This window comes from Apteryx mantelli, chromosome 1 (genome assembly GCF_036417845.1).
Source record: "Apteryx mantelli isolate bAptMan1 chromosome 1, bAptMan1.hap1, whole genome shotgun sequence".
NCBI classification, from domain to species: Eukaryota; Metazoa; Chordata; class Aves; order Apterygiformes; family Apterygidae; genus Apteryx; species Apteryx mantelli.
In genome coordinates, this window is record NC_089978.1 from 115,410,761 (window position 1) to 115,482,849 (window position 72,089).

Genomic DNA, 72,089 nt, shown 5'->3' on the forward strand with positions numbered 1-72,089 from the left:
ATTTTTGCTACAATAATTCCTTTGTATTGTGGCAAACTGTAAGAAAAAGGATTTTTCACCTTTATGCTTGGATGTTATAAAAGAAGAAAGGAGGAAAAAGGAGAGAGAAAAAAAAAGATGGCTCTTTTGTTATTCTGCTTATCCAGATCCCCACCAACCAGACCCAAAATATCAAAGGTTTTTTTACCCTATCTGGCTTCTTAAAAACATTTGACCTGAGGAGAGGATACATTTCAGCCAGCTTATTGAATGGCATCAGCAGAGTCCTGTCAGAATAAGTTGAGCAACCAAAATGTGAGTGAAGAAACCAGCGCACCAGGATGGAGTGAAGGATGGAGTAGGAGGCAGCCTAGTACAGAGAGGGGCATATATTTCATCCAGGCAGGAATGATTTCCTATATAGGACTAATCAGCTAAACTATCAATTAAATACAAGACTTGGCTGCAGCCTGCAGAAAAAAAAAAAAAAGCTATCTTTATTAACAGTCAGTATATTTATGCAAATATTTGATATATATTCTCAAACAGTGCGAGAAGGGGCAGAAAGAGACTATGTAGGTTTAAGACTGTACAAAGGGTGTAAAGAAGAGATAGAAAAAGGTACCATTGGCTGGCAGCCATTTGCATTTCATTATGCACTTATTGTTATTTCTAAAAGATGCTTTATTTTGCAGCTTTGAGAATGTTTGCCATTATTCAGGAACAGGAGCACCACAACAAAATTCTTGGGAACAAAAAATATATATATACATATATAGAGAGATGCTACATGATTTTCCTTATCAAATCAATCTACTTTGGAAGGTTGCAGTCAGGTTAACCACCCCTCTTCCTCGTGCTTCTCAAAGCTAAATTATGCACGAGCAGTGAAGGTACAGGAGAAACCATCATTAAAATGGTCACGGAACTGTTTTTTCCAATGCCTTCATTAATGTGAGAGGAGAAACTTAAACAGAGGGAAAAAATGGCACACACTCTGGCAGCCAGGTTTCTTCCATACTTCCAGCAATATCCTGAACAGACCTGAGTGGTGGGTAACTGTTAACCTGATTCACACTAAGTGAGCTATTTAAGGATTTCTACTGATTATTATCTGTGATTCCTTTAATTCAAAGACTAGTCTTGGTGCAGAGGCAAGACAGAGATGAAGAGGAAGAGAGGAAAGACAGAAGTGGCTCTCTACCACACTGATCATCAGTTAGAATTTCAGTGCAATTTTGTTACACAACTTGCAGTGAACTTTCAAATTTAAGCATTTTTCTTTTTCTTTTTTCTTTAAATTGTACAGACTTCAGTAATCCCATAACCATTCAGTAATTAAACCTATGGGAATCAGGCAGTCTCCAGAACATCATTTTCAATGTAATCTTCATCACAAAAGCCTACATATCAGAAGGTAAGTTTGTTTCTGTTTTTTTTTTTTTTTCTCCATTGTACAGAACAGCAAGTTTAACCCTAAGCAAGAGAGGACCTTAACTTTGTTTATTTTTCTAGAGCTAGTTTCTTAATATTTTACTATCATTCAAAGTGATTTCTGAAATATAATGCTTACATCAGACAAACTCTACTACAGTTTTCATCAAATCCATTAGAAATATATATCTGAAATAAGGACAGGTAGTCAAAACATCACATACCAGTCTTCGCTATTTTCCAGGAACACCTTTTCTTCAAAATGGCATATATCCTACACTACTCATTAAGCATACATAAGCAAGTATACAGCAGCAGTTTGGGAGAGGATTTTTTGATTTAAATCCAATGATATGTGAAGGAACTTATGGACCATTGGATATCCTAAGCACTATCAAGATTACCTCATTTAGGTATTTATGAAAATTTACCTGCAAGTTTTACTCATTTATTGGGAGGTTTTTTTTCATATTCCTTGTAAAACATCAATAACACTGAGCTATATTTTAGAGGCCATTTTTTCTCATGTTAATATAAATTTTCCTAAATTTTCAGGTAATAGTTTATACACATATTTGACATTAAAGTTTTTCCAAAGGGTCCGAGCTAACCGAAGAACTTATTTGTAACAGGTGATTCTTTATCCCCTGGAACCTTACCAGGTGAAGTTCAAAGGTAATTCTAGTTTTGATATTGTCCACACAGTTTGTTATTTACCAGCTAGAGCATTAAACAGAACCATGAGAGAATGGACTACAACTATGCTTGCTTATATTGCAGCCAAGAATCGTACTCCTACACTAACTTAAGTCATGAATAATTCCCAACCACATTGGACTAAGTCTGAAAGAAATTCCAAGGGGAGCCAGCCCTAAGGGTCCAAGATAACAGAAAACTCTGAAGTAGGCAGAGCAGAAACTGTCAGACTCCAGTGGCATTATCAGAGCCCTTCTTCACTGAACATACCTTAAACAACATCATCCTCTTTGATTCCAGCCCCATGACTGTCATGGGGTGTGAAGGCATCTGACAAGACAGCATCATATGAAAGACACACCATCTGATCAGAACATATGCTTATCACGTTTAATACAACAGCATGATAAATGCCACAGAGAAATTTGGTTGGGTCCTGGAAACAGCATGGCCACATTAATATTGTTGTGCAGTTACGCAGCTGTACACTATCCCACATCCCAAGCTCTCTTTTGCGCTAGCTAGAGTGCAGATCAGATCTTAAGCCTTAGCTGAGTGGTGCTCATTATATCTGGTGGTAAGAGGGGACATGTGTTTTCTCCAAATCCAGGGGAAACTCACTGCTCTCTCTAAAGGCAGCTTTAATCTGTGCTTGTTTCAAAAACCCAAAGAATACCAGTTCTGGAGCAACAGACTGTGTTGCTGTTCTGAGGGAATCACCAGGCAGCTAAATCAGTTCAGGACACTTTATATTTCTGGAGCAGATATGACATATATGGCAAACTACTGCTGCAACATTCCCACACTGGTTAGAAAACAAACAAACAAACAAACAAAAAAAACACTATTATAATGAAATAGATTTATAATACATAGATAAGGTTTAAAATATATATAATCATTAAATTATAATGTATAATAAAATATATAATAAATAAGATATAAAAGATTCAAAATCTTAGTTTTGAGGTGGGTAGATAGGACGGACATAGTAGCTAAATCTGTGACATGATAAATAAAGAAGCACAAAAATGTAAAGTCTTTTAAACTCACAAAAGTGCAAAAGTCTCAAAAAAAGGGAAAAAAGTGGAAAAAATTAGTGAAATTCCACACTAAATATAGATTTTAAAACTGTAGGTGGAAATTAGCATCCAGTACCTTTATTATTCTTTACGTCTCTCTCTAAACTCAGGCGCAGTATTTGTCTTGAAATATTTTGCACAGAAATTGACTTATTTAAAGGCAACATTGCCCAATAAATACAAGATTTGTTCTGAAGGTTGGTCGTGATTATGCTTCAGCCTTTCCCTGCTGTATGGCCTTGGCAGCTCAATTCACCTTGGAGCACATCTGGCTCCAGAACCCTCTTTTCTCTGTTGTATACAAAATCAGCTCTTCAGACACACGATGTTTAACAGCCAGTAGGAACACAAGACAAATCTCAGCTTCTGAAAACATTAAAAACACAAGGAACTAAAATAGAAATCTCTTTTTTGCCTGTTCCTTGATAGTATTCTGGAGCTTAGGATGTTTGAGACTCAAGCGAAGCAAACCAGTGTAGAAAGTCCTAGTTACTGATCTTAGGCAACTATAGCTACACATACTACTGAAAACCTGAATTGCATAAACTTATCAGATCATGCCTGATAAGTTTCATGATAAAAATATTTTAGGGGATTAACACTGAAATAACAGAATTAATTTAAAACATTAACCTTCTTAAGGTACTAGTTACAGAAATAAACTGTCTATGATGCATTACACGAATATCACAGTGATGTACCCTACTATGGAAGAAGATACATAACAGAAAAAGGTGGAATAAGCTAGACAAAAATGTAACCTGACTATTTTCTCAGTCTGAACTCATGAGCTTTTTTGCTAAAAATCAGAAGCCAGATTTAGTGGCAAGCTTCCGAAAACTTGCACAGCTCTGATAAGAAAGGACATCTCTCATAAATATTCATTAAAAATTACCTTTTCTGGATCATGAATTTTTCAAGCAGACACTGATTTGACCTCTGCAAGAAACAAAACCCAGCCTATAGCAGAATGTCTCCATTTTCTGACAAAAAAAAATTGGCTTTTCTAGGTAAGCATCTACTTTGTGCACTACATGAGGCTTCAGGTCAATTACCTTTGCAATCCAAGCATCTGGCTATTAATATTAAATTCAAATTACAGTCTTTAAATTCTGAAGTGTTACCTTCATGTTTTCTTGAAAAATTGATTGTGAGGCAAGACAACGATTTGCATTTTAAACAATTTTCTAAACTCTCATGGTCATTCCTCAACCATCTTTCAGTTCGCACATGACAGGTCTAACTGGTAATCTTCAAGCACTTCATTAACAACACCTGAGCTAGGAGGACTGGAATATGTTTGTAGGTCTTCTCCAGCTGCTTTGTAGTGCTAGCTGTCTGGAAGCCGGAGATTCCCTTTGCATTAGCATTACCACACCGGACAAAACATATGTAGCTTAGTCAGTGCCATCAGTTGCTGGCAAGAGACACACATGTGGGTGCTGTAGTGGCTGGAACCAAAATGTGTTGCACTGCAGAAACCATCACTCTGTGTACCAGCTCCCTAAGGGCTATTTCACACGGGCATTTTGGTCACTCTAACTTTTGCTAATTGCTGGGTCACGGCCTGTGATACCCTTTTTAATCCGCCCTAGGTTTTAAAGCATCATCATAATGTTGGCAGCTTCAGCTTTTTTTACCATAATCTGTACTTGATGCACAGACAAAAATACCATCAGCCAGTGCAGACATAAACAATAGGCTTTATATCTCAGCACCTTACACAAATAAGAGTCTCACTGAGAAACCGAGAGCTATCCTATACAGTTATGTTTCAAGTTTGCCAATACACAGGAAGTGAAATATTGTGCTTTATATGGATTATTATATAAGCGTCATAATAATTTCTCCTTAGAATCCTGTAAAAGTGGTTTTAAGGTTTCTTGAACACTGAGGCTGGAAATGAGAGATTTCCTCCTATTATTTCTCTTAGACATAGAAATCCATGTAGGAGATGTGTTAAGCAAAAGGTATAGATCATTTTTTCAGATGTTCTATTCAATTCCTTCTCTGGCTTCTATGCAACCAATCCTCAGAAATGCAATTCTAAATGTAACAAAACTGTAGCTAAGAGGGAAAAAAATAGGAAGGTTGGAAACTTTAGTTTTTGGCATGCATAAAATTCAGTTTAGCACACTGCTCTCAAACGTGATAATTCATTTAAGCAAAATTGCATGATTTGCTGGTTATTATGAACATAAAACCCTTCTAGTGCAGGACATGTTAGCAGGATTTAAGCTATATATTCATACAACTTTAGCAATAGAAAAATTACATTGGAAGAGTATGAATTGTATCTCTGCTGGCATGGTAGGGACAAACATCTGGCTACATCAGCATATTAAAACCTAGGCATACTAATAGTTACATTTCAGCAAATTATTGAAAAATGTTCAGTATTGAAGGGAGCTTTTGAAAATGTTAATCTTACTTAAGTCTTTGTTTTTATATATATTTCTTTAATTTGTCTATGACAGAAGAAAATATGTGCACCTTGAATGCCGAAGTAGACTGGTTGGTTTGGTATAAAAGACAGAAACTTGACAGAGATCTTTATTACATTTTACATTTCAGTGCTTATGTACAGAGAGAGAGAGAGAGAGAGAGAGAGAGGGAGAGAGGGAGAAGGAGAGGAAATGAAGTAAACTGGTTGCCAAAGATTCAAGATGTGGCAAATAATATACGCTCTCTCTTCAAAGAAAAGGTGCACATACACATATAGGCTATTCATTATGAACAACAGAATTGCTATTTGCCTATTTCAAGCAGAATCCAAATGTGCCAAGCACAGCAAGAATACTGAGAGCAAAGAGTGCTTAATATTCTAGCCCAGCTCACTGAAAAAGGCACTGAATTGACAGAGCAGTGTTCTGTAGAGCAACATGATGTGTCTGCTTTAAATGGAGAATAATGGATTTAAGTTTAGCGCAAAACTGAAGGGCTCAATTACTATTCATGAATTCTGAAATGTTCTACTACAGAAACTCCTTTTGCATGAAATGTTCATCAGAATCAATGTGTGGAACTACAAAAAGTAAACCTTGCCCCCTTGCACAATACAATACTTGCCTAGATATGTACATTTACAAAGAGCATTTCTATGGCATTTATCTAAAACCATCTACTCTATAGAACAAACTATTTAAGATAAATAAGTTTCAGGTGGCTCTTGTTGGAAAAGTGACTCCACTAGTGCCTTTTTTTTTTTGCTTTTAGATAACCACATTACCATTTGCCTAGCACCCAATGTGCCCAATGCTTCGGGAGAGCAGTTATGACAGGGCCTGAAGGTTCTTTTGGACAGCAAAGCAAGAATGCCGGTTTGCAAGGCCTTTGAAAGGTTTCCATAGCATAACTCCATTTTTCTCAGAAATTGTATTAAGACTGAAGTTGCAGAAGTTCCAGAAATTGTTTTGTGCTCAAAGGTAATTATTCAAAAACATAACTGTTCGCCACAGAGTAAGAGCTATCACTTGCATCCTGTACAATTCAGCATTTCATTTGAAATATAGGTTTTATCCCACAATTCAAAAGTCAAAAGTCTCACCAGCTTCTATAATTTTGATCTGTAAAATGCTTATAGAACAGGGTTTTTGATCAGTTGTTAAAATCCAAGCAGGAGATTGTCTTGTATCTTGTGTAATGCACAGTGATGTATAATGTGCCACGGAATTATTCTTGAAATTAATATTAGTGAATGTTTAGATATGGTTGCGCTTTGCAGTTTGCAGGAACCACCTTAATTGGGACTAATCACAGAGAGAATTCTTACTCAGAATGAGGAAAAGGAAGCACATTATAACTTTAATATAAGAAGTTATTTGTATATCCCTTCTAATTATGTTCAAATAATATTCTTCCTCACACACTCATATATTTTGTATTTCTTTGTAACTTAAGGCCAAATTAATCATCTGTCTACTTGGAAAACATCTGCTGTTCAATGTTTATTAGTATGCAAAGGATGCTAATTCTTCAAACATTTTTGTTTCCTGAATTATAACTGAAATTAGCACAGAGGATTTTTTTATCCAAATATAATATCTTCAAAAAAAACCCTCCCTTTCTTCTTTTCTCTCTCTCTCTTTTTTTTTTTTTTGTATACTGATGACTGTGTCAGTCCTGAAAGCAGTTTCTAGAGCCTTTGTTAACAAGCCGCTTGTGTTTGCATATTCCATGCCTCAAAGAAAGACATGCATAATTTTATCATCACTGTGTGCCATCTGGAGTATATTGATTGAACTGCAGTTTTAAAACGAGGTTTAAGGAATATTTTGATTGTTTGTATTTGGACATATAATATATTTAAAGGCACTTCAATCATATAGCGTACAAAGTTTGGTCAGGACTTTTCAAGTATTTGTGTTGGACTGAATTTCCTTTCAGAAATGACATTTTTTCCCCTCTCTCCTGTCTTTTTCCTCCATAGTGAGCTACAATCCAATGGAGGTAAAAAATAAATCTCGTGCGTGTCAAAAAAGTAGTAGTAGAGATCCCCAAATTTTCACAGTTCCTCAAGCAAGTGGCATGAGCTATGAAAAAGGAACTGGGGTTTGCTCCTGGCCCTTCGAAATCTGAAGAATTAAAGGAAAAGTTAAGGAACAAACTGCCTAGGAAGAAAATTTGATGAACTGATGACACTGATGCAAGGTCATTTGACAAAAAAACTGGAAAGTCATACAAAGTTCCCTTTTAAGCCTTTTGAAAAGAAAAGGAAAGAAGTCATGCTTTGAGGAAGAAGGCCAAGAGTAGGTCTGGAAAGAAGAATAAATATAGGAGCAGAGATGTCCTTACTAATTGCAAGTTCATCTGAAGAGGGACAAATTTCTACAGAAGGAAGAACCATTCCACTGTTATGAAACTGCAACAGGGAAGGAAACCCAGACCCTTAAGAAGCCGCAGCCTAAGCCCAAAGAACATGAACAAAGGAAAGACATGCTTCCTATACAGTCATCCCCTAACTGAGATCTGCATTTCCTTGCACTAAGAATGAGGTTTTTTTCTTTCTTTGAAATCATAACAATCTACGAGTTTGTCTAATTGCCTCAAGACTGCATACTCCTGAGAGAAGAAATGCAATGCATCTGCTTTGTTGGCACACTAGAAAAGGTGAGTTGAAGCCTTTGGTGCATCTGGTGATCTATGGCAGCTGGACACAAGATACTGCTAAGGGGCTCAACAGACCCTGTGTGGAAATCTAGTAAGGTTGTTTTCCTAGATGAATTTTACCAAGGCTATGTGGCAAAGTGGTTCTACTAAAATTTGAGTTTTTACAGAGATTACATTTCAAAATGCATCCACTGTAAGTGATCAAACAAAGGTAGAAAATCAGATTGGTTTGTCTTGGTTACTTCGGTGTTTTCAAATTAAAATAAGAAAACATATATTAGACAAGGTAATTTTTTCATCTCATAATGTAGTACTGAATAGGGGCTACTGTTACCCTACTCAAATTCCTTAATGCATCTTGGTTAAGTGGTGACAAAGATGAGACTCAGACAATTTATTTCATACAATCTAATATCACTAGGACTATACTTGAGATTACATTAGGTAGCAAAATTTATCAAGGGTTCATCCAATTGAAACAATATAGATTAACTCTGTTGCCATAGAAACACATGGTTTTGGCATACCAGCACAAGAACAGTATATCTAGCTTGGTATTTCGCTTCTGACTAAGGACTATCAGATTCTTCAAGGGACTATTACAATAAAATATATATATATACTATCCCACACATTTCCATAGATTTGAGACTATCAAAACACAGCATTCGCAGAATTATCTAAAAGTGGTGCAAACCTAATTCATACTTTCTATCCATTCCATACATAAAAGCACAAAAATGCAATCATAACATGCATATAAGTAAATTAACATCCTGTAAGATAAGATTTCTGATTTCTTTTGTTCCTGAAGACTAGTTGTCTATATTTATTTGGACATCTTTCAGACGCCTTCGAGTACCTTTTATGAAGACAAATTGACCTTCTTGCAGACAACACAAAGTTAAATTACATGTTAAATTGTATTAGTAGCTCAACTATTTTTCCTCTTAAATTTCATTAAACCTGAGTGGTGTTTGAGCCCGCTGATTTCCTGCAATTTAATTTATTTAACTTATCACTTTTTCTGACACCTTTGTCTAAAGGAATACCTTTCTTGACCACACACTGTTATTCCACTTTTTCACCTGTGGGAAGACAGATATTCACAGATGTTAAAACAAAATGCAACCATTGTGAGAATGTGGTCTGACATTATGTGCAACAGAAACAATAGAAGTTATTTCAGCCACTCCTGCATCAAGTTCAGCTCACTGTTGAACCAGACTTGCAGACAGACACCCATTTTGGATTTAAAGGCTCTGTGTCAAAGAGGATTTATCACACCTCTTCCTAATCTGTTCCAGTGGTTAATCACTGTAACTGTTAACATTTTGAGTCTTACTATAAGTTTCAACTTAGCTGCCTAGTTTTCAGCCACTGCATGTTTTTTTGTCTTTGTCTACTAAACTGAAGAAATTCATAACATCAGACATCTTCTTTTCTCAGGTAACCAGTTACTGACTCAGAACAACTTGCTTATTAACCTTTTTTACAAAGAAATAACATAAATATGCTATTAAATATATACATAAAGATTAAGCTACTTTAGTTTTTCACTTACAGAATATTCTTTTAGATTAAAACCCAAATTTATATATTATATATATGTATATACATGAAGAAAGAATCAGATAGTGATAACAGGAGCTGAATTCTACATTTTTTCTCTGTAACATCTTTACATTAAGGAAACATACATTTTAACTAGAAATGTAACTCAGAAACTGCAAAACATTGAGACAATCTTCCCTGAACTAAATATACTCTTTCACCCCATATTAGATGTCATTTTCTTTTCCCCTTGGGTAAACCATACCAGTATCAAACACAACTGGGAGCTTACGTGCAATCAGTGTTTCACTTTTTCCATTTTTGTGTGCACAGTCTTTTATTAACTGTTCTTATATAGAAGCTCTGGTTAGAAAGCCCATGCACATTATACAGAATTCCTCATTCTAAATACAGGAAACTGCGGGCAGACAGATTTTTTTCAAAATGCGATACTCTAAGTAAGCAAGATGATTCATGTAAATAACTAAACATATTAGTTCCACCTGAAGTCAGTGAATCTTATTAAGCATGTACTCTGTTTAAATCCATTATTATTTGGGGTCTAGAATAAATAATAATTGTTCAGTGAAAAATATACAAAAGATCCTTAAGATGTATTCTGCCTTATTGGAAGATTGGAAATGTACATTATTTAGGAGGGCAGATAGGTGGCTTTTTGGTAAAATGAGATCTCTTTATTCTAAAGCATCTTCATTAATATCTTGAAATGTTTTTCTTAATATTGTTGGCTCTGTATGAAGTCTTTGTCTCTCATGCCCCCAAAATCTTTCTACAAAGAAAGGCATAGAGATACAAAGGTCTTCAGTCTTTCTCTCATGGATGCCATACAAACCACACCATCATTTATAATTGCTAGCTAATAAGTTATAATAATTTATTACATAATAGTAAGTTTGTATACTTATACACATGTAGGGTAAGAAATAGTAACCGTAAATAAATCAATAAATCTGGCAAATACTTCTGTAGTATTTCAACACGCTTTCTCTGTCTGTACTTCAGGAGCCTAATGCTGAGGCCAGCCCCTGGGCTTTATACTCATATTTTGCAGGATTTAACATCTCCTGTCTTGAAACAAATCCTGGCACATCCCAGAGGAAATCATTTGCCAAGAAGATACGTCTTGGTTTCAGTTCCTTATTTTTGGAGTTTTCTCTGAAATTCTCTCTCCTCATCCATACTCTTTGGTGATTTTGCACCCCTGTTAAAACACAAAAATGAATACAATCCAAAACTGCAAAAACAGGTGGCAAAGCTTTGCTGGTATTTCTCTATTGGCTTTAAATACAGGTTATACTGAAAATATGTGTGTGAAAGAGATGATACTTTTAAGACTATTCTTCTCTTCCTCATTCTACTTTCTGCTCATCAGTGGAAGGAAGGAAGAGGGCTACTTTTTTCTGCTTGGGATCAGAGGATGAAAGAGGATGGATGGAAGGAGATTGAGGGATAAGACGACTGGGGACATTAAAGAACTCCACAATGTCCTTAACTCTGATGTCACCAATTCATTGTTTTATTATGATTTTATCTTGCAGTATATGCATTATTGTTAAGTTGTAACATATATGTATTGTGAAACTTCAGCTTTGATTACTGTGTCAAAATGTCATTTCTTTTTATTTTTAGAAATTATTAGGCTGTGGGGAGAAGCTTAAAACTACTCAGTTGCATTCTAATGATTCAAAAAAGGTTAAAAAACAACAGAGGTAATTTCCCTTTATTTCTCAATGTTATGTTTATTTTACTTTGGCAATGTTTCTTGAAACTAAAGGCCTGTAACCCCAGAACTCTGCTTCCTTGCTCTCACTGTCTGAAATTAGTGGATAGACTACTCTCTCACATAAACTTTTAAATGTGTAAATTTTGGTTCCTCATGTTCCATGTAATAAGATTTACTCCTTGTATCACTAGATTTTTTAAGTAAAGTTGATAACCCATTACCTTTCCTGTACAAATTGATCATGTAAATATCTCTTGTAGGTTCTCCACAACACTGGAATAATTTTGATGTAATGATTAATCTTGGTAAGCTCAAGCATAAGTAGATTAATCACAAGCACAAAGAAATTCTGGAATCAGAATTCAGATATGTGTAAGAGAATACCTTTTGTCTTGATGTCACTTCCTTTTAAGTCAAAGGCATTTTCTCACAGATTGCCTTGAACCACTGCTTTATTTGTGTTCAGTTAGTGGAAACGGCAATTCCAGGTATATGAATTCAACCAATTTTGCATTTAAGGAAGTTTGTGTTAGTATTCAGGAGCTTGTAGCTTTTATTTATATTATACATGATACCCACTTTTACAGAGTAAAACTCAATAAATTTCCATTGTAGAAAAAGTCCCATTTAGCACAATTTTTTACTTTCTTTTTCCACCAGCTAAAATGCAATGCCAACAATCTGTAAGGTGACAAACAGGTGAACACCATTCTTATACTTGTCTTACTGTGAAACACAATACTATATATGTTAGGCCTAGCTAAGCAATAAAAGCTGGTGTTCAAGAAGAAAAGCAGGAACTGTACTAGTGATGAGCAAGCCTCAAAAGGGTAAGCTTGCTTTGGATGGCTTCTAGAAGTTTTAAGCACTTTGGTTTTACTCTGTCATTCTAGAAATTTCAAAGATAGACATTCTCATGAGATACTTAATGCTGTTGTGAGTCAAACGGAAAATGCCACCAGTAAAGCAACAGTATTGCTTCAGCACTTCCAGTTCTTGCATCTTAGCACGACCAGCATCCTAATCTGCACTTTTGCCAACCAGCAGGAGCTCAGCCTTGTTCTGGTTTGGTTTCAACTAGCTATTCTTCATCTGCTAACAAATAAGAGCCAGCACCTGGGTTAGCTTGGCAACAACAGTATTTTCCCACATTGTGAAGAAGCAGAGAAAATTACATCTGCATATTGCTGATGTCAAAGTTCAAAATATCGCAAAAGCTCCTACTACCTTGCTGTAAGAAATGTTGCTGAGACACAGGGAAAAGCAAACAAACAAACAAACAAGTTTTACAGAGTTTTGAAAATGGAAGTACTTACATCTTTGTTTGTTTTAATTATTCCCACCAGACAAAGGAAAACAGACTGCTTCAGTGACAGTGTCTCTGGCCTTGCCATCTCCCTCAGGGAGACAATAGTATGCCACTGTGGGCAATGCCAACAGCAAGGGACAGGTACAAGACAATCTGAAGGGAGAGCTGTTCTCCATTTATCAACAGCAAGCAACCCGCCCTCAGTATTACTAAACCTGATGAAATTCCATGACTCCAGATTGTGTCAAGTCCAGGTTGTTGGCTTCACTGGGGATGCTTGTAAGCAGCTGCTGTTTCACTTCTCTGTGTAGTGGACAATTTGATCCTAGCTGGAAGTCTGCCACAGTAGGTTAAATATCCACAGTTCACAGGACCTAGAAAGTCACTGTGATATATAATATTAGCATTATCAGCTCTAATTGCCTTTGTACACAGAGACTGAACTTGAAACTTCAAGATCTATTCCATGAATTTCTTCAACTAAGTAATTGGCATCTGTTGAGTGAGGGACAGTTGCCAATTCAAAACCCACTGTACGTACCAGCCAAAGTTACGGACAGCAATCATCAGAGCATCCAGTTGCTCATTCGGGGTGAATGATATTGGAGAATTGTGACAGGTTGTGGGTTTGCACCAAGTGGATTAAGACATCCTTCTAAACATGGAAGAAAGAGAAATCATATTAGCATCATTCAAGGGATCTGGGCTGGAAGTGCAATGTCAAAGGCCAGTGAAACAGTTTAATATCCCATGCACTCCAACATCATTTATGTGTCTGTGCTAACCAAGGGATTCCATGCATTTAAATTTCTTCCTATATGTGAAATTAGACTTAACATACTCAAGGTTCCAAAACTTCAAATATTTTCTGTTTCACAAATTAATTATCTTCTCTGTAAGGAAATCACATGTGTAAACTTCATATACTCTCTAGTGCCATTGTTGCATCCACATCCTCTGAACTTTCCCCATAACAGTAAACACGTCAATCATGTCTCCTCATAATCTCCCCCTTCATAATTACTACAGGCCTGATTTTTTCCTTCCTCACAGTTATAACCTCTGCAACCATTTGTCATCCTAATGACAATATTCTTCTATATTCCTGCAATATGGTGACCAAAATACATACACATTACTTTAGAAGTGTTTTCACATTTTTAGAGAGAAAAATATCAATCCCAATTTTCTACTACAGTTTTAGGCCAAAACAATTTGACTTTTCTCTCATCTTTCTCAGATTTTCTGGACTTTCTTTTAATCATTGCCTTTTTAAATTAGACACACAAAATATACAAAAAAATATAGACTGGTTAGATCAGTTTCAGATTTAAAAATAATCTGATGCTATTTGAATTTTAGAGCAAACCTGTCAGAATATGTCATTCACACATGTTTCTTTAGAACCATGTTCTGTATTCACATTCATTTATCTGGCTCACAATAGTTTGCCATTTAGACTCACTGCATCCTTCAATGTAGCGGAGCATCATTTAAGCTAGATTGAACTAAATTCTTCATGATCATTCATTTGCTATTATCCTCAATCAAGCTACCCGTTTGGCATGACACTTTCTAGATCTTGGTAGCTAACTCAGGTAATACATATTTTAGAATTTAACTAAAGCTATTGCATTCTAATGACATGACAAATCTAAAATAATTAGTTTGATAAGGAAGAATCTTTCACCAAAAAATAAGAAAGAAGTGCTTAAAAACAAACAAGCAAGGCAAACCACTATGAAGTAGAGGGTATCACCATTAAATTATTGGGAAGGTGAGAAGTTAAATTATTTATTCTTATAAAGTGTTACCCTCTTGTAGAAAATTCAGTAATTGCCGATGGGCATCCCTCCAGAGTTTGTCAGTTTCCCACTCTCCTTTGAACAGAAAAGATTTGTTAAACATTGGCCAAAAAAAAAAAAAAATTTCTAAAGGTTTCTACTGTTTTACTCCTTGTCTTTACAAAAGCACTGAAGTTTCAGATCAATTTAACACCCACCCATTAGCTTGTACCTTGAACTCAGGACAAGTTCATTCCCACTTTCTAGGCATGGATGATTTGTAAAAAAATAAGTATCCCAAAATATTGGCCTTTGCCTAAAGGTACCAGCTTTCCCCCACAGTTCTGCCACCTTAAGGACTCCAACACAGTGATCCTCCACCAACCCTGGCTCTGGTTCTTGGTAGTTTCTAAAACTGCGAGGCATTTTGGGGAAGGGGGACGTGCCCCGAGCCCCAGCCCAACTGCATTGGCAGGAACTTCCAATTCCAACAGCCTCCTAAATCAGGCCTCACTGACCAAGAGACAACTGGCAGGTGAAAACAGAGTTATAGTAGGAGCTCGGCACAACCAGCAGGGGTTGGAGTAGGTGACCTCCAGCTTTCCCTTCCAACCTGAATCCTTCTATGAGTCCAGGATGGATTTTTCCAGGCAGAACATCTCCACCAGTCAGGCAGATCCATCAGAAACCATCTCAGGTCTCTCTGCATGACATTGCACTGCACAGATGTAATCAGTGCCAGAAACCATTCGAGTTTTGTCTAAATACAAAGATGACCCTAATGCTACTGCTAGCCTTTAAAATCCTATGAGGGTTAGAGGAAGGTGGGGGGATTTTGCCTCATTCTGCTCTTCTTGATAGGCTCAAGACTTCTCTTCACTGAAACTGCTGCAGCTGACTTCAGCAGACTTAAAACGGACTTAAAGTTTGTAAAAGGTATCGCATTTTATCACTCACTATGAGCTCTGTTTGCTATAGCAACCGTGTACAGACCAGATCCCTGGTTCATGCACTGCGAATGACAACATAAACATTTTTGCCCTCAGCTTTCTACTAAACATAACTTTTATTATACCAAAATCCACCATCAAAACCTGCTCACCTCTCCTATGCTACCTACCAGCTTATCTCCTTAGAGAATGAAAAGGGCTCAATTATTTGAGGGTTCACTGTCTCCATGTACAATCAGTGAAATGTTTTTTTCCAAAAAGGAAAAAAAAGGGGAGGGGAGGAAAAGAAAAAAAACACCCATCTCACTGTGGGAAATTATATAATAAACCTGGAATCTGTGAATCTGAGTATTTTAAAGCTTACATAAATATGTAAGCTTTTTAACAGTCATATAGATATATGACTCAGCTTAATTTTCTCTTGCTTTCACTTACCATAGTTACAGGAACTGTAATGAGTAGATTTTATAAGAAATCCTTATAAAGCCTGTCTCTCCTGACTGTTTCCCAGTCATCCTTCTCCAATTACACTGAATTTTATGAAGCCATGACACTCTAGATCTGGTGAGGACCTGCCCCGTAGTACTTCCAGACAAAGTTCAGATATGCTGAAGTTGTCCTCTGTCCCTGAAAGCTCAAAACACTGAACAACTAAATTTAACACTGTACTTCGGTACTTTCTGAAGCAATCGTGTTGTTAGGAAAACTGGAGTTTATGTTTGAACATAAGCATATTCCAGTCCTGCAGACTAATTGTTCTCTAGCTAGTTGGCCTGAATTACATGAAACAGGACATATCAGCACAGTAAGTTAAAACACCTTGAAACAGAAATTACTGTATTCTAAATACACTTAAACTCATGACCAAAGCCTATTCAGCATGCAAAAAACATTGTGCGTTTCCCAGCAGCAGAAATTGCATATAAAGTCTAATATCTGTTAAAATGGCTTCAAGCATTCTCTTGCAACCATGAAGAAGAACAGAAGTGACATTTGACTGGATTCTGTCTATATAACTCTCTACTGATCCTGATTAATCTTCAGATATTATCCTTCTTTCGAGGTCACGGACTTAAAAATGATATCTACATTGTTCATATGGTGGCAACCTACTAGAATCCACATAACAATATTTGCTTATTCAAAGATATTGCACCTTGCCATAGTAAAAGTCAATTACCACAGTGAACAGACTATTTTGGAAATGTTCAAGATGATTTTTCATTCAATCTGGAGCAAAAATACAGCCTATGTATGTACATGAGATTTACTGTAAATGAAAATTCTGTCATTTTTTTCAAAGCTTCTAGAAAGAATCATTTTGTGGGATAATTGTCTCCATCACTTCATTTTTCAAGAAACATCTTGAGAAATTATTTCTAATATATGTGAAATCATATACCTAGTGTTCTGAAGAGGAAAAATGCAGTTCTTTATTTCCAAAGAAACAAGCTTCCTCACGTGCTTCACAGCATGACTGGCAAAACTCAGAAAGAGAAGACATAAAGGCAGGTTCTCAGTCAATTTAAAAGCAAACACAGGCATGCAAACTTGTATGAAAGCACTTTTGCCCTTGCAACATCTCATTTTAGATAACAGTACTTGTATGTTTTCTTTACATTACAGAAAAAGCTTAGTAAGTATAAGACTCGCAGAACATTTAATTCTCCCTAATTTAAGTCTCCTTTATGCGTCCTTCCCCATGCAATATTTCCTTTCAGCTTTTGTTATGCAACCCTGACTTATCTATTGAACTGGACAGAAAGACGTTTGCATAAAATGTATGTGACTTCTAATTCTGGTCCTGCAGTAACCCAAGCATCAGTACTCCAGTGGACCCAAGAGTTTCTAAATTATATCAATCATCCTTGTCTGTTCTTTTAGACAACATCCCAACATCTCAACCAAGAACTAAAGGGAAGAAGCAGCTAAATAAGGTTATATTTTAGAATCAGAATACACTCGAGCTAAAAATGCAGTTGCTTTGGACTTCTTCCCTACAACAGCATCTTCTCAGTGGAGGAGTCATTATAATTTTTTTTTTTAATAAAATAAGGAAGATTACATTGAAACTATTCTAACAAGCTGATTGTGGCTTTCTGTTCTCTTGGTTTCCTACGGTTGTATCCCAGGTGAACTACTATTGAATGACAAAAATGTAATTAAATTCCAGGAGACCTGTGTGCTTTATCTGAAATCTTGATACAAATATAATTTTAAGGATATTTCACAGGATCTTTCTTTTATTTCACAAGTTATTTCTCTCAAAGGGTGCTCATTACAGTAGCTCTTCCACTTCCGGCCTCAGGTTCCTAAGCAGCTCATCAGCAGTCCTTTAGGGATCAATAGAAGACTTTTACTTTACTGTGAAACTGATCCACCATTTATAAACATGGGTTCTTGCAGAAATGTGGAGGTCATTTCTGGGGAGTTTTAAAGTGGAAAGAAGGAAATCAATATGTAGTTTCAAAAATAACCGTTCAGAGAAGAGAGGAAACAGTCATACGAAGGAACATTTTATAGTTGTTTACCATGTATGCTACATTTTCAGGCAGCAAGCACAGGATTTTTGTGTAGTATGCATTAAACGGAAGGTATTTTTTCCAATGGAAAGTAATACCAATAATTGATATATTAATTTATATTATGTTTCAGAAACAGCAACCATTTTAAAGAAAGAGAGAAAGATCTAAGAAAAATAGGAAAGAAATACTAGAAGACATGCAATTATCAGCTCCAGTGTTAAATGTTAGGCCTTGTAATGAGCTCTCTCATAACCACCTGTCTTCATTGGGCAGAGGATAGCCTCACATATGAAATGGTTATTAGATTCACATCATAACTGGCCATTCAACCCAGAGTCAGATGTCTTCAAGAATGTGGAGCTACCAGCAATTTGCACCAGATTTTCAAAGATCAATCAGCTCTCACTTGGTTGTGTAAATTTTCAAAGGTTCTCAGCACTTCACAGCTCTCGTTTTGGAAAATCAAGCTATCTCAGACTCCATTTCCTTTGCCCTCCTGAAATTTAAAAATCTGTTACTAGATGCCCAAACAGCTTCTAAACTCTTTGGAGAATCTGCCCAGACTATTGCTCTCATTACAGCAGTACCTGAAACCTGTTACATAGACACGAATGAACATTGTGTTTGTTAAAAAAATAATTTATTATTGGGATCCTAGCACCAGGTAACACTTGCAGGTGAGAGGCAATCAGGTCTCTCAAACAGGACTGTTGGTTGCTGACCAGATGGCGATGGGAGCCCCTGTCACAAGGACCTTCCCAAAAGCACCTTCAGCTAGGCCAGGCAAGACTCCATGTGCAGCCGTCCTGCTCAGCTCTTATAATCTAGCTGGTCCTTGGGTTTATGTGACCATGCCAGCAATGTGCATGATCCATTGCAACTAATTATCTTAAAACATTAAATGAATTGATAACACCACCAAAGCATCTTACATACAAAAGTCTGTCCTATGTGACTGTTTCTGTAACTGCAGGAAGAGTTTCTATTGACTATTTAGAAGTGTCTTATCTATGTTTGATTTGATCAATTTTGCAGCAGGAACCACCTGGGGGAGTATCTGGAAAGAATGGGGGCAGATTCTCCAGCAAGGATGTTAATCACCACATTTAAGTACACAAATTGGTCTATGCACAGCAGGACTTGCCTGGAGGGAGTCTTCAGGACAGTCTGAAATCCCCACCTGGAGAGTTCCTGCACCAATTAGTCAAATACTTTGTTGTGAAGGTGGCTGGGAGTTCAGTCAATCTCCCAGTTTCACATCTGTCCATTATCTGAAATCAGTCCGTTATCTCATCTGTGGAGGTGACAAACCATGGAGCCAGGCTGGACCACCTAGGGAATTAATGACTAAGTTCACGGGGCTGTGCACTCAGGCACAGCCTTGATCCCCAGCTACACCACAGTTACTTCTAGAAGACAAGCTTCAGGTTCATACTTATAACTTAAATAATAACTTAGAACTTTAATTATACCTTATCACTTTATAACTTAAATTACATAGCTCTTGCCACGAACCTCAATAACTTGGATAGTTGTTCTGTAAATATTTCTGGGGGGGGGGGAGGGAGCCAATTTCTGTACTTTAAAGTTATACATTACTTTATTAGTTCTATAATTTTAAAGTCTACATGGTTGCCTGTAACACTACACCACACCTCGTTATTGAAATCAAGATTTTCTCACATTAGTTTTCTAACATCCGGATTCTACAGTAATAACCATGAACTTAGAGAAATTAATTTAGAGAATTTATAGAAACTTTTTCATTGGTCACCCAGAAGCCTCTGGAAATAGATTGACTCTTACCTTCCTTTATTTGTTTGGGCTTTTTCAGAAAATATTCATTGTAATTGTGTAATTAAAACATTTATCAAAGCATCATCAGAATACAGCTGTTAAAAAGCAGCTGTATAGGAGAAAAGAAAGATTTCTGTGGTATGCTCTGCATCACAAAATGAAGCAGTCTCCCAGAGAACACAGGATAAAATTTCTTCTATTGCCAGTTTCAATCTACACTGCCTCCTATTTTTTTTAACCTTTTAAGGGCATGCATCCTCTATGTCATTCAAGAAAAACACAAATTCCTCCAAAAAACCTGCAACAGATTGCCAATGTAAATATAAAACAAAGAAAACAAGCTCCTAGTTATAGAGGGTTTATCTCTTTTCTCCTTTCCTCTAACAATCAGTAAAATGATAGTAAAAAACTAACATACTAATTGGGGAGGATGGGAGGAAAGCAAAAAATTTGCTTTAAAACAAACAATAAAAATCCTGAGTAAAATTTCCTAAAATACTTAAGAGTTTTAGGAGCTTCATCCCATTTTCAAAAGGCACAAAGGCAAAGGAGGAACCTAAGATTCTCACTGAGTTTAGGGAAGTATATCTGGATAGAGATATACAAACTCCTCCACTTATGCTCCACAGTAACCAGCTGCACATCACCCTCATCCTAGAAGTTATACACCCGCATTAATATTTTGTTTAGGGAGAGCTAAGATACCATAATAGAGCAACTGGGTAGTTTCTATTGCTTGCATTCAGCCAAAGGAGATGACTATTGCCTACGCAGGAGCACACACACTTCACACATTTTGGAAATAGCTATCCCTAAGGCTGAAGTGAATAGGCTTCATGTCTCTAAACTGGGGTGTGTTTTCACAGGTAGCTTATGCTCACCAGGTCTATGCTGCTGGTGAAAGGAAAGGTTCAAATCTTTCCCCTGTGTTTGCTCCTGCCCTTTCTGCTCGGCCAGCACTAGCAGTGGGTAACCACATGCCAGGATGGATTGAAGAACTTATGTGGGAAAGAATATTTTTTGGTTGTTGGAGCCATTTCTCAGCAGGACTGGCCTGGTGATCTGGCTGACCATATGGTCCTTATGAGCACTTCTGCATGTATGAGTGAGGAAGGCAGGACCGCCCCCTTCAAGCAATATGAACATAAAGCTGTTTAAGTCACAGCCTCACTTAGACTTCTTTGAAAATCCGTCTTCACCTTTGCACTGATACAAATTATTTTTAACAACATACTGATTTATCTATTCTAGCCTTAATCAGGAAAATGAATGTCAGCTGTTTCTCAGCTTCTCACCACCCTTCAAAAGCCTGAGAAACCCTGTTGGCTATGAGAGCAACAGGCTCTGTCCTAAAATAACTTTCACACCCCAAATAAAAATACCCTCCGATTGGATCCCACACTTTTTAAATAAATGATCTAGTGGGCTTTGGGACACACTATAGAAGCAGCATAAATATGCATTTTTTTCCAGATCACCACTTCTATTTTTCAAATAACAAAAAATGACAAAGGAAGTATTATACAGGAAAGGTTTTCCCTTACATCAGCAATCAAACTGTAAAACTATGCAGCTGCAAAAAAAATCCATACTTTCAACTACTATGAAAACTGACAGCATGTCATGGTTAAGCTAGTTGTACAGTTAATTGGTCTTATTAAGGGGACTGGAAAGGTTGATTGAGAGAGCTGCTGTTATTACTGATGGATTTTAGCAACCTGAGAGAAAGAAGCCTCTGTATCTTTTGCAAGTTTTTTTCTCACCTGTGTGTTAGGTATTGCAATAACTCTCTCTCTGTGTTTTGCTTGTTCTAAGTTTGTATATGTTATTTTAAGAAAGATAGAGTGACTGGGTCAGGTGGACCTTTCTGGCAGAAAGGAACCAGTGAGCCTCCTGAAAGGGGTGGAAGAAAAGGAGCATGCACAAGGAGCATGAAGTCTGTAAAAGCTGCCAAAATTCAGAAAATGCTGGGAGAAGCAGGGTGCAAAAAAATACTTGTGTTGGAAAGAACTTCTATGTCTTCCAGAGGGAGCTGTGTCAGGTTTGCTAGAAATTCAGAAAGCCACAAGTAAGCTAAAATCCAGCCTGGAAACAGGCTACAGGGACAGTGAGGTTGGGGAAAAAGCTGGTTATAAAGCCTTTGCATTCCTATTGTGTCTAACCCAGCTTGTCTGGCTTTCTCTGTTGAAAAAGTTGAATCAACTAGCTTATAGTCCAAAAAAACATGAATTTTCTTTATCATACAAGTATTTTTGATCTTCCTGGGGAAGCTCACTGTCAGAAAAAAAATTTTCCAGACAGCTCTGCCTGCTGATTCGGGGCCTCTTCATAGTTTTCTCATTCCTGTATTATGAGATGCCTAACAGTTGTAAGTGGTGACCTCCTGTCCCTTTAAATCCTGCCAGGAAACATCTGGTACCAGGAGAGAAAGAAGAAACAGAAGAACAAATCTAAAAACAGAACAAAAGAAAAGATGAAGAGTGAATGGAATATGAGTCTATGAAATCTAGGAAATGCGGTAGACAACGGGAAGAAATTAAAGCAAGGGTTCTGCCCCCTTATGAAAGCAGGTGGAGATACTCTAACTTTCTCTTTTCCTTTTTTTTTTTTTAATATCACCTTTCAGAGATTCAAAAGCTGTTTAGTAGCCTACAGTTAAATAAAGAAAAGAAAAACAGTTATCAGTTTAGTCTATCAAGATTTGAAAATATTGCTTTCCTAGAAAGAATTATTTTTGAAAGAGAACAATTTTGTCTGAGAACTTAAGAGAGGAAGAAACTTCTGAAGCCTTTACAACGGATCTGAAATCCAGTCTAAGCCCTGTTGAATTAGAAGGCTTATGAAATCATTAATCTGAAGCCAAACAGTAATGGCATTAGAAATCAAGACCTGAGAAAAAGGCTACTAGGAGATCTCAACTAAGAATAATTAAAAAAAAAATAAAGAAAGAAGATTGTATCAGAAAGAATAGAATGAAGACAGACCAAACTGTAATTTTTGGACAAGACGACGCCCCAGTGGCCCAGGCGGGTAAATATGAGGCTGTAAGGAACACGAAAATGGAAAACAGAGCTGAAGGCTAAAAAGAAATATCTGCAATATACCATTGGAGTGAGCTTATATAGAATAGCATGAAAGGGTGCTTACAGTCAGGAAGAGGAAATAAACCCTTAGCAATATTCCATGCTTGGACAGGATCATTACACTTGAAACAAGGAGAACATTTCATAAAAGCATGCAGTCAAAGGACCGAAAGTACCCAAAAAGAAAAAAAACACGGGCATACACAGTGAAAAAAGAATGAAATTTCTTTATGGGAACTGTTCAAGAGAAAACCACATTCAGAGGCCAGGTATATTGCTTTGAATATGAAAAAAGCCTTAATACTAATAATTTAGACACTGATGCACAAGTTAATATGATCTCTACTACTCTATTAAATGGTTTTGAGAAAAAAACAAAGTCATGTTTAACACAGAGATAAAACTCAGATTGTGCAGTGGGGAAAACACTCCTATTGTGAATGAACATGAGCTAAACGTAAAACAAAATCTTAAAAAAAAAGAAAGAAAAAAAAACAGTTTGCATTGTTGCATGGAATATTATCTCTCCCAGGATTGAAAATATGGCAGACTCCACAGCTCATTGAAAGAGCTGTTACTGAAGAAAAATGGGGGCCAAAGAAGATATTAAAAGTATTTAAAAAGAATGCAGAACTAAAGAAAGACACAGAAATAACTATAAAACAGGCACATGCCAAGAAGATAAAACAAGTTAGTACTATTAAAAAAAAAAAATGGCAAAGATGATAGGAGGAAGTGATGCTACATGTGTGAATAGGCTCAAAGGCATTTTTAGATCAGTAAGATTCACTTATGTTTCTTGGAGAAGGTAGGTAAAAGTTTGAAATTATTCTCCTTGCTATCTAGAAGATGAAGCGTTAAAACATACAAATCTTTAGCATGTAAGGTCATACATAACACTGATATACGTCAGCTGGGGTAGATCTGGTAGACCACAGCAGATCTTGGCTGGGATGAGAACAGATAATGGATGGCAACTTGATTATAATGTGTTTAAAAGTTTTGCTAATGAATATGATCCTCAGCATATTTTAAAAATCAAGGTTAGGCTACATACACTCTGCAAACCTGCAGAAACTAGTGACAGTGCTGCAAAACTCAGACTTTTTTGGACACCGTAAAACCCACATCCTCAAAACTAGAACCCTGAATAATTTTTCAATATTGAATTCAATAGAAAGTTTAAAAGGAGACTGCCTGACTATATAACAGCTTATGTTATATTTTTATAAATGTTACACTCACAAAAAGAGCGGGGGAAAAGTACTATTGATAAATGACCACCTGAGATAGTTTTTGCAGCCATGAGAGAGTACACGTGGAAGGGGTGTTTTGAAAAGTTAAAGTTGAAACAGCAGGAAAGACTACTTCTTTTCAAGTTGCTCCTGACTTCTGCACAGGAAAGAGAAGTCACCTTCTACTTCTTCCAGAAAAGCAAATGGAAAAAGAAACAGGCATTCAGGATTTATGGTCTGACACAGAGTAGGCAATGGCAGAGATGCTGAAGAAAACTGCCAGGAGACAGCTAAAACCCCTGAGGTGCTTCCAATGTTGCAAGACAGGGCCAGCTCACAGGCTCACTGGGAAGACTTAACACGGGACTCAGGAGCAGGCAGTATCAGCCCTGGCTGCCTTTTCTCCTGCAGCGCAGCAGGACAAGCCCACCGGGGCTGTCTGCAGTCGGAGCAGACCCACAACCACGTTGGACTAACCCACAAGAGCCCGTTAGCACTGGCAGCTTGACAACCAGGTGTGCTTCTTCCCATCTTATTCGTTTCTGTCTTCCCGACAGGCTAGTTAACCTAATTCATTTGTTAAAGACCCACCTTACTAGGCTCCAGCTCAGAAATGCCCCAACAACATTATACAATGTATAAAAGTGCAGTTTTGGAATGGTGTTCACATATTGACATGTGCCTTGCCAGTCTTGTACTGAGACTACATTACTGGGGTAACTATAATGAGATCTGTATCCAGTAGGAAGAAATAGATATAGTCCCCTGGCAAGAAAGGGTAGAGGAGCAAGGAAAGAAAAACAAACAGAAAGAGTTTAGAAAACAAAACTGTTGACTAAAATGTCAACCATTAAATCCAATGACTTAGATTTTTTTCAAAGTGTTTAGCATCAGCATAACATTTTTCCTCACTCAGATCTTATATCAGGGATCTTTCACGGGTAAAACTTACCCTGGCACAAGAGAATTTACATTAGAACAGCTACTTGTAATTCTTGGCTAAAAGACTACCACCAGTTAAATAAAAGTGAGCTATCACAAATAAGCGACATGTACATTTTTGGAGAAGTTGAGAATAAGCATATCAATTCACTGCTTATTAGAAATTGGCTTATCTAAGGGCTGGCCACCTGAGTAAACTAATTATTCTGTGCATGGAATCTGCTTTCACTGAGCCTTTAATACTGATCATTTTATGTGACCACTATATACAGAGACATACACAATGTCTGACGTCTGGATGTGCGCTTTGTCTTTCTAAGATAAACGAGATTTACTATTATTCTATGCAAAAGAATAAAAAATTTTGAGTAACTCAGTCTCTCACTTACCAGTGTGATCCTGTATACTTTTTTCTCAAAGAGTAGGTACCGAATATAATTAATTACAACCAGTCCCTTTTTCTTTTTTTTTTCAGCTAGGAAAAATATAATTTTCCTGAAGCTGAATGTTTTGTGAAAATGAATCAATTTCAATTAAATATTTGCTAGGAAGAATTCTTATGCACAGAAAGCTTGGATGGAGAGCTAGAAAAGGGCAGTTTGTGGAGACAATCTGTCAGATCCAAAATAACAATTGCTTGAATTAGAATGGACAAAAATTAATAAAAACTCTTCTGCTCCAAAAGAGGCAAAGCAAAGAATCTAGTTCAGCCATCCTCATTCAATGCTTTAAATACTCGGTAGTAGACAGTGTGAAGTCTTTCTTCCTGTGTGAAAACCTAGTCTCACATTCATTTTACTGCAAAATGAAATAAACTTCAAAACCTTCATAAAATGATTTGCTTTTGCACTTTAATTATAACAGTGCCTTACTTAGCTGGCCAGCTTTGTGTCACCACAGAACCATGTCTTATTTGAGAAAATCCTTCCTACTGTATGCTAATTGGAAATATGTAGCCCTTGCTAAACCTCCTTCAAGTCAGACAACAAAAGGAACAAGTACAATGCACAGTTAAATTTTTGCTTGCAGTGGCTTCCTTAATATTGTATTTATTTGAAGAAATGATTGTTCAAAAAATAATGATGAACTTCTTAGAGGAGCAAAGGAGCCTCAGGAAAGGTAGATGGAGCAGTAAATCAGTCAGGCGGGACAGAAAGCTTTTCCAGCAAGCTATCATTTGATAGCCTTTTAACATGCTTGGGTCCAGTTCTGTACTATTTAAACTGCCTAGCAGCTGCTTTAATCCTGGCAGCAAACATAGCTACCAGGTCAGATGAAAACATGATTGGCGACAATCCACTGCAGGTACAACTGTAGTTAAAGTACTGAATTGTCACCAGCTAGGAACCCTAATCTAGAAATGCCAATATACTGATAACTTCTATTAACTCTCACTCTGTACACACCAATTCTATTTCTTAATGCAATTATGACTACTAAGTATTTCTTTAAAAGAAAATATAACTGAATCTAGACCAATGCTTTCTCTAACTCAGCTTTTTCTAGTTTTATCAGAAAAGTAACATTTTTGCTGACTTTTTTGAAAAATATTGCATTGCTATAATGGCTTTAATATGTGCATGGATGTTTATCCTACTGAAAGTATCTATTTTTGTTCAAATGTTCAGTACAGACTTTCTGTAATGCTACCCCTTAAAAAAACAGAAATGCATTAATTCCACTTCTTTTTGAAGGTCATAGATAGCACTGATAGGCAACTGGGCCCATACTGTAATAAGAGTGCAGAAAAAAAAAAGTTCACAAGATATTGCTAAAATGTGAAAGTAATTGATTTTTTTAACCCTTTTACTGAGCACTTGAAGAAATGCTTGCTTCATTGCTGTGCCATACCAAAATCTGAATTCATACCTTAACTGGTTACCTGAGTGATCACATAGTATACTGAATTGTAAAAATGGTAGGATTACACACTTTCAATGATACAAGAAACAGCTATGTATTTCCTGTTTGTGCCATAATGTGTTCTATAGCCCAAACAATTGATGCACACTGTGGTACTTACTCACGCTGCACCAGCTACCTGCACGTTTCAAAAAAAAAAATATATATATATATATATATATATATAAAAAATAGTATATATATAAAATAGTGTATATATAAAAATATTTTGTATATAATATATTATATATACACATATATACATATATACACATATACACACAGACAGATATGCATATATATACACCCACATACACAGTTTTTGAAATTATGTAAAAAGGCATCCTTAAAGGATTGTTCTCTCTCTTACCAAAAAAAAAAAAAAGTCACCGAAGAGGTATATCAATTATCCTGAAAAGCAGCTAACGTTTATACCCTTGTGCTCTGGTGAGAGGCCCCGGCCCCGGCCCCGGCCCGGCGAGACACCCGCGAGGTGGCAGCAGCGCCCTGCGGTCGCGCCACGTCGCTTCCCCTACAGAGCATCGGCTCTCCTGTATCATTCTCCTACTCCCGTCTCTCCCCCCCCCCCCTTTTTAATATATATTAACCCACGTAATACATATCTTGAATGCGAGGCAACCAAAGCATCACTTTTGTTCAACAGACTATTAGGCTGCTCCCTCTGACCATCCCTTTTACCCTAAATCTACGAGTTTTAGCAAAAAGATGTTGCTTTAATAATAATAATAATAATAACAACAACAACAACAACAACAATAAAAGAGAGGATAAAAAGAGAAAAAAGTATATGTGTATATTCAATGTATTCACACCATGAGTATGTTTTATCCTTTGGCATCATGCTGATGCTCCTTGGATGATATTTCCAGTGTCTGGATGCTGCTCTGCTCTGATGCAAAGCAATAATTGTCAAGTAGCTGCTGCTTCCTGATTGAATGAGTAGAAGAGTAAGCAAAGGTTACATTTGTGACATACACCTGGGGAATAAATGATGAGAGAAATGCACAAAGTACAAATACAACATAATAATAGGTCCTTACTAAAACAGATGTGACCTAAGGCCCATACAGTGTAGTATTCTGTCTCAGGATGGGCCAAGAGGAGGTATTCAGAGGATACAAAAAAAAACAATTTCACAGCAACACCTACCCAAATTTTCATGGCATGATTGCAGACAGTGTTATAAAGCACCACATTCTGTTTGTTTGGAACTAGGTATCTGAGGAGATCTGATGACATTTGGTGTCCCCATGTTATCATACTGAGAGAGATGGCAAACACTTGATTCTTACTCATCTTCTCCAAGCCAGTCATTCATGAATTTGCAGGTCTCTACTATGTTCTGGCAACCCTTTCATTGTATATTTTCTAGAATGAAGAAAAGATGCTTTTTCACACCGTCTGCTGGAGTTCCATGAATAATCAGGATTCTAAACATGGCCTTTAATAGGGACATCCTAAGCTCCCCTGCATGTTTCCAAAGGGACACTAAGCTTCACCCAAGAAAAATCATGCAGACAAATTACATTGAGAAGAAATATTCTGAATGCAAATTCCTCAATTTTCAGAAAAAAAGCTATTGATGAGTGTTTCAGCAGCACAATGATGTTTTTTGGGAGAAAAATTAGCTAAGTCATCTGAATACTCTCTCATGTCTATTGAGTAAAATTAGAAAACTTAGAAAATGGAGAATGGAAATTTAATGTCAATTATCAAAAGCAACATCTTGGCAAACAATAGTAGAGGTTAAACTTCCAAGGTGCAATGACATCTGTTCCAGCCAACAGTATGTCATCAAAAATGTCCAAAGAGTTCAAAATATTATTGCAAGCTGCCTGTTTTTCCTGATGTTGTGGAAATAAAAAGCAAACAAGTGATTGAGACCTACTTTCTCAAAGGTATATAGACCTCCAGCTTTCTCTGATATCAGTGGGATTTAGGTGTCTAGATATGTTCACAGAGCTGTTCATAAGCGTTTTGTTGTTTTAATAAAAAACAAAACAAAATCCTAGATTTGTATTCAGGGAGCTTAGAGGCTCTCTTACTTCATTTAGCAATGCCCTCTCATTTCCCTATAAACAGAAAGAAAGGATGGAATGATCTTACATAGAAGTTTATTTTACCTTTGGGACATAAAAAAAACCCTTTTGCTTAATAGAGTTATAAAGTCACTGAGAGACCTAAAATGATTGGCAAAGATATCAGTGTTTTGTCTGTCATTATTGGGTGAAATCAGGGCAGCAAAATGATATCAAAATCTAATATATCTTAATCTAAACAAAGAAATAAAAGATGTAGAAATGTCTTTCTACCAGCTCAATATCCTCACCCAAAAGGACATGATGATAATGGAAAGGAAGTGCCAGGAAGGGCATTTTTAGGGGCTATAGTTCATCCTTAGTAGGTATTAAAAAGGAACACAATGACTTTCTTAAAACTTATTAACTACAATATACCAGTCTATACACAGTAAGAAAGTCACAGCTGGAATTAGCACCTCAGTGACCAAACAGATCAGCTATTCAGCCTCTCTCTTACTTGTTATCTCTAGTTTAGGCCATTGAAATCACGAGATGCAAAAATTGCATCTTGAGGATGCTAGGGTAACAGAATTGTAACCAAATGCAGCTTGGTATTTGTCCCATGCAGATGGCATCTGGTCATTACCTTCTCGATCTGGTCAAGAAAGGGCAGGAATTTTAGTGTAACAGGGATACTAAATTATGATTCCAGGTCATGAAATACCAGGTTCACCAAGCTATAATACTAAAAATTCTTAAAATGTTGATATTAAAATACTAAAACATTATATTAATGCATAAGGCTTCATAGATAAAGCACATTATATTCTTTATATCATATAGACAAGTTATTCACAAATACCAGTATCTCATGACTTTGAAATGCTCAATACCTTGATCAGAAACCTGTCATAAAAAGGTTTCAGAAAAGGACACAGTGGAAATTTCAGGCAGATGTGACTCTCCAGTAGAGAATTTTGTTCAGAGGCAGAAAATCATCATTCAGTGCCTACTTCTCTAAGATATGCAGAATGTAAAAAAAAATAAAGCCAACAATAATGGTAAGAAAATGCATAAGAACTTATTATAATATAAATTAGAGCTATAGATAAATGTTTTCTGAGTGACTGTTCAAAAAGAGTAATGACTCTCAACACCATTTCTAAGTAATACACTGTCAGTCCTGACTCATGTGGTCAGGTTCTTACCTATCACAGTGCACAAAAATCTTTAGTAGAGGATCCATATCCTTTTTCTTCACAGGCCCCTATGAAGTATAAAATTTTTCTCATGAGATTACTCAGTTCATGATGTATGACAAAAAGGTATAGATTTCTCTCTAAGCTTCTCTTCAAACTGTGGGCTGTCAGTCTCTGAAAGAAAAAGCAAGAGATGGAGGGAGGTGGAGGGAAGGGAGAAAAACATGCACATTTGCACACACGAAAGAGCTAGAAGGCATTGCTTATGATGGATGCATAAGACACTTTTTGTTCTGAAATCAAATCCCCAAATTCACCCTCCCCCTTTTCATCTGTGTTTTATTTATTTACTGTTTGTCATGTTCTCTGTTTTCCCATCTGGTGGCAGTTGTGTACATCTGATGAATCCTCCAAGCCTTTCAACTTTGCACTCTTCTTTGGTTTCCTAGTTCATTTACTGTTAACTTCTTAAAAGCTTTTCTCAAAAGCAGTCACTTAGGTGAAATTTCCACTTTTCAGGTATAACACAGGTATTACTGCTACCATTTCTGTTGCTTGCCCTGTTCTAATGCCTATCTTTATAACTCTTAGATTACGCTAATAGGCAGACACTGTATGGAATAATACTTGCAAATGACCCCATTGTTCAGTATGCTGCATCCCATCCGTTTACTCACGGCAATAAATTCAATTACTTTACTTCAGCTATGGCAGATTTACACTGGCTTCCTATCAGTCAATGCATTGACTTTAAAATTTTGTTCTGAGTTTTTCATTACCTATCTGAAGCTTCCCTTTCATACCTATCAGAATTGGTCTCCATTTATACATGCCCTCAGTCCTTACTTTCTAATAATAAATCTCAAATTCATCAGCCCCCTTGTCAGGTCTCTCATCCATGGGTAGCAGAGCATTCACCTGTTATGTCCCTGAGCTGTGGAATTCCCTGAACTGAAGTCTCAACTCCAAATCCCCTGAGCTCTTTAAATCCCTCTTTGATTCTCACTTATTAAAAATTACTTCTAATATTTGATCCACTACTGACACATGCTGTAGGCTTTACTGGTATAAATATATATTTTCTTCTACTTTTTTTTTTTTTTTAAACAGAGGATGTATTGACAATTTCAAGACTGAAAATGCATCTTTATTGACATTACATATTGATTCTAACACTTGCCTTCTTCTGTCTTTCAGTTCTGGCGTTAAACTTCAGTTCATCTGTTTAAGGCCGCAATCTCCAGACCCCAACTCTATGAGAAAAAAAAAAAAAACCTGTTATTGTTACTAGTAACTTATCAGGAATAAAATGAAGAACACTGACTAAGCACACTGTAAAAATCACATGATATGTAGTATAGGCATTTTACAAAACATTAGCTAATGAATCCTCAATATTCTTAAGAGTAATTTAGTGTTATACTCAAGAAAACTGAAGCAAAGAGAGGATTTGTCAAAAACCACATCAGAGAATTAGTAAAAGAACTCAAGTGCTCCAGCGTCCAAACTCTGTACTCAGACAAGGCCTCTTTGTCTTCCTTAGCTACACTGATTTGTCACCGACTTCATTTTATCACTTGTGGAAAGTCACTTTTTATTAAAGGAACCCATGTGCTATACGAATATGGTAAACTGAATAACATGTATAACATGCTGACACACAGCTCGGAAGCCTCTTAGGCTAATTCCTAAAGGCAGCTATAATCTTGACTCAGGATCTGCATCCAAGTGACCTAGACTTCATCTTACTCCTTCAGGGTGAAGTAAGTAAGTGATCAATCTGAAAACTCAGTGCAAGCAAGAACTGAAAAGAAAACACCTTTGTGTTTGGGAGTTTCTTTTGTGTTTTTTTTTTTTTAATCCATCGAAAGTATCTCATATATGGAAGTATCTCATATATAAATATATAGAGATACCCCACACACCCCCACATACATAAACACACTGCTTGGGATAAAGCAAGGCAATAGCAGGGAACGCTGAAAGCCTAAATAAGAATTTCTTGGAGAAGGAAGTTAGTAGGATATTGACTGTTTGAGTAAACCCAGGGAGGCTTGAGGACGAGGGTTAATAACAGAGGGTGAAACTGTATAAAATTTAACAGCAGACAGAGCTCAGAAGGGTGTGTTTGTGGAAAGTGAATACAAGAGGGAGATTTATTTTCTGGTTGTGTGAGAAATGGCTGCACTTCAAAATATTTCTACTTCCTGAATGAGTTTAATAGAAGTCTTAGTAATTTGCAAGTTACACTGATTTGTCAAGCCTTACGTATCCTACCAAAACTCATGCAGCAGGCCCCTGTCTCAGCTCTGGCTACACCCTGAACACGCCATTGTGACTGTGCCCTCCTGGGAGTCCTGCAGCCAGTCTGCAGGTGCCAGGAAGTGCCTAGCAGTGCCTCTTGCTGCATTAATAGAAATGCTGAATAGCACTGGGACAAGAGAAACCCCAGACAGCATGAACCCCACTGGATTTATCACTATACAATGATGATTTCTCCTTTACGTTTCCTTCCCCCCACACACACTTAAGCGGTTTATAACATAGCTTAATACAGGCTACGTTTGTTTATGTATAGGGTACTTTTAGCAGAGAATCGTGTAGAGCTGAATCAAATTCTACACAAAAGCAATGGCTAATACTGTGTCAGTAAAGTGATCTGTACCAAGCAAAGTTTGAATATTTTCAAATAAACTATACAATTGTTTGAGATGTAGTTCATGACTAAGATTCATTGGAAGCACAGTAAAAATGACTCTTTAAATGTTTGTTGATTGAATTCCAGGTAAACCTTTCCAAGTTTTGGCCTGAGACTAATATCAGGTTGCCAACTGAACTTACGGCAATACATTTACTCTCATAAATTATTGGTACATTGTTTTAGTACTCTAGAACTACTTCATTGTTCTATGGTTTGTTTAAAATCAACACTAATGGTTCAGAGAGTTACTCAGTAAGCTCTTTTTTCATGTTCTTGGTGTGCAAGTTATCTGGCCCTGTCAATTCAGAAAAATATTTAACTTTGATAGTTGCTGTTTAACAATTTCCCAGTTTATTGATGGAATAAAAAATATTCCTCATCTCTTTCAGATATGAGTATAACATGCTGCCTCCTTCCAAATCAGAACACAAATATTTATTGAGGTCTTGTCTTTTCTGTATCATGGCTGACAGTTTTACCATCAGTGTCAACTGCATAACATTGATAGAATTCCCTGTTTCTGCTACAGCACTGAAATAATTTCCTCTTTTTGTCCCTCATTTTACTAGTCACATTTTTAATTGACATCTTTAACTTTCTTCTGCCTTGACAGGTTTCCTCCTCTTCACAGAATCTTCTCTTCTATCCTTCTTTCGTTTCGCTTTTCACTAAACTTATTTCTTTCTGTCTAAACCTACCTAAAATGCCTTTGGAGTTTGCTTGAACTCAGTAAGCATCATCATTCTTTTCTGGCAAGATACTCTGTTCTTTGTCTGTTGCGTTTATTTAAGTGTATGGCGAGGAGCTGTCTCTATCCTGTATAGCAAAGTAAGGCTGTGTTGTTGTTTTCTTTTTAGGAACTTATCATGCTAAAGTCAGTTAAAACTGGTAGTATAAGAGGAAAAAGAGGCAACAGATGCATGCTTCTCCTTTTTTCTTGGTCAAAGACAGGAAAACATAGCTTAGGTTATTGCCGCTCCTCGGAATGGCCTGTTGGAGGGATTCCTTTATACACTGAGCAGGAATATGTGCTTTAAACTGGTAATTGCAAGGTGTCATCAGAAAATTACTAAGCTCTTACTATGGACTTTTTAATTTCCCACAGTCCCATGAACTTGCTGCATCAGGCAACAGAGAATGCTGCTAATGCCGGGGGCCACAGAAGCACCTCGATGGACTTCTTGTGATAGACGTCCATGAGGAGATAAGGTGTTTCAGGCATCCAGCTACTTATGCTGGGGATAGTTCTGGAGAGGCACAAAAAGCAAGGGACACCAACAGGCAGGACTTTGAACTTAGAGTTTAGAAACTGGAAGGGGAGAAAATGCCTGTTTCATTTAAGTTTGTGGATGGAGAAGCTCTTCCAATCATGACAGGCAGCTCAAGATTACATACACAAGTGGCTGTTTAAAAATTTAACAAGTAGGCAGTGGAGGCTGCTATAATAAGCTGATCAAAGGCAAGAGTCAGCATCTTGACAGTGAATGAGCGGTAATAGCTGTGATAGGGTTGGACTCTAAAGGACCTGGAAGGTAAAAACAGTTATTTCTGATGCAATATAGAAAAAGGATGGATGCGAGAGAGGGATGACAAAAGAAAGTGATCTTTTCAGCAGTATCCTCGATAGCTACAAGTGGGGCAGAACACTATTTGTCAAGGCCAGAGCGAAGGATGATGCTGTCACCAAGATAAGAGAAGATGAGAGGCTGGATGAGCTGGATATAAAAACTTTTGTATGGAAATCTTTTTAGAACTGCTATAGAAAAAGAGTCTGTAAGGCTGAGACACTCTCAGAAAGTCTCACTTGCCGAAATGGCCAGATGGTGGGCCTGACGGGCAGCAGGCTGAGCGCTGTGTCAGTCATGCAGAGCTTGCCTGGTGGCTACCCATCTGCAACGAGACACCAAAGGCAGGGAGACACTTGAGCTAGACGTATTAGTAACTTGACTAAAGAAGGGTACTACGTGTGTAGAAGTGTGGGCAGAAAAGGTTACCTAGAGAAAAAATGGAAGGGAGACAAGAGACATGAGAGCTTTAGCTAATCAGCTGACGAAAGCAGAAAGGAAGTAGCAAGGTTAGATCTTTGTTGGTTAGTTTAACCTGGCTACTCAAAGCCCCATCACTTCAATAATTTCATTCCTTTGACTAATCACTCATTTATTACAAAGGCCTGCAAGTCCAACATTAAGTGAGGCTGACAGAGCAGGAGAGAAACAAAACACCACAGGTCAGAAATCTACTGCTTGTATTCGTTTTCAAAAGCAGTCGCGCAGTTTAGCAAAAACAAATCTGCAACTTGGAGATGATCTGTGAATCTTCTCTGAAATGTTACCTATCATCTTTTCTCTTTAATGCACCATTTCACTTGTTCTAATGTTCTGCTTAGTCATTCTAAATTATTTCTCTTCTGTTTAGTTATATTATACATGCCACAGAGGAAATGCTCTGTGGTTACAGGCTAATTCTGAAACCAGTTTAAATCACTGTGAATAGTTACATGTAATTTACCATGTACATGCCTCTGACAATCCCTTGTTAGTTGTACCCTTTATTACAGTCAGGCAAGTATTCTGCTGTAATTCCCTACTTCCACACATTACTATTCTAAAATAACATCCTTATTCTATAAATTTATATTGCTAATGCATATTATTCTTAGAAAGAACTAATCCACTTACTTCTCTAACATCCATTCTGTGAACCTACTAAGCTTAACATAGCTTAAGTTTTTGGGCCTAGAAGTTCTTACCTGAAGTTGTCACAAAATGTTATAGTGTCAAGAGGGAGAATCAGGAGAATAACTCTCTGCATTGTTATACATTGAAATAAAGAGTCAGAGGAAGATCAACTGAGAACAAAGGCAAAGAAGCCAGGGACAAAAAAATCTTGTGAGGAGTATGACTGACTGCATCAGAGGCTATTAGCAGCTCAGGGAAGATAGCTTTGACTAGGAAGAAAAAAATGAAAGGCCTGGGAATCACTAGGAAACGTAGACTACCATGGATTGAAGCTAAATTTTAAAGGAGCTAGAATTTCCAACGTCCAATCTCAGATGAGGCACTCCAGACAAAGGCAAATGGGACACTGGCATTTGTTTAGGATGGGAAGAAGTGAACCAAGAAGGGTGCAAGATAAAAGACTAATGAAGGAATCAAGTATGATTGCAGAAAAAACACCAACCAACCAACCAACCAACAAGAGAAGAGAACAATCCAAAATGTCAATATCTATAGCAGGGAATGAGAAGAGAATCCTGAAAGGGAAGGAAAGATAAATTGAGAACGTTTCTTTTGTCAGTCTTTCTTTGGAATAAATTTGCAAGAACCTTTGCAAAGACAGATGAAGTAAGATAGGTGGAGAAAAGTTCTGAGATGTTAGCTGCTGACCACTGAATTAGAAGTGTTGGTAGAAAGAAAAAAGAAATGTGAGAAGACAATTTCACAACTGTGCTTGCTATAGAACCAGACAGTACTTTATTATATGTATATATGTGTATATAATATGTATATATGTGCATATATATGTATATAATTTCACTGTCAGTTTTCCTGAAAGCACTAGCAAATTTAACCCAAAATTACCAAATATTTACAGAAAGAGATGACAAGATTTAGATGAGAATCAGAATTGAAAATAACCTTCCACTCTTCTCCTATATAGAAATATGACATGTTCCTAGGACACATCTACATTTCCCAAATCCAACTGCAGTTTCAGTTGCATAATTTCCATCCATTCTTACCTGTATTAAATACCCAGTTAAAGTTAGCTTGAAGATAGAAACATTATTAATCTCTCATCTCAAGTTTATGTTTAGAAAGGACATCCTGAAACCCTGGTCTGTCTACTTCTAGATTTAGCTCAGTAACCTTCATTATCTCTTCTATCCCTCAGGAATCAGTCTGAATTCTGGCTCCTGTTGTATTACAAGAAGTAAGACTTACTTTCATATACGCAGTTCTTGCTTATCAAATACTAGCAATTTCATATCTTTCCTATACTATGTCTGTCATCATACCATCGGAGTATTTCACTAGGACATCAAAGTGAAATAAGATTACTATCTCCTGTTGATCCAGCAATATTGTTTGTTCATAAAATGATGAGGTCACTGAGGAGAAGAGATTAAAGAAGTAATTGTAAATCTAATATAAAAAAGGTAACTGGGAAAACCCTACATTTTCTCCCTTCAAATAACTATGAGAACTTTCAGAAGTCAGACAATGACATAGAGCCACATACCTGAGTCTGTTAGTGTGCTTACAATCATTACAGCAGAAATTAAGTTGTGCAAAGTCCAGTTTCACTTGAGTGAAGAAAAAAATAGTATTCAAACAAGTAAGACTGATGAATATAAAAGTCCCCCAATGCCCTACAAAAATCTATGAATTAGAGGCCCAAACTGTAAAGCAACAGCTGTTGTATGATTAGTTTCAATGAGGTCAGATGAAGAACTCAATCCTGCATAGAAACTTAGTAGCATTATTCATGTGAGCAAAATGAAACTTCTTGGGAAAGTCCTAAATCCTACTAGTAATTAGCAAACTAGCAAGGTCACTTCAAAACATTCAATCCACCAATTTAACTCTAAAAAATTTAGAAGAATTGACAAAATTAACAAAAAAATCCTAATTTAGAATATACATTTATATTTTCAATAATTCAGCATTAAGTCTTAGATTTTATGTACTCTGAGTTGCTAATTCTTTGCATGTTGTATCAAAGTGAGCATGTGACCTCTACATACAGAAAAAGACAGTGGGAAAACAACAGGACAAAATTATCCCTTCTTGTATCTTCACTGAAGTTTATGAAATGCACAGAAAGTAAGCGAAGTCTCCCGCAACTGAAGAGCGCAATCCACATAGATCTGCTTATAGTATTGGAGCCAGTTAGAAGTGTTTATAAAGATGGGGACTTAGAATTAATTTACTGCCAAAAGTAAGAAGTAGAAAGTAGTCACAACTAAAGTACTATTACATGCATTATTTCACACAAGACCATATACATTACTGGGGTGAGGGGGAAAAGCTGTCTTTTCTATTTAGGCTAGATTTCAAATAGCAAAACCAAGAAAAAAATCCATCCAAAAGCCCTCTCTAAACTGCTGCAAGACTTTATTCAGATTCACTTGGATGAATGCCTGATGCAGAAAGTGAAAATGATTGTACCTTCTTTCATATGAACAAGTTTGATTTAAAGTAAATCATCATAAAGATGCAGAATTTTAGTGTAAAGACAGGAAAAGCATTTTCTTGCATGTTAACAGAAAAAACATAGGAGTGTTTCAGTATCAGGCATCATTTCTGAAAAGAAAAGGAATGTATAGGAATTAAACAGAGCAGTTGTCTCAAGAGCTCTCACATTAATTTCTCTTGCCCTGTCTATCACAAATTGTTCAAGAAAACAGGTCATCCTTTCCACTATCATTTCAAAGAACTACCACAGAACAGAGCCATATGTGATGTGGAAGCAGTTTCTTACCATTGTTTTAGATTGCTAATTCTTAGCAAAGCAGTTTTCATCAATGGAAAACACTGAACAACAATTTCATAGAGTGGCTCATGTCCGGGATGGAATTGCTAGCCAAAAGACAAGAGACCCCAAGCCCAGGCTGATGCTCAGTGACAGCATGAGCTCACTACAGCATGGTAGATCAGGATCCAAATCCATTTTCCTACCCAGTTCAGAGCAGAAATCTGAACTTGTACATCTCAGACGCATACTCTAACCAACAGGAGATCTGCATACAGTAGGGGAAGACAGAAGAGAAGGAAAAAATTCTTCTCTCTGTTTGCAGCCTCTCTCTACTCTGCATGCCATGTCACTTCTAAAAGCCAACCCCCGAAAAGCCAACCTTCCTTCCAGGCACAGATGCTCATAGGCAGATTAAACAACAGCGAGTCCAGCCTTTTGATCAGAGATCACCATAAAGTACGTGCTAATAAACTCCCCCTTCTGTAGTGGATCATAGTATGCCATTCTTCAAACTTTTCAAATGTTTCTTAGAAGTTTCCAACCAAAATCAAAACTAGAGGAAAGAGCAGTGTATTCCTTTAACCAGGAACATACCATTGTTCCTTGTTGAATACGTTCTTTAAACCAGAGAGCTGAACCTTTTGCTCAGACACAGGCAGTGCATGGCATAGAGAAATATGCTCCATGTATTTCATTAACGTCAAGTGCCTAGCAGCAAAACTTTCCACTAGATACTGACATTTGATCTGACTTGCAGGCATGCACGTATAAAGACAGATTTATCAGTCCAAGTGTGCTGCTACCAAGGTCTGAGCTAATATCTACAGACATCCCTGAGAACATTAGAAAAATGATATTCAAATAATAGCACATGATTGAAGAGGTCATGCAATTTGAATACACAGGCTATATCACACAGAGTCACTTACATCAAGCACAGAAAGCATTTATTTCCCACAAACAGGTTTTCAAAACTTACCTGTGGTCCTGGATTAAAAAAAAAAAAAAGCAAACAAAAAAACAAAAACCAAATCACATTGGGCATATGGGTAAGAACAGAAAAACCAACAAATTATTTAAACAAATAGGAAGATTTTGTTTGATTCATACACCATTTTTAAAGTAGGTTATACCGATTTTAAGATGCCCATAATTAAATGCTAGGAAAGTCTAAAGAGCAAAACTTTCACAGAAATTGTTTCCAGTTTAGAGAAGAAGCTGATGTTTTATGCCAAGAAAGCAAGCAAGCTTTTGGCTTCACTGAAAGTGGTTCGTGAACTTAAGCACAGTGAGTAGCAGCTGTTTCCAGTTTTTAACACTGAGAGTACCAGTGCAATCCAACTGTCATCTTCCCATACTCTCAAAGAAAGCCTCTTGATCACAGCCACACACAGCTTTAGTGCAAAGAGTTGAAAACAAACAAAGAAATCCAGGACATCTACAGAGCAAAGGTTATAGAGAAGCTAGCAAAGTTTTAAAGACGATCTCTTACTATCAAGCAATAATAACATTTCCTCATTTCTGAGTGATTGCATTTCTCCACATAACAAGCAGAACCATAAAGAACAGGCAGTCAGCATGTGTTAGAGGAAAGAAATGCCACCAGAGCTTATGTTCAAATATAGGAGATGAAGCAAAGCTTGGGTCACACACACTAGACCCAGGATTTTAAGTTGATGCTTGTTCATCAAACAGTTTGAATAATGGTTCTTTTGACATGTAGATTGCTTCTTGAAAAAGAGCTGCCTTATCCTTCTTTTCACACTACTAGAAGTGCAAGAGCAATTTCATATCTGATTTTCTATTGAATTCCTTTCTTAGTTTAGTTACAGCAGGGAAAAAGATAAAACACTGAATTATCCAACTCCTCATTGCTTATGATTGTTTCATAAGGAAAAGGTTGTTTCTCATGCTCCCCCACCCCATCCTCTTTACTTTGCTGTAGAAATACTGTTTTTTTTTCCTCTTGTTTCTTCCTTTTAACACGAACAAGAGCCTGACAGCAGATATGCAGGCAAACAAGACTTCCACATCTATAAACATAAGAAGAAAATAGCATGTTTCTGTAGATGAAGATACTGAAAAATGCTTCTACGTACAAAACAGTATGATTAATAAAAGATAATGGACCTGACTTTTCAAATTTCTTTACTAATAAAGATGGGCACCCCTGTGTTTTGTTTTTGTTTTTTGTTTTTACATGGACACATGCCTCCTGAAAGTTACATCTTTCAAAGATGTCTATAAATCACTCTCAGGAGCTGATGTAGCTGCCTTTTGTCATTTCTAGGGAAGAATTTCTAGAGGAAAGAAAAGAAAAAAATATCTTGACAAGAAAATGACCGTTGGAAGGCTGATATACTTCTAGCTATATTAATAAGTTATCTGGAGAGACAAAGACCTGTTTGCATTAGATAGAATGCATTTTGTGCAGACTACTTGGAAGATCCTTTCTCTGGTATAAAATAAACTTACAAGCCCATAAACATTGTACAATACCAAGTCTACAAAAATAAGAGGAAAAGGAAAAAAATACCTTATAAACAATCAAGAAGTTCAAAGCCACATCTTTGAAAGTTCATATGGAAAACATTATCTGATAGATTAGAATCTGGACAGTCTATAAACTTTAAATGAATCATTTCTTACATTATTTGCAACCGCAAAATGAAAAGGTGTAGATGATGGTTTTTACAGGAAACTAAGAGAGGTATGCAAAATTAAATGGCTTTAAGCTCAATTAGATGTTTTGGAAAATCCTAGGTTTGATGTGGTTGTTTCATACTAGCTAATTAAACTACCTGTTCTCAAGGTTTATCTAATTACTAGTCATGTGCTTACTTTTGCGTAGCTCAGATGGCTTTGGAAATTGCTGAATTTAGGCCAACTTCTCTTGGTTGAGAAGTCTGAAATAATAAAACCAAACTCTACAGAATATGAACCTCAATGTCAAGCTGTGAATTTATACTTTTACAAAATGAAAACAGTTAGGAGCTCTACTTGAACTGCCTAGGGTGATAGGGGAAGGGAAAAAGGAAAAAAGAACAACTAGAGCAAACAAGAAGAAAATCACCATGAACTCCATTAGGAACAGATTAAAATGATTTCAGATTACTCTTCATCTTCTCCTTTGCCTACAGACTGCAGTCTGTCACCATCAAGCAGCTTCTGTGCCAGGCAACCTCTTTGGTTTCCCACATGCCACTGCAGGGACCTCCTGCTCCAAGGGTGAAGAAAAAGAAATTGCTTAGTGAGCAGCAGAGTTAACGAAGCCTGGCTCCTATATGTTTGTGTCCCCTGCCCCAAAAGTCTCACCTATCCCCCTCCTCCCGACGTATGAGCCTTCAGTTCTTTCCCATTCACCTACACCCGTGCACGTCCCCATGCTAGAGCACCCCAGCACACAGACCTCTCTCGTGCAGCCGAGCCACTAACATGGCAGGAGGCACAAAATTATATCCCTGGTGTCAGGCTATACTTGCTCTTTGGTCAGCCAAGCAGAGCGGATAATCACTGAGCTTTTGGTGCAGCATTTCTGTCATGGGGGACATAAGTTCAGGAGGTGAGTTTTAACACCATCTGTAGGAGCACCATAACTTTGGAACTGCCACCTTTGTGTAAAGATCAGCTGAAAATGGAAGGGTTGAGGGACTGACAAAGCAAATGCATGCATTTTGTTGCCATGAGGAAAAAAACTTCAAAGGAAAAGAAGAAGAAATTAGCAAGGCTCTTGCATTCTTCAATGTTATAATATATTTTTGTCCTGCCTTAGCTATCAGTTCACTATTGAAATTCTAGTGCTACCTGCCATGTTATTCAAGCATCATATAGTAAATTTGTGCCAGGGAGTTTCACTCCACTCTACTATTTGCACTTCCTAAGGAGACAGCACAATTCTTACAAGAAGAGACATTTAATTCACAGCCCTGCCATAGGCTCCCCGTGTGACCACAGACAAGCTACTTAACCTTTCAGTGCTTTGATTACCCCATCTCTAAAAAGGGGGAAAAAATTATGCATTTCTTACGTTTTACTCATTTTGTATATTTAGACTGTATGCTCCTTAGGGTGGAGGCTATCTGCACTAAGTTACACAACTGCAGTATTTATCAGACTAAAGATACCAGTCTCTCATGTAAAATAGTTCAGAATTTTTACTTTCATATCTGAATTGAAGTTCATCACTACCAGAGTGAGTGCAAAAGGTTCAAATGTTTTTAAAAGGCAAGTAAATTGCTCCACATTGCCTATGCTTACAGATATTCTACTGTCAGACTCTAATAGTGGTGTCTGAGCAGCATTGTGACTAGATTCTTGATTTCTGACAGCTGAGAATCTCACAGCCAGAGAGGGGATTAGGGACTGCCTTTTCTCCAAATTCCCCAGCTTTCTTGTTCAGCACATCATTAATATTATTTTAATGTATGCTTGCCACTTTTATGTTCTTGCTTGATGCAGTGGTGATGATATGCATATCAGTCATAGCAGCCATGAGAAATACAGAATTCTTTGTTTCAGCCCAGAATTTGCGACAATTTTAGGGCTTAAAATGTTAGACTACTAACACTTTAATCCTGCCAGCTGCTTTTATATTACAAAGAAAGAAAAATTGTACGTATCTGCTAGCTAAGATGCCTAACCGTTTATTACAACATGTTGGAATCAAACATTGAACACCTTTAGCAAGAGAATCTATGAGCTTTTTTTCCTCTCTTCTTCTCTCCTCTCCTCTCCTCCCCTCCCCTCCCCTCCTTTTAACCAAAAGGACACAAATTTGTTTACACTAAGATGCAGCATGCAAAATGGTAGCATTTCCCAAATAGCAGCGGAAAAGCACTTGTCTTTTATACTGTTGACCATGAAGTGGCAAATACAGGCTTTACATAGGACACTGTAGATAGTGTGGTTTTGTTCTCCCCTATTTAAGACACCCCCCCCCCCCCAAGATAGCACAAGACAACTGTGCTTTGCCTTAAAAGCCGTTTGGCACAGAGTTCTACAAGGTTGGTTCATTCTTCTTTTTAAATTCATACTAAGATCTTGGGGAAGGCAAGGGGAGAAAGTGAGTATGAGGAGTAATGATAAAGAAATATGTCACTTCCAGCTGCCCGTGCTGTTGGATGATTAATGTATTTTCTAACAAAGGTTAAAACATGGATGCCAAGAGCATTAGCAATTAAATGTGTCATTCCTAGCAAAAATACTTTTTTTGTCATATTGTCAAGAAAGCTGGGCCTCGCTTAGGGTACAACTTTTTAAAAAGTTCTCAGACAGTCCTGAGATGTTTTCCTGAAATTTTTACCTTCACAGTCTCAGATTTATTCAAAATCCAAATTTACTAGTACAATCAGATTTTTGTGCCAAAGACTGTGATTTACATTTGCAAAAATAGCAAAACTCAAAATTACAGGGCTAATACAGAAACTTTTTGGAAGTTTTAACTCAGTACTGTATATTGCCAATGGCTCTAGAAGATTGGGAGGCTGAAGGTCCATAACTCCATTCGGTAATGGAGGACTCTCTTTGAAGTGCAGGAAGAAAAATATATATTCTTTAAGAATTTCAAATTCCCGCTTTATTTTTAATCATACAATTTTTAATGATCCCAAATCATTTTTTCTTTTGTTCTGTCCTTCTGTCAGCTCTTTCTGAATAGCTTTTTTCAGACCTGAGCAGGGCTGATTCAAAGATAGAAATAGAGCAGAAATTCTCACAACACATACAAATGTATACAAAAATCAGTTCCTTAGAGCTGGGTTTTACTTCATACACAAAGATTTTAAATATCAACCATCCTGATTTATAAGTGAAAGCAGCCTTTTATTAAGTTTGTTAAGGTTCACTTTTTTCAAATCAAAATATGATTTGGGATCAGCAGGGCTGTAGAAAACTAAACATAATACATTTTGATATTTAAAAAATAGAAAGAGGAGAAAAAATTTTATATATATATATTTTTTTAGAGAGAGGTGCCTGACAAAATCGACATATTCATAGTTTTATCTGCTTCTTTGTTCAAGGGGCAAACATGCCCTTACCTTAGGTAACGTTCCTGGATTCTTCTTCCTCTCTAATGAAAAATGGTCACTACTAAGAAGCCAAGACCTTTAGAGTCTGATATACTGGATCCAAAACCAGTTTTACATGCAAGCAGAGGTTTGTTATTTGATACAAAGTTGAAAGAGCAAATTTTTGTGGAGTGAGATCATGCACACACTGACACACAAGGTACTTCCATCAGAAACTTCTGTTACTCACTGTTGGTGTATGGAGAGGTTATTAGCCTAGAGTCCTGCCTCATCATCATGCTCTAGAAGCTGGAAACTCATGCTCTGCATAACAGAGAAAGATTCATTTCTATAAACAAAGAAAACGAAAGGGCTTGCAATTTTCTTCTCAATCCGAACAGCAATGTTTATGCTCTCTTACTTCAGACATAATTGCTAAGGTAATCCTTGCAGTCCACATTCACCAGATTCACAGCCCAAATCCTTTGCTATCAAAACAAAACAACAAAAACAACGAACAAATTGCAAACATGTATTTCTAAATATTTCATTGTAACCACAAATTATCAGAGGAAAACTGGTCAAGATTAGAAGCAGTGCAGGAAAGCTGTTCATTTAGTAAACAACTGTAGATGGTAAAATGTAATTATCACAAAAGCAAACTTTACTAAGGGGATAACTGTCAGAGCTGTTAGAGTAAAAGGTCTCTTTATAGTTTTAATCCAACAGGCTGAGAGTCCTCTGGAGAAAACAATTCCTAATAAAACCACAAATGCAGGAGTTCTTTTCAGGCCTCATTCTCAACTGTGCCTCTTGTAACAAGCTTCCAAAGCAAATTTAAACTTGTTTGTTTTCAGTAGTGACCACATGTGGAATGTGAACAAAAGCTTTGCTCAGTATTAATTGACAAAATAATATAATCAGATTTTATGAAATAAAATCATTCACACAGGATGAACTACTAATCTGGATTCCAATGGCAGCTTCTTCCATCCTTTGAAGACTGTGATAACTCTCTAAATTCATTTTAGGGATGCAGCAAAAGCAGTTTAGGAGAACAATGAAAACCTAGTTCCTCCTGTGATTGGCTTTCTAACCTTAAGTATAGAGGTAGGCATACAACCAGATACAGGAAACAGGAGAAGCAGTACCTCTTTAGGAGCAACCACACACGTTCAGTTTCTGCCCACGTTTTCCCTTCAGAGACACTTCCTCAGAGGTGTCTTTAACAATGTAAACAACAATATTGCTATATGTTAAAGAGGAAATAAAGGTCGCTAGTTCCTACATGTTTTATTTAAATATGAGTATCTCCTGCTCTGCGCGCTGCTTGAAAAGCTATTACCTGGAGCTCTTAATTGGCTTTGTTACTACTCAGTCCCACAAAAATACTATATACAAAATTTGGACTGTGAAGAGATCCTAGCATGAGGCCAGTAAACAAAAATCTACCAAAGGCCCTCTTAGATTCTGTCCCCTGCACTGATGTGAAGCCCCGTTGAAAACAATAAGGAGACACTCACCAAAGTTCAAGGATCAGAGCTACACCCTGCAAAAAGACAAAAATAAGGTTGACAGAAAATGTTAAAGACAACTCTTTATTTTTAGCTTACTAAACAGAATCAAAATGCAACCCCCTAGAAACTAGGAGAAGGTTTGGAATAACCAGAAGCAATCTTTAGTTCCAGTTGCTTACTTCCCAAGAGAATAATTCTGTAAATCCCTGCTATGCGTGTCAAAGTCCAGCCTGCTTTTTGAAGGTCCAAAGGTCTTTTGAGAAAGACTTGGAATTGTTTCATCAGTTTAATCCGACCTTTTGAAAACATGCAGTTTGATGCTCTGAACAGCCACATTCGTTTCTCGCTCTCCCAGTCCCCAAGGACCAGAAATTCTTTGAACCAAGAAATCAGTGATATTGCCTGTGTAGTTTATTTAAAGACCAATCTGCTCTTGGTAAGTGACCTTAGCTCAGCAACAAATATTTAACTAATAATTCTGATGACATTGCTTCCCATTTGGTACTTGATTCTACTGCTCTTACTCAGGCAAAACTCCCACAGAAGTTAAATGGAGTTATGCTCTATTAAAGATGGTCCCGTCTAATGTAACACCTGCTCCTTTGCCTGTGGATTAGTGGTTTGTTTGTGGTATCTTAATCACCTCTCCTGATAAGATTAAGGGACCATCATTGTTTTAGGTTTCAGGGCCTTATCATCCTATTGATTTTTAAACACAAATTTCTGTTGATTTCAGTAGGAAGCTCTGCCTTAAAAAAAAAAAGAAAAAGAAAAGAAAAAGAAAAAGACAAAAAGGAAAAAGATAATCCATGGCATATAATGGCCCTTAGAAAGTAAACAGGACAAGATAATTCATTAGAAGATGTTTCAGGCATTACAAAGGGAGCTTGTTTCAAAACATGAGGAAATAAGGCTACTGCATCGTCTGAAATTTCTTATCGATTTCCAGACACATACAATGTATAAAGAACAAATATACAATGTTCAGGTCTGTCTGAGGTGAAGACACATAAAACCATCTAAAATTATGGTGCTAACCCATAGTCCAGTGCCAGCTATAACAACAGCTGTTTGCGGGTGAGCTTTGCAAAGGCAGAGACTGTACTTTCCTCCAGACCACTTACTTCACAGCTAGATCTGGAAATACCTTTAATCTAACCCGTAACCATTAGGATTTCAAAGTTCTCTCTTTTTTTACAGAAATAAATCACCACTTGGGCAAAATTTTAAGTCCATGATACAAACTTTTTTAGCAAAATGAAAAAGAAAATCCTAATCAACAAATTCAGTGAAAACATTCAGCTTTTCTTATCATAAGATTTTTCCAAAGGGGGGAAAAAAACCATCCAGAGCTAGTTCACTGAAAAAAATCTCACAAGCCCTACCTGTGATTTTATCTTTTGCTGGTCCTGTGAAGATATTGTAAGGTGGAGCAACAAGACTCCAGCAGAGACTGGTTTTCTCCCTCTCCAACAGCATCTCTGAATTTTTCTCTGTCAAAACCCAACAAAACTTCACAGTACATTAGTCTGTCAAATAAACTTTCTCAATTCCAATCTCTTCCAATCTTTGTTCATGAGTTTGCTACAAAACAACTGTCCTCATTGGGTTATTCTTCATGTTAGTACAGGTAATTTATAGTGATCACTAGCATTGTAAAGCTAGTGGAGCCAAAAGGATGATCGCTATCTATCCCACCCAGGTTCAGTAGACTCATATCTAGCCAAGCATGGAGAACAAGGAGAGACAGCTTGGGTCCACCTGCAGCCAGCTGTGCATGTCATATCAAATAGCAGTTAGACTCATTAATAAGCCCTTGTTGATACATTCTTCCTCCATTTGCTGCTATTTCCACTATAACAGAGACTGAAATAGAGGGTGCACTTGAGCATTACACAAGTCCTCCTTTGCACGGTCTACAGTCTGAAAGAACTCATCTGATCCCTTGTGCAGGGACTGAGGTCAAGGCTGTCAAACTAGAGCTATATCTCTAAAGCTGAAAATTTGAGCTGCTACTGTATGAAACAAAGAGTCAAGGTCTCTAGATGGGACTGTAATAGACATACGCCCTGTATATCGACATAGGTAGGTCTGTAACATACGCTCAGCGGTAGGTTACCTGTTACCTCTGACAATGTCAAACAGCATTAGTCTCTACATTTCCCTTTTTTGTTTATTTGTGCTTAGATAGAATATATTTCTTCTTTTCTTAGGAAGATCAAATTCACATTCAAATTACAGCAAGAGGAGAGAGATGTATGCCTTTCATGCTCTGGTATAGTAGCAGTAGTCAGAAATAGGAAGGAAAAAAATCCTCTCCCTGAAGAATTTCCTAAGTACTCTGCATCCTCAGACAAGACCTAATCTCCCTTTTGCCTCACACCCCACCCCAAACACATGCAAAAACTTACAACTGCATGAATTGCAAGTCCAAAGGAATTTTAAAGAAATATATAAAGCTATTAGAAATTATAAATTAGTTTGTTATTTGTCACATTTCTTTAAATAATATCAGTCTAAAAAGGTGTTGGTTTTGTCAACAAGTCAACAAATCAATATTTTATCCAAAAATGTAATGAAACAAGAAATTAATCTAAATGAACTGCTGACTGCATAGAGCTTTCACTTTGACAAATCAATTCTGTCCTGTGACAATTCTTGACTACCTCTGTGAGTACTGGTGACAATTCCACTCTCTTTCCCTAGTGAAAAATCCTTGTGTTCAGTATAGCACTTCATCCCCATTCTAAGCAGCTGCTATGAGTGTCCCGGCTGCCTGCCAATCAAGGGACATCCCCCCCCCTCCCCCCCCAGCGTACACATGCACATACACAGACTTCCATTGGACAGTTTCCCTAAAAAAAGGCACAGTCTCCAAGGTGGGAGGGAGACAGAAATTTTTTTTTCTAATGTAACACAATGGCGATGAGACTGTCTTTGCAGATCTTTCTCCAAACGCTTTCCGCTGACCTTAGGGGTACGGTTGTTAGGTATCTCTCTTCAGGTATTCAAGGACAAAAATAAAAATGATTGAGATGTTATTTTGTCGTAAAGTGGGGCTGCAAATGCAGTAACACCTGCAGTATAACTCTCAAGGGGATTGTCAGCTTGCAGTCCTAGCATACATTCACGATAGATGAATTACCAATGGATTCCATGGGCAGTACAAATTCATGCACATGCTACACTAGGACTGCTCAATAAATAAATAAATGAAGAAGCTGTCATTATCTATTAGCTTACAGATGAGCTTTTGAAAGAGCTTTTAATGACAGATATGCACAACAGATTATAATAGTTCCAAAGATGAAGGTTAATCAGATAGATAATGGGAATTCACACAATGAACATTTTAAGTCTCTTGTATCAGTTCTGCATTTACCTGACAGATTGGAATGGTTCCTACAGAGCAATTATGGCAATCCAGAAACACAGCACATTTAAGGACAATTCTGTTCTAAGATAAAAAAGAAAAGTAAATATTCAGACCTTTGCTCACACTGCAAGAACCAAATTCAGAATTCAAACTGAAGCTGTGTCCTGAATGCATTGCTCCTGGAGATTGGCCTTTCCTGCTGCTCTGAAACCAGCTGAAAACAAATTATAACATGTGATCCTAGGAAAGATGAAATACTCTCTTTTATTCAGAACAAAATTCATCTGCAACTGTTGCTGTAAAGTGACCCCTTGAATTTCTTTAAATTTCAAATGCATCACCCTCCTTGAGCAGCAGTGTTTAGTATTTAATAGGAGGAAAGAAAGGTGATTCCACTTTTTAAAACACTTCTGGTATAAGTGGCAAATTTCCAAAACACTCTACTTGCTTCTGCTGTTGCTGTTATCTCAGAGTGCGAATGTCACAGAATAATTCTGCTGTTATTTTTCCAAGTTAGTTCTCGAGTTAAAAGACGTGACTACTATACATTACAAGGTTGCTCATTTCCACTGCAATTCTTCTACTTTCAAGCTTACATAATTTATACTGCTCTGCCTGCCACCTTCATACACAGCTGTCATCTTCTTAAATATTTAAGTAATATAAGCAACTTATAGGAATGCTTTTTGCTTAAAACAATGCTGCATGGCACAAAAAGTCCTTGTGTTGTCAGAGGACTACAAATCACAGATCAGTTTTTGCTCTTATTTCAGTTCTGTAGCTCTGAGCTAAAGTACCCTCACATTTATTGTATGGTCTTGTTTACATTTGAAAACAACAGAGAAGCATTATCAAATGACTCTAAACATACAAGGTGATCTAACTGAAAGAAGGATCACGTAAGCTACTAAATTAGAGGCAAAGGACAGGTTAGTGAAACCAGATAAAACAAACTCACAAAAAACAGGCAGCAAGTGAATCAGAATTACCACATCATAGAGTGTCTGTCACTGAACTGAGGTTACACAGCAGCAACAAAACTGTCTTCAAATAAACCACCTTCGTAACATCGATTCTTCAGTTCAAAAAGATTCTGCTCTTTGGGGACCAGATAAACGCTGGTGTTCAGCACATCAAAACTGTTTACTTTAGAGAGGACAGCTCAGACAGATGAAACAATTCTGAGACCTCGTCAAAAAACCTTTTGGCCTATTAAGGAGCTAGACGGCACTTGCCAGGCGATGCAGGGATTTGAGAAGGAGGCACCCTTGAGATCAGCACAACGGGAGGGAGCTTTTGACTCATCCTCGCCGTGGCTGCAGGCCTGGCACCTGGCTGAGGGGCAGAATAAGGGAGCTTTGCAGTGGAGGAGGGTAACTGGTGCCAAGGACACGTAGGTAGCAAATAGGTACTTGCAACAGGAAAAAGGGACTCTATCTAAAACTAGGTCACACTTTCAGGGGAGCAGTGGCAGCTTTTTTGATCTTCTCAAGGTTCTGTCCTTTTTAAGTATGCTTTTTGACCCAGAACCATGCTGAAGAATAGAGACTGGGTTTACTCTCCTCCTTCTCTACAATACATGGTATCATATTCCCAGAGCTGAAACTTGTGTTAGCCCTTTTATAGCCACAGTGCAAAAACAAAATCCTGTTTAGACTTCTATATCTTAGGAATAGAAACAAATAGATTATGATTCTCTCCCAAAGACAAGTTGGGATATAGAATGCAAAGTTCACAGGGACTTTTTTCTGAAAAGCGTGATCCTCTCCAAGGTGAATATTTGTTTAGGACTTGCACACACAGTCGCAAGTAACGAGCAAAGCTTACCCCATCTTAGGTCTCACATGAGAATGCCCCTGATTCTTCTGAAAGACAGCTTAGTATTGCAGAAGTGGCACTTGTGAGTAGTTTTTGTTGTTTGTTATGGAGGAGGGGGACTTAATTTTCAGTTGGTTTCTCTAAAGTTCAAATGACCCAGAAAAGAAAGTCACATGCACGTGCTGGCTTACTCTGCTTTCTATCTCTTGCTTTTACTTCTTTTTATTTGCAAATGAAGTTAATTAGAAAAAAAATCAATCAAATATTATGAAGTTGGTAAGAATTGAGCCCTAGCCAAACAAAACTTCTATAGTCAATGTCTAAAAGATATGCATCTTAATAGTTTAAACATCGGTGTATATCAATAACTTGTTACAGATAGAAAAAAACAACTTTCCGTAGAGAGATTTCTATAGTAAGAAACAAATTAATTTTTAATAGCTTCATTCCCCTCCCCTGGGTTTACAGTCTCTAACCATTGCTGTGCACGTACACAGTGACAGAAATGTAGATAGGTGGCATAAACAAGATGTTCTTTAAGATATGAAGGACATTTATTTTTATTCTGCCATGGTATTTAGATTCTCCATCAATGGACAGGACAAACATATCTACAAACTCTCCCCTTAGACAAAGCAAAACCATTCTGGTAACAACCTTGTAGCTCAGTAGTTTACGGAGGAGAGGGGGCACAAAAAATTAATTTTCTTTACAAGGAAGAGAAATCTTCACTTGGGACATCAGTGTTCCCTGACAGAGAAGAACACTGGATACTGATTCAGAAATACCATTCAGACTTTATTATGGTATGGCATCATTTTTTTAATAGGAATAGATTGCATTTAAGTCTGCAAAACTGCATGTAAAATTAGCCTCTTCTCTAAAAAGATTTTTTTTTTTTTTAAAGAGGTGAAGAAATTACATGTTCTCAAACATGAACTATTTCTTAAAAGTTGCACAGAACTCTGCCTTTGGGTGGAGTTGCTGGGGCAAAATTAACTTCTCATAATTATACAGTATCGTGCAAACCCCCTTGGGATACTGATTCTATTATATTTTATTGTTCCTGAGTTCAAAGAATTTCTTTAAAGAGAGCATTTTACTAATCAAGCCAACAGCAATTCTGAAAATGTTGTAGTAATGTGTTTTGTTTATTAAGCATACATTTGCTGACTAAACAAATGACTTGTTTATTTCCATAAGATAATAGCTCTGGTGCTATATTTATCTGCAAGTCTACTGCATTATTTGCTGCCGCAAAGAAATAAGAGTTTTGGCAATGAACAAGATCCAGCTGCAGAACCAAACCTTAATTTCACAAAACCCACCTGATCACACGCATAAAATGGTTGTATTCTGCTGTTCTTTATTAACAAGGCTGAACATTTAAGTCTATTAAGATGCGTTTCATTACCTCTGCCAAATGCAAATGAATTTCAACCTTTTCAGAGCTGCAAGATTTATTGTACAGTTTAAAGAATGATTGTGCCTTCTTTCATATACAAACAGAATTTGTTTTCATGAGTACATTCCTAGCAATTTAGTAGCTATAATTCAGTGGGCTTGATATACTCCTGTAAATATTTGCAAAGGAATTTGAGTCATAGCCCTGGCACATCTACTTTGATTTACTGAGAGATACTTGCAGGAATGCTGCCATGAACCACAGTAGAGTTAACATTGTCACTAGTGGAGTAATTACACAGTTATCAGATACCATACAGTATAGGGAGTAGCTCAGTCTATAACTCCTGTTACAAATAAAGGAGCTGTTTTATGATAGGACACAGGATGAGAGTTATGGCCAAAGGTAATTTTTATGACCCCATTTTCCTCCCCACCCTTTGATGTTTATACATCACAGAAAATAGGTAATAGAATTAATAACCTTAATGTAAACCTATGGATGTGCCCTAACATACATAGATCAGAAAAGAAATTAAAGTGTAGGGCTCCAATCCAAGTTCAGAATACATATAACTTTTTGTAGGACCTGAGCCTAAAGAGGTTTGTTTCTCCAGTTGAGTGGAATATGGTCTATGCTATTAGGACATCAAAACATCCCTCAGATCACAGCAAACAACATAATAGTACTATCACTTTTTCTTCTGTCCATTACTTTCCGTTCCTTGTCCCCACCACCACCCTGATCTGACAGCAAACAACATAATGCTGCAATCACTGCTTCTTCTGTCCATCACCTCCTGTTTCTTGCCTTCCCCTGCATTATGATAGATTCAGAATAACTCTGGTAAGTACAGCTGACAGAGGAAGCACATTTGTAGTACGTCCATCCCACTGAACTGGAACTGCTAGGACAGAGATAAAGGCAAAATAGCTACTCAGTTCCAAGCACTGACAAAGAGGTTCCCCAGGCATTGCTGAGGTGCTGGATAGTTAACTCATCTGCACTGATGCAACAACAAATTTTAAAAAAGAACCTATCACTCTGATCTCATTGGTTCACTATTTATTTTTTCCACTTACAGGTGCTCCAAATGATCTGAAGCCTTTAGTAATACTTCCCCAAAATGAACCTGTTTTGTCACAAAAATATTACCCAAAACTGGAGTGCTCAATTATGCAATTTTCAAAACTATGCGTTTTTATTTTTGTCAACCTCAAATCTGAACCATATGTAAAGATTACACAAACAGGTAAGTTTTTTAAAGGAATAAGATCATACCAGTATCAGAAAAAAAGTCTGCTTTACTAAAAGGTCTCTCTGACTGGAGATACTGAAACAATAATCTGAAGTCAGTAGTTACCCTGAGGTATTTCTACCCTTCAACAGCCTATGTAAGTTCTTACTCCACTTGTTTTCCTACGCCCCCTAAAACAAACACACTTTGCAATCCTAGAGATCAGACTGTGTAGTGTCATCCTTATAATTCTTTGAAACTCTGCAGTAAGGTTCAAGCACTGGAATTATTTGAAGTTAATTGGAACAGGGAAAGCTGCATTGGGTAATAAAATGAAGTTAGAACAACATACGAGCACTAGGAAGACCATAACTACTCAGTTCTGCCTTCACTTTCAAATACCAAATTTCCAGCACTGTCCTGGCAAAATTAACCTTGCAAATAAATCTGATCACCCATTTAAAAGCCATTTCTGTGGTAGGAAGGCTGTGGGCCTGTCTCAAAAGGCATAAAATGTTAACACTTAAGAGAGTTGGGTGTATTTAGCAGTTAGTCAGGAATTATTTCCCTAAGTGATTCTTCCCACTTCAAATGACATTCTCCAAGAGAAATGTCTTTAGCTAACCCTTTTCACAGTAATGAGTTCTCTGGGACAAAAGCCTGTTGCTTAGTTTGGGAAGCAAATGGTGGAGCAACCTTCTCTGGTTGTCAGGAGACCCCAGGAGTGCCAGGGCATTGAACAGCAGCCCAGCTTCCCACCACCCAGCTCAAGGGTGAGGCTGTTCTTCGCTCAGTCTTCACCCTTGCTGCCTGATTCTCCACACTTGGTAGCTTTCTGGAAAGACTGGTAGTTATTCCTTACATGGGCTCCGAGCAGCAGCAGACTGGGTCGTGGTCCTGAAGACCTCACAGATCAGCCTCCAGGCTGATTCTTCTGTGCCTTTGGGCCACAGAGGCTGCAGACAAAACCATCAACTGACAGGGTATATTATAACCCCGAGAGTCCATGAGAACTCACTGGTAGGAAACCAACCCTCTTTGAAAGGGATGATTTCACGTGCAGGCAATAACCTGATTTCCAGAGAGGCTAAATCCCTGTTAGCGTAACTGAGCCACCAGCAGCCAGTTATCCTATATTGGGGAAGATCAGTCAGTCGCTAAGGCTTTCTGCTAGCACCACAGCCACACATGACAACGTAATTTGATGTAGAGGTTTCAAGACAAACTCCTGTTAAATTCCAACCAGAATAAAAATCCCTTTTTTAACTTGTGCTGCTTGTGTAGTTATGTAAATCCACACTGTTCCTTGACTTTTTTTATGAATTCTGAAAATACTCAGATAACATTACTGCATTCTCAAATAACTGGCTAGATTACCTTTTAAAAGCACAGTGATTGCTGTAACAGAAACAACCTATGGTACATCGTTATAGTCTCTTAATATAGGTCAACTTTTGCAATGGTTAGGAAATGCTGATCTTCTTTAAATGAAAAAAAACCTGTGAACTCTTTCTTTGAGAGGTGGTGAATAACAGGCTTTTTGCATGTATTTAGAATCTTTTAGCCCGAGCTCCTTCACAATTTTTATAAGTAAAATTCACATAACTCACTGCCTCTGTGAAGCAGTTATTTACTGGATCAGAATGCAATAATTACCAAGCACGCTATACCTAGGTAGTAATTTTAGGAATAGACAGTTTGGCTAAATCTACTAAGGGAAATGCCTACACTAGAGAATTCCACATTAAAGCTTTAAATGCATGTCCAACCACCTTCCTTTATGGTTCCCCTTTAACCCAGAATTGAGATTCTTTACTGGAATTAACATCTTTTTCTTTCTGCTAGTGACAGATGTTCCTTTGTTATTGTACTTCTTTTTAATACTTGATACTTAAAGCATTTTTACACAGTGGATTAAACAAGAAAATAAGAAATACAAATTTTTACAACATGGTATACAAAAGCTCCAGCCAATCCCTTGTTTTCTTTTGCAGGATTCCAGCGCAAAATGGATTTGAGTAAAAGAAGTCTGAACACTTCATTTTTATGAAAATAAAAATCTTATAAGCTATTTGAAAGTAGATATGCACACAGGTAATATTTTTTTCCCTGGTTCTATTTGAGACACTATTATTCTGGCTAGTCAAACTATTAGTCTGCTTTTGTAACCCTATTTGCCCGTAATCTATAAGCACGTGTCATGTTATTTGTAATGCAATAGTCTATGGTCACTCACAATATAAGCACAATTTCAACTTGAGAGCTGTATGCTCTAGACATCACAGAAAGTGGATGAAACTGAATGAAAATTGCAAGTTCAACATCACTGCACAAGGTTTCCTAAGTCATGTAATTACACCAAAGAACACTGAGCTAGAGCTACAATACTTCATATTAATTTTATCATAGAAAAACTTGACTCAAGTGGGTCATCTACCCTGCAATCCCTTCCTAGAAACATATTATTCAAGTTCAGTAACTAATTTTGCCGGAATAGTATAGAACCACTCAGAGCACTGCTTGAAGTCATCACATTTTCCCAGGGTAGACATCATATTATTATTTTTTAAACAAATAACCTGGCCATGATCAAAAAGAGAGTTTTACAATATGCCCCTAGAGCAGATTTAAGGGCTGACTCCAGACTGACATCATTTCCTGTGAAGTTACTAACCTCAAAATATTTATAAAGAGGAACAGTTAAGTTCAGGTTAATCGAAGACTTTCAGTTTGTACCTCGCATAAAATCAGAGTGCAAAAAGAAATACTACATTAGTGATAAAATATTTTACATTGGGTAATCTTCAGAATCTGAATGTGAGATTTAAAATATACGAGTTAATCTTAGCTATAGCTTTAAAATTCCCAACAACAGACATGGCCAGTAGGTCCAGTACGTATCAGTGCATACTGCCAGCTGGAGATTTTTACTTTTCTGCATAATGGTGCTGGAAAAATGTGAAGTTCTCTATCCAAGCTTTTCCACACACTGATTCCAGCCTAGAGTTTTACTGAGGCAAATGTAAGATGTTATGAAAATGAGATGTGTGAATCCCTTAAAGGAGGTCAGTGTTATTCTGGAGACCTGCCATTTGCCTGTGGAAAGGTTTTGCTCTCAGAAAAACAGGGCATGAACGCCTTCTTTCTTGATCATGATGAGGACATTTGCTGTGTTATCAGACTATATGAGCTGAAGTGCTGCATGCTGACAAAAGCCTAAGAATCCAAAGTAAGGTTTTGCATTTTGAAACATTTTTTTGTTTTTTTTTCCTTTTACAACCCTCAACCATGGTCCTAGGTCTCCACAGATAACATAAAGTAGTTTTATTTGTATATTACATATACAATGATCTCCCTTTTCCCAACACTCAGTGATTTCAAACTATCAAAATACAAACAAGTGACATACCATATTTCATGTCAGGTAAAGGAATTCGGATTTCCTTATATTACAGTCTTGAAGCTCCTATGCATAGACTCAGAAATATAACTACCTGAACCTTTATAACATCTCAAATAAACGTTACTCAATAGCTTCAAATCAGATACCATCTTCTGAAGGCAGCAGACATGTCTTGCTAAAGGTGTGTTATGTTTACCAAAACAAGCTTGTATCCCTGAAATTAGATTTTTCTTTTAAATTTTGGAACACATCAAAGATTTAAATAGGCATCTCAATAGGTACACTCTCATGTGTGCTATTCAGATGAATAACATCAATTTAGCTTAATCTGTTTTGCCCTTGACTAGATTACAAACCCTCACAATATTAAATAGTGTTAATTAGTCTTGAACAACATTCAGAAAACTAGGTCTTGCAAAAAGGGAGCTTCAGCTGAGTCAAACACTCCATTACGAGGATGTAATAAAGGTCAGAACGCGAGTGTATTTACTGAAATACAGTGATAGCTAATGAGCCACTTCAGAACCAACAAACTTGACACAACATTGCCATACATTAGACAGCACTATTTCCAGCCAGAAGGCTGCTAGACTGACCACATATCAGAGGAGCAGGGAAAAAAGGGAAGGGAAGTGAAGAGCAATTTCCTTGGAAGGAAATTCCAAACAAATTGTTCCTTCCAAAGAAAGCCATTGCTACCTTCTTTGAATTTAGGAAATAGTGTTTTTAGTTGGCGGCTGCTAAGCTTACTTCACTGCCATTTCATTGCCATAAGAGAAAATAATTAAAGTTAATTTCTGAAAATAATCATGCAGAATCTCTCTCTCTCTCCCTCTTTCCTTCCCTCGCCCCTCTCTCTCCCCCATCTCTCTCTGCCTCTCTCTCTCTTCCTCTCACTCTCTCTTTTCATTTTTTTTTTTAAACAGTTCTACCCACATCAATCTAGTTTGAGGTGCTCGTATGAAACAATAAATAAATCCTTTCCAACTGACTACTTTATTCCCAAGCCAATAGGATAGTTTAACCCCAAAACATTAAAGGAAACAAGGATCCCAAGAAGCCATGATCCAATGAATATGTTTTTCATCTCTGAATCCCAGTGTTTTAGGGTACTACACAAGCTAAAAACTTACAATCATCTGCTGTATTATATGAAATCAGAAAGAATAATAGGATGACAATATAACACAATAATCCATAGACCCTCTTAATTTCTCTTAAGATAGCAGTTCTCATACTTTTTTCTCACACCTACACCATTGTCCCAGACTACATACTCTTCCTCTTCTACCCACCTGTTGGAGAGCCATGGACGTGAGCCATATATTGCTCCCAGGCACAAGGCATCCAGGGTACATACGTGCCCTAGCCCTGGCCGTGTCAGGCAAGCACTGCTTTATGGTAGGCCTATATCAGCTTCTGCAGTTTAGTGGCCCCTGTCTTGTCCCTATGTCCTCAGAAAGATGACTGTGGTCTGACCAGGTTGATGCTGCCACTACTCCCACACTGCTGCAAGATCCTAAAAGTCATAAGTTCCCTCTGCTTCTGCTCTTTGTGTTGCATCAGCACTACTTCATCTTCGAACCCTGCTCAATCACATTGCCAGTCCCCGATCAGCAGTTTCTCAGCAAACCAAAGAGAGGGGATGCATTTTTACACTTTTGTTTGAAAGCCACCAACCTAAGACTGTAATTTAGGAATGGTGTCTGTGTAGGATTTACCTGAAACACTGATTTAGAAGGGTTCAACGATACTGGCTGCTGAACACCAGTGAGACCAGCTTCTAATCTTCCTGGATTTTAAAGTTACACAATAGAAAAATCCTCCCTGCACCCCCCCCCCCAAGAGTCACGTTGTCAAAACCTTAACAAAATTATCTTGTACCAGCCAATATTGAAAGCACACCTGATAGTTTCTGCATAAAATACCCTTCTTGAAAGGTAAATCTCATATTCTTCTTTTTGATACACACATTAATTTCTTCTTCTTTCATTCATATCTTTAATTTAGCCCATCTCGGTCTATCACCCATCTTCAACATCTCCAACAGTCTTAGAGAATGTCTTTTGGTTGACAGCTCTTCCTTAATGCAGTAGCTGTGGATGAAGATTTGAAATACATGACTTCTGTTACTGTGAAAACTAGCATCCATAGCCAATACTATCCAGGCTATCACCCTTTTCTGGACAGAGGGTAAACCTTCCTGGTTTTCATCAAACATGCTGCCAGTATAGAGCTGGCAGCAGCTGGTCTGATGCTGAAGCCATTGTACCACCCAGAACCAGTACCCCAGCAAGGGCTCTCCCCACTTCAATAACAAAACATTCCAAGTGTCTGCAGAGGGTCCAGAGATTTGCTTGCTCCACACTGGTATCTTCCCAATGTGGAGTTCACATGTCTTTGGCCCTTTTTCACCTAAGATGATCAAATCCCTTCCATCTTCCCTTCTCTCTCCTCCTTTCAAAGGAGAAGTTTAGCCCTGCCACCTCCTCTGAGGTGTAAGTTCAAGACTAAGGGCATGGTCTTAAGCAGCAAAACCCCTAACATCTTCTGATCTCTCACTAGTTCCTGTGCTGAAATTGCTCATACCTTCCTTAGCTTAGCAATCTTCCTTCCGCCACTGCTCTTACCACAGCTAAGCTCTGCAGAAGAGCCTTCAGGCTCTGCTTATTTCTACCTGAGCTGCAGTTTTCATAGCAGCTGCTTTCTAGGTGGATGTCCAGTGAGGCTGAGGGACACGATTCTCCTCTTTGTTAGTCCATACAGCTAATGGTTACTGAATTCATTTTCCAGTGGAACTGTGTTTGAGAGAAATGGTGGAGCTAACAACCTTGCCTGTCTCAATCCCCCACAGCAGAAGTAAAGACTACTTTTTTGTTCCGTTCTTACCCTAGAGAACACTATGCTACTTTTATAATGAAAATGGGACCCCCAAATACTTTTAAAATTACAATAATAATGCATGCAGGCTAGAATAGATTAGAAAGGGGCTTGTGGATACCTGCTCCTGTTATTGCTGTCCAGAACAAGACTTCAGCCAATGCAAAAGTGTTTGCTACTTCTTTTTCATTAAAAATTGTGGAATAAAGAGACCAATCTATTTTATCCCTGAAGACATCCTTTAAAGTATGACTATCTAGCTTGCGGCAAAAGAGAAGCTTAGCATATGGTATGGTGATTTTTATCCCAAAGAACACTCCTTCCCTGCTGTTTTCAGGATTCTGTTTTCCTTCCAAAAACCAACATTCGATGGCTGTCTAATTCCTGACTGAACTGCACACTGTTGCCTCATATGATACAGCGGGTGACCCAGATATGTAGCTTACTGCTTTGCAAAGCACATTCTCCCTCACTGACAGATAAATCAGTTTCTTGTGGCTGCTTAAAAATAGCAGTTAGCTGTTAGAGAAGTTCTCTGCACGTACAGAGCAGCTGAAACAGGAAATTGTGAGAGTAATCTACCACATTCTTGACAAGCCAAAGGGAAGCCTCATTTGTGTGCTATCATGAACCCCCACATGCATCCCCCCAGCATAGCAACAATGCTGAAATTCCTGGAAGTACAGCGAAGGCTGTCAACAGTGCTAATATGATTAGTTAAGGGGATCTGCTTGTTTTCCTCACACAGATGTGAAATGCTAATATAGTTAACTTGGGCATTCCCGTTAACTGGGTCATCTCTGCTGTAGGCCTTAAATAGACATAAAAGCCTTCAATCCATTCTAATGCTGCCAAAGCTAGCCTGATAATCTTGTCACGTTTCCTCAGGTGTCAGCATAATTGGGCTTGACCAGGAGGTAACTAACTCAGTTACTTGTACATATATATATACACACCTGTAGCTTTTAGCCTAAGGTACTTGTTCTATTTCACTATTATGTCATGTTCTATTATGGACGATTCCCTGAAGTGGACTTGAAGAGGTAAAAAACCTTGTCCAAATGATTTTTTTCCCCCATTTGGAATACTGAAGACCAAACAGAATGCTAAATAAGCAAAGTCTCCTTCTACCTAATCTGACTTAATACAACATTTCTTCTCGGGTGTTTCCCAAAACCTTTTAGGATAGGAAGCTCTAAACTATAATGACGTTGTAAAAGAACTATTGGTAATAGAGGTGGCTTTGGAAACTATTGGAGTAGGAGGACCTCAACTGCAAATCCTGATCTAGTCAATGTACTGTCTCTACACCATCTATAAAATGAATATTACCTGATTTTTTTTCTTCCAGAAAACTGTGGAAAGGAATAGACACTTGGAAGCCAGTAATGGTGACTGCCTAATCCTTGCTCCATATCCTCCCTTTTCACACAAAAATTATAAATTTTGTTGCAATTCCACCCCTTAATAGAGAACTCCCATAAGGCCCATGTCTTTAAAGCTCAATATGGGGCCCAAATGAAACATCTGAGGTGTGTGAAAAAGCCTCTTTGAAAAGATGAATTCATCCACTGTAGTCAGTAGTTCTATGAGAATGTAAACCATTCTTAGTTAAGTGCTCAAGTACTGGAGATGAATAGAAAGCATGTGCACATAGGATGGAAATGAACAACGATACGGTGGTGACTGATTCCCCTGAAAATACCTTATTAGCTTCTGGCTATCTACCCATTAGATTTGATAGGTACAGTCTCTAAATTCCAGAGTATTTTCCTTGCAGTCTGTCAGATCTTGGATATTCACAGCAAGCTAGTCAATGTGAGCTAAAGGCGTCAAGAAGAAAAAGAAGAATAAATTCCTTTGACAAGTTAAGTTTTGTGGCACGTTCTGTAGACAGAAGGTCAAACTCTGATCAAAATAGTCTGTACTGACCTTAAAAAACTTTTGAACAAGACAAGAATATCCTAGATTTTCTCCCTAGATTTTTCTCTATATTGCATACTGTTAAGAATGAAAACTTTAACTTAGGTCTTCAACCATTATGAGGAAAATAGTCCACTACTTGCTCGTTCCAGTCATTTTTGAATAAAAAATGAGTTAAAAATGAATAAAGAGAGTGATTTTTTATATATATAATAACAATAACAATATATATTTTTATATTTTATATATAATAACAATAGCAATAATTTTTATATATGTAACAGCAAAAAGTAAATATTATTTCAGCAACAGTACATTAGAGTATATGACAAATAACAATAGAAACTAAATTCTTGTTTTTGTTACTTGTCAGTGAAGACACTGCTGGTTTTTAATTGCTTTGTATCTCCATACACTGCTCAATGTTATCCCCCTTTTACTCTTACCAGTGTAGTCAGTCAGCAGAATTCAAAGAATCCCCAGTGGGTACCAGTTCTAGTGGCTTGCAAATCCTCATCAAATACAGCCAGTCCAGCTCTAGTCTGGAAGCCACCGTGGTGTGGAGTTTAATCCAAATTAAAATGCAGCCTTTCTCACACGGATTGTCTCAGGGTCAACACTGAATTAATGTCATTCTATAGCTTTCAGATCTTGGCTGGTTATCGCTGAGCATAGACTGAATGCATGCATGACCACCTCTGTCATAGGAATACTAACTTAGTTAAAATGATGCTCAAGAGGCTGTTTATTTGTAGTCTACCTGTGCGTCAATTTTGCCCTCTGGGGCTGGCATTTTAAGAAGCTCCAGAGATGCTCCTTTCAGCAGCTCTAGCCTTAAACCTCTTCCTCCCCATCCACCCTTGTGCCTCCCTATATCATTCAGTCTTGCTCCAATAGTCCCCCCCTCCATGTCAGCAACCAGTAGAGTTTGTGGGAGTTGTGCAGTAAAACTCCAATTAAATTCATGCTACTGTTGAAACATTGATGATGGCCTTAGTGGTATCGAAGCAATATACTAGAAAGGAAGAAGAGTAATTGCTGAAATTAATTGCTGTTTAAAAGGAAAGGGGATAAAAGTGTGCTTACTCCTGCTGTACTGCAAATATACTGTTACCAGCTAACATTGAGCCCTTTCTGAGATGCCTGTGAACTCCATAAAAGGAGGTGCAGACCCGCTGAATGCAGGCTAATCACTTCCTTGGTGAGAATCATCATTTCCAGTATCACTATCAGAATGATTAATGGGAACAACAGTGTTGCTCAAATCTTTCGCTCCACTTGCTGGCAGCACCCATGGCACATTGTTGCTTAAACTACTCAATGAGATCAGCGTGGCATGGTTGTCTGCTCTCAGCTAGCATCTTTACCTTTAACTTGCCATTGTAACCAGGCATCAAGGCAGCTGCCGATCGTCCATTTTCAGCAAAACTAGAGAAAAATCCTATCAATCTTATGCAGGATTGCTCCAATACAAGATCATTAAGCTACAAGAATGTCTTTTGTTTCATATGCTGAGTGTACAAAATCCAAAAGGATACTTTTAATGGAACTTCTCTCCTTCTGCTTTTGGTGTACTGCCAGAGGCTACACACAGAAGACAGAATGAGCAGTAAGTAACAGTAATTTACAGTTCTGTAGTATCTTATACCCAGGAGTCTTAGGAACCTACAAAACATTAATAAAAGAAAGCCTCAGCATAATACTGAATGATATCAAGAATCTTTTCAATAAAATGCTCTACCACTATTCACTTCAAATTGACTTTTAGCTTTTAACTAGTATTTGTTTCATTGATAAGATTCAGTTGCATTGCTGTAAAAGGCAACATTATTAAAGTTTTGCAATATCTTTTGGAATAGATAAGTATTCATATTATCCAGGCTGAAAAAAACTGAGGCACAGAGGATCTGTAACTTCTGTATTTTGTCCATTATTAATCCATGGCAGGGCTGCAACTGGAACCCACATCGCTATCATGCTCCATCAGTAAACCACAAAGTTTTCCACTCTACCAACTATTTTCATGCAAACATAGAGCACTTCAGGAAGGAAAGGGAAGACAGCATTCAAAACATCGTGGACACACAGATGAACCGAGAGGCTTAGTCTGGAACTGTCTGCCTTGATGCCCTCTGATGACTCACAAAGCTGCCAGGGTTTTAGAAAGGCAAGAAGCCCCCACATTTATGTAGGAAGCATTGTTCAAAGGGTCTTTAGGACCATAAAGCCTCAGAAAAGCAGATGTACCCTTTTTAGGCAAATAATTATTATTATTATTGTTATTATTCAAGAATCTGTGAATTCCTTTCCCAAATGAAAGTGTTGGCAGATGAGATTCTGTGTAATTTTAAGGGACAAAAGCAGAGCTCACAGCCCTAGGGTGGAGCCTGAGGACAAGTAGGATGAAGATGTTCTTTAAGTCACCTCAGGCAATTCTGATTCTAGGGTAAGTTGGATAAGACTGGAGAGATGTCTAGATGGTCCCTGCCTGTCTATCAGCAGGAGCTCTATGAAAATATTCATGATGGGGAATTCTGTGCTTACATCTGACCACGGCTTTATACCTGGACTTGCAGTGGAGAAGGGGCAGAAGACAGGATGCCAATGCTTCATCAGTTCTTATACTGATAGGACGGACAAAGAAAGATTTTCTTAGCAGAATAATAGATAACATAGTCCTGGATGCATTCAGAGAGGCACCAAACTAAAAGCTTACTTTCCTCCCTCTAGTCAGTGAAGAGAAATAGGCACCTTTTGAGGGCAATTCATCCCACCAAAGATGTGAATCTCTATTCCTTGATTAAAGACCTAAGGTAACAGTTGTTCAGTTATGAAGGTAACAGTTGTTCAGTTATGAACTTATAGTTTGGTGGGAGATATCTTTATTTCTGTTGTTTATCTCACTGTAGATATCTCACTTAGCATAAATGCAAAGGAGCTAGAGACAGACTCTCACTCTAAGTTTTTAATTTGCCATTATAACATTTATATTACTAAAAATTAATAAATAAGTAAAGTCTGTGCTGCTTATCACTGTGGTAGATGGTTAATATAACTCATTATAGGTTTGTAGTAAATCCCCAAATCCTAAAACCTGTGACAAATTGGGTAAATCTTATCTCTAACCTGGAATTTGTATTTAACAGAAAACTAAGTAGTTGTATCTGTTAGTTTAAAATGGGAATCTCCTTAAGAAGTGATCATATGGCTACGTACTTTTTTTTCTGTGGCTCTGGAAACGCACATTTCCACACCACTCCATCATTACCGCAAAACTTCAATCTCTTATTCTGATTGTTCTCCTATGTTGAACATGCCTCCAGCAAAGCAGATCTCAACTTATTAACACAGATTTTAATCATATCTCAGTCCTTTCTCTCTCTCTCTTTTTTTTTCTTTTCCCTTTTTTTTTTTTAAATCCCATTTCAAGTACTTTCTTTTTTACTTAGACATTAAATTTAAGTTGATGCAGTACATTAAAACCTGAATTATATCGACTGGCAATAAATACATCTTACAGATTTATTTCTTTACTAGCTATGTGTTCTTCTCTGCCACACTCCAAGGTTTATTGTAATATATCTGGCTAAACATTCTTGGTTTATTTTGCAGTAAAAATATGGATTCTTGCTGACAGCAAAATTTTATTGCGGAGGTATTGGAAAGTAATATCTGTTTGCTATAACAAGCTCCCCTGCATCCATGATATCAACCAGAAACCTGTTATGGGCCATTTGTTTAGCCTTCTTTTCTCCCTCTCTCTCTTGAGCGTAATTGCAGCAGGAGCAGAAAGGCAGCCTTGAAGGACAGATCTCAAATGGTCAGCCTCCAAAAGTGTTAAGCAGTATACATTGCCTGTTCGGATACTATCAGTCAGTGCGCCTCGTTTCCCTCTTATATGAGAAGACTGCCTGTCTTGCATTTCTACTGCATTTTGACAGCTGGAGTTTCCTTTCAGGTCTCTGAAATGAGAATATTTTCTGACCCAACACACCTGTTCTTATTCACCAAAAAAGCGTATGAGCAAGGAAATCTTGTTTACCAAGACAACTCATCTTGAACTCAGAAAACAGGGGCTACATCTTTTGAACAGGGCTGGATACAACTGACTTGATGTAAGCGCTGTGTCTCAGAGAAATGTGCTGGTCCAAATTCTCACTTAAATGCAGTAGGTTTTCTGAGATATGTTTATATTTCTTATTGAGCATACTGAAATGTGGGAATTGCATATTTAACTGACCCAAACTACAACCACAGTAAGAGTTGGAAAGCAAAAGAAAGAAAAAGGGAGCAACCTAAATCAGGGGAGGGATAGTAAGTACCCCCACTCAGTGATTTTAATGTAATTGTAGCAATACCGAAAAGAGCAAAGGCAGCAGAAATGTTTAATTTAATACATAACTAGAAAAGGAAAATTTTTGTTGCAAGCAATTAGCTGCTTAACTTCCCCTAACACTGAGAGGATAAATTTGCCCCAGGAAACTTTGAAGAGAAAGTCTTTGCCCTTAATCACACCTTGTATCTGAGGTATTTTTTTCCCCACCAACAGGTAATGTAAATAGAAAAAGTCAATTCAGAGGAACAAACCCATAAAATTTTGCACTTTGCAGTTCTGAGGAAGAGAAAAACTTTCTCCACCATTGGAGCTGGAAAGCAAGCAAGCAAACAAACAAACAAACAGAAAAAAAAAAAAGAGAGAAAAGTCTTCAGTAGCAAGGCTATATATATGTTGCTTGAATCACTTAGAGGTCTCCTTTCTGTGCTCTCCATTTTTAGTTTACATTCTTATTCATATGAATCACTTTTCCATGGCATCCATACACACAACTTTTGCCTATTAAGTGGGGTCCAACAATGATTAATTTTCTCTATTACCTAGACTAACAGACTATCCACTGTCACAAACGTGGTTGTTCTACTCCTGTTTTTAACATGTGTGTTTTTTCTTCTAACAGAACAGTTTTAATTAAAACAACATTGCCACTGCTGTTGAATGATAATAATAATAAAAAAAGACTTTCATCCTTCTTTTCCAAACTTTGTTTTCCTTCTCTCTTACCTTTTATATGTTTTAGATGCTGGCCACTTTATTCATGAAAAATCTTGATAGCCCAAAGACAATGTGAATCCTCATCTGAATTGTTACTGTCTGTTTATGTATAGTAATATAGTTAAGCTAAATGCTAGTCTTTTCAGCTGCATCTTTCTAAAGCGGAACACTACTGGATCTTGTCTTTCCCCATAGATAGCTCTTAAATAACAGCAACAACAAACAGCAGCATGTTTTCGCATTTGGCTCATGTTGTCTGGGAACAGGAATAGCGACTCTCCCTCCATCCCACCTAGGTTTTCAGACCAGCAAAAACCAGCAGCGATTGAGTAAACCAGGAGTTAATGGCTTGCTATTTCTTTTTTGCATAGAAATAATCACTCCAGAACAGCTAAACTTGAGTCCTTAATCTGAGTCAAAAATGCACTCAAATGCGTTAATATTTTCTTACATAAAGGAAAATATGAAGGAAAACATGAGAGAAAATAGAAGATGCCTGGGAACATGTTAAAAAAAAAAAAAAAGCCGGGAGGAATCTAAGAAGGCTTAAAGATATATTTTAGACCTTTAAATTATTCTTGTTGCTAATATTTTTATGCTCCAAGACAAATCTGCTTCTGTGTATTATTATTCCTCTTATAACTCCTCTGCCCCATTGGCAGTGCTGATAGGAGTTGAAGTTTAATAATATTCCAATGACTTGAGTTTTTCCCACACAATATCCTACAGATATTGTTCTCTGTTACATTGAACCATTTTACTACCCTTCTATCTTTTAACTGTATGAGATTACTATAACAGATAATAGCTGATTGTTAGTCATAACAGACAGTTCATAAGCAAATTGACAAGTTACAGTCCTACCCACTCAAAGGAGGTGACAGCTGCACTGTGTGCAGTGAAAGTTTAATATATATCTTTTACAGAGTGCTAAATAATCAAAACAAAGAAGCATTACTGGGCAGGAAGTTGCCTGTTTGGCACTACCTATTTGTAAGCAACACTTAAGTAAGTGATTCCTGTACCCCGTTCCTGTGTGTTCTGAAAATGTTCATGTAGTGTTTAAAATGTTCACAAGCAAGTATGAATATTGCCTTTCCCCTTTCACAATCTTCTAGGAAAAAGAGGAGTTGAAGTGCTTGCACTCCAGGAAACAAATCACTCCGTCATTAAGCCATCAGCATGGGCTGGATAGTTCAGTCCTTAGTGGCCCCCAGATACCCATCTGATCCTGGGATAATCATTCTGAAACAGATCCATAAACCTGTTTGGGCAATTACTTCCTAATGATTACTGTAAAACGGGATAACTAAACTGGTGTGTTATTTAGCTCATAGGTAGTTCGGAAATGGCTGTATCTTCACACATCCATCTGATACCTACCATAATTGAACTCACCCTTACCAAAGCCTTTTGTTAGTATTTGAATACAAATAAAGAATAATACTTCAGCAGAATATGCTGTAGGAGTTGGTCTCGGTTCTCAGAGTTGGAGTGGTTCTAGTGCACTGTGTTCAGCAGCATTTCACCTCACCATGATGTAACTATTCAGTCTTCTGTTCTTTGAGACCATCTCTCTTTCTTCTCTCATCTTGGTCGTCTTAGTTGTTTGTTCTCAAACAAACCCACTAAATCTTTTATCCAGTGGAGGTTTAGGAACACATAACAGATGGAAGACATTGCAGCAGCAGGGTGCTTCTCAGATATTTTGGTCAGAGGTGGTTTATTAAAATTCAAGAAGTCCAGGTATTCTGCAAATAGCTGCAGGAGTGCCCGAGGATGGGTTATACAATAATGATGTAAGGCATGTATACATACTCATGCAACACACATATTTATCTGTCATAGAGATGGCTGTACAAAGTGACATAGCTGTGACAAGTTGATCACGACAGCTGAAGAGTCAGAGAGGAAAACAGGAAATTCTAAAGAATGAATTACTATATTTCAGAGTGGTTGTGTACTTTGCCTTAAAAGTTATGTGCATCCTTGTATGCCTCTATACAGAATCTCTTTTTTCCACTTGTTCATATTGACCAGAAGGACTTTAAAAGTGGATTTTGAGGTGTTCTTAATATGCTTGTACTGTCTTGATGTCTTGATTGCATTCTGTGCCATGAGTTGTCTGCTTCAGAATCCCAGGATTTTCCATCTTGAGTATATGGTCAGTATAGCAAAGATAAGAACTTACTAGGAAGAGCTTCCTATTTGTCAAATATTCATGCCAATAGTGTATGACGGCCATATGGAGTCAAAGACCTAGTCTGATAGAGGAAAGCAGAAATCACAACAAAATGTATGCAGAAATCTTGATGGAGCACCAGATTTCTCATTCATTTCAAACAAACACTTTTAATACAAGGAGAAACATTTCACCATCACTTGAAGTTGATCTGGAGAATGTTAGTTGTCAGCCACTTTAATTTAATCCCTAGCACATATAAACTTTCATATGTATATTATCTATCTATCCACATATATGTGTATATATATATTCTCTTACAAACAGTTATCCTCCAGATGGGAAGCTTCAGCATCAAGTTTTGCTGAGACTACTTCAAATTTACTGTGTATGCACTGAATCATAATCATGTTTCAGTCTGACAAATGTTTAAGAACACATTTAAAATAAAAGAGAAGGAAGGGTAAATTGTTGATCCAAGGAATAAACAGTATGCCAAGAAAAACACTCCATTGATATCTGAAACTAAAAGAAATTTTGCCAACTATTAAACTGATTATATTGCAAAGTCAATTTTTTTATCATAAGATATAATAAAGACAAAATGATTCAGATATAGCTCCTTGACTTAAGCATGTTATTATTGTTCTTTATACCTGAGAATACAGATTATTTTGAGTTATAAGTCTAAAAATCTAGCAAAAAGAAATGTCATATAATATCCTTATTCCCATTTATGCAAACATAAAAGCATCATGTAGGAATTTTGCAATGAACCTCTAATTTACCCCAACCTGAAATAGCTGTAATGTCAAAGATCTAGTCTTGCCTAAATGGATTCAACACATTTTTTAGCCTGAACAAATCTGGAAGCTATGTGTGTACTACATAACGAGTATCAGAACAGTCAAAGTAAAACCAAGATACAGGCTGTATGATAAGCAGTACAGGAGATGCTGTTTGCCCCTTCTCTCACTTTCTTCTGCTCTGTAATAAAGGGGACCAGCATACTTGACTGCCAGTCTTACCACGTTCAGAATTTTGACCAGTAAACAGCACCATATTCAGGAAATGCATCCCTAATCTAGGATCTGTTTTTCAATAAAAATAACCTATTTTCTAATTGTAAATGTCTATTTATCAAACAAGCCTAGAGTGGATCTGATCTGCTATATTATGCTTTGAGAAGCCACTCACTCTAATGTGCAACGAGCTTAAAAAGCAAGGCAGCAAAAGCATAGATCTTATACATAGGTCTGGATCTACCTGTCAAGAGAAAGGGAAATTTCAAAAATATCCCTGAAAATATAGCTAGGAAACCAGACTGATACATCTGTTCTGCATGAATGCTAGCTAGTGCCAAAAGGACAGAGAGCAATGAATTCTTTTAAACTGAATCCTAAATGCTGTTGACTAAATATGGATTCTAAAGAGGACTGTGAAATGTGGTAATTTGTCTCTAAGTCACTTAAAAGATGCTGAGCTTCACAGATAACAACAAAAAAAATTTGCCTGAGAGTTTCTTGCTGATACTGTACATATTTCCAAATCATGATGACAAAAGCCCCACCCTTATCTGAAGGATTTATTAAATCAAACATTGATCTAGGTTCAGAGATTTAAGGGCCTGCCATTCATCTTTGGTAAGCCTAGCAAAATATCTGCATCTTTGCGTCTCTCAGCAAAGGCAAAAAGTTACACCTGCGCGTGCATACACACACACACCCACACACACTCTGAATCTGCAAAAAGTGTCTAGGAATTAATTCAAGCCTTATGAAAGACAGGTATTTGTATCCGAAGAGCAGAGTGCTTGTACAGTACGTAACAGCTGCTAGGACAGCGATCATAGCTGCTCAGATAAAATTTCAGGCAAAAGGATGTACTTTATCCCAATGACTATATCTCCCCAGTGGAGCAACACATAGCTCCATTCCTGTTCTAAACACAGTTATTAGCATTATCCAAAGGTCCAGGCTACTCTGAGGAGTGGCCCTCCTATTCATCCAACATCTTATAGCTTTCAGCATAAGTATAACTAAAAGTCTTACGGCTTGCAGTCTTTGTGGAGGCTGTGAAAGTGGAGCGGAAAAACATTCAAATACATTCTAAAATACCAACAAATCCCTTCGGGGAAAAAAATAATACATGAAAAAAGAATACACAAAAATTTGCAAGCTGTCTGCTGTCAGTGTGCTTTTTCTAACTTTTCTCTTAAAAAAATACAATAGCAACAGCACACTGACTTCAGAAGATTAAAAAGAGAAAAGAAAGGTGATACTTATGTGACTTTAATTTCATAGCTGTTTGAATCATTGGCTTTTGATAGATGACAAGCAGTTGCTGCTCACAATTTTATGACATTATTAATACCTCACATTAAATTTGACCTAAACAATTAAATCAATGCTCTTAAAAATCAGGGTTATGCCTTGATCTAATACTGTATGAAGTCACATGCTTAATTTCAGGAAGGTGAGTCATCTGCTCATACTCAGTGAGGGTAGGTCCATAAAGAGCACTGCAGCGGTTTGTCAGAGATACCCAAGCTCATTCCAAGCACAGCATATTTCTGTGCAGCATTCATTTTTGGATCTCAAAAGCAGTACAACTGTGTTAGAAATGTATAGCACTTTGCTGAACTAATACATTGTTTCTGGTTCTCGAACAAGAATATTGAATACTGCTAGAGGGATCTGATGCAGTTTGCTGGACTGTATATTAGGGCATCTATTAAAACAAATC

At 37.4% G+C, this 72,089-nt stretch overlaps 2 long non-coding RNA genes across 2 annotated transcripts; both read right to left on the reverse strand.

Moving 5' to 3' along the window:
• Positions 1 to 9,905: 9,905 nt before the first annotated feature.
• LOC106490599 (uncharacterized) lies at positions 9,906 to 17,667 on the reverse strand. The gene is made up of 3 exons (XR_001293630.2): positions 17,044 to 17,667; positions 13,449 to 13,562; positions 9,906 to 11,076 (listed from the first exon to the last, which is right to left on the reverse strand). It is a non-coding gene; the product is annotated as an uncharacterized lncRNA (long non-coding RNA).
• Positions 17,668 to 27,961: 10,294 nt separating this feature from the next.
• Positions 27,962 to 44,608, reverse strand: LOC136991132 (uncharacterized). Its single transcript, XR_010883170.1, has 5 exons — positions 44,584 to 44,608; positions 31,547 to 31,619; positions 30,376 to 30,540; positions 30,061 to 30,184; positions 27,962 to 28,073 (listed from the first exon to the last, which is right to left on the reverse strand). It is a non-coding gene; the product is annotated as an uncharacterized lncRNA (long non-coding RNA).
• Positions 44,609 to 72,089: the final 27,481 nt, after the last annotated feature.